This window comes from Barbus barbus (assembly GCF_936440315.1).
Source record: "Barbus barbus genome assembly, chromosome: 2".
Classification (NCBI taxonomy): Eukaryota; Metazoa; Chordata; class Actinopteri; order Cypriniformes; family Cyprinidae; genus Barbus; species Barbus barbus.
The window spans coordinates 20,033,509-20,092,129 of record NC_136730.1 but is presented as its reverse complement, the minus strand read 5'-3'; the positions used below and the strand labels follow the sequence as shown (position 1 = coordinate 20,092,129).

Sequence of the window (58,621 nt, the reverse complement as noted above, 5' to 3'; positions counted from 1 at the left end):
TAGCTATCACATTTTGTTGTTTTGTTGTTCCTTTGACCTCTAAACCACCTTTTACCCTACGTTTCTTATGAAAGTATTAGATGTTTATCAGTTGTTTTATTTCTTGGCTCTAGGATTGGTTTGAAATGTAATTGGTTAAGTAATTAATGAGATAAAAATGACAGAGACAAAAATACATTTGCTGTTATTGCAGAATCCTTAATACCAAATTGAGTACTTGTTAGATCTCTAGCAGTGTTAATGATTGACTCTTTATTTTAACAAGTAAATCTGGACAGTTGTTGTCCTTTGATTCAGTGTGTCTGTCTCATGACATTATGTATTTGACAAGGTTCAATGACAAACCTTCACATCCACAACTTCACAACAAACTAATTTATATATTTTAGATGCAGAACTGTGTTATGAATGGACTTGGTGTCAAAGTTTATTTTATTTTCCATTTCAGTAAGCTGACATCTATGCTCACTGCCTTAAATTTCATCCACTCTGTCTATGTGGCATGTTTTATGAAAAGAAAAAAAAAGATTTTTAAGATGTGGAAGACATATTGTACAGTAGACCGATTTGTCAGTTTGTATAAAGTACTAAGTGAAAAAAAATATTTATTACATGCATTGAAAGAAATTGTTTACCTATTGAATGTTACATGTTTATGTAGAGACATTTAGATGTAATAAAATGCATTGAGTTAACTTTGGCTTTTGTCTTGATTAAAAACAAGCTGACGTGTATATGATTTTATATTTCTTATAGTACATTTAAAAATTTGGACATTACACTCCTATACATTTGTCCTGAATATCTCAGATATTTTACCTCGCTGTAACTTGCAGTGTAAGATGGACATAACCCATTTGAGCCGAATGGTGTACTGCTCAGTGATAAAGGTCAGACAAGCCTGAATCAATCTGTGGAAAGGTGAGGATTCTAAATTGAGAACTAACCAGGTGCCTGTTCATATTTCAGAAATAATCACTGCCACTGTATCTGGGGCCACAAGCTTCAACCCATTTTCAATTCACACAGGCCTTATCTATATATCTATAGATATAGAGATATAGACATATACACAGGTGCATCTCAAAAAATTAAAATATGGAAAAAGTTCATTTTTTTACTTATTTCAAAAAGTGAAAATTTCATATATTCTAGATTCATTACATGTAAAGTAAAACATTTCAAAAGTTTTGCATTGACTTTGGATTTGATAAACTTGATAAAAAAACAATGGACCAACAGCAGCAGATGTCACGGCACCCCAAATCACCGCTGACTTCGGAAACTTCACACTGGACTGTGCGCCTCTCCAGTCTTCCTCCAGACTCCAGTCCTTGATTTCCAAATGAAATGCAAAATTTACTTTTATCTGAAAAGAGGACTTTGGACCACTGAGCAACAGTCCAGTTCTTTTTCTCCTTAGCTCAGGTAAGATGCTTCTGACGATGTTTCTGTTTCAGAAGTGGCTTGGTAGCCCTTTTCCTGAAGACGTCTGAGCGTGGTAACTCTTGATGCACCGACTCCAGCTTCAGTTCACTCCTTGTGAAGCTCTCCCAAGTGTTTGAATTGGCCTTGCTTGACAGTATTCTCAAGCTTGCGGTCATCCCTGTTGCTTGTGCACCTTTTCCTACTCAATTTCCTCCTTCCAGTCAACTTTGCATTTAATATGCTTTGATACAGCACTCTGTGAACAGCCACCCATTTTAGTAATGACCTTCTGTGGCTTACCCTCTTTGTGGAGGGTGTCAATGATTGTCTTCTGGACCACTGCCAAGTCAGCAGTCTTCACATTATTGTGGTTTCAAAGAACAAGAGATACCCGGAATTTATACTGTAGGGATGATCATTTAATGAAACTCAAATGTAAATATTCTAGGGGTGTAACGGTACGCTTATCGAACCGAAACGGTTCACATGGCAAATTCCAAATGGAAGTGATCATCCCTGTCCCCTTGGAGTGGGGACTTTGAAGTGAACAGGGCACGTGCGTGCCATTATATAGTCGTTTGGAATGCACTTGGCAAAGGGAGAGACGTAGGCCCGGTTTCACAGACAGGGCTTAGACTAAACCAGGATTAGGCCATAGTTCAATGACTTAATGACTACAGATCTGTGGCTCTAATGTCTGTGGCCATGAAATCATTTGAAAGACTGGTTTTGGCTTATCTGAAGGACATCACTGGACCCTTACTGGACCCCCTGCAGATTTCCTACAGAGCAAACAGGTCTGGGAATGATGCAGTCAATATGGGACTGCATTATGTTCTGCAGCATCTGGACAGACCAGGGACTTATGTGAGGATCCTGTTTGTAGACTTCAGCTCTGCTTTTAACACCATCATCCCATCACTCCTCCAGCCCAAATTAACTCAGCTCTCCATGCCCACCTTCGTCTGTCAGTGGATCACCAGCTTCCTGACAGACAGGCAGCAGCTAGTGAGGCTGGCAAAATTATCATCCAGCATTCGCACCATCAGCACTGGTGTCCCTCAGGGCTGTGTTCTCTCCCCACTACTCTTCTCCCTGTACACCAATGATTGCATCTCTAAAGACCTCTCTGTCAAGCTCCTAAAATTTGCAGACGACACTACACTGATCGACCTCATCCAGGATGGTGACGAGTCTGCTTACAGACAGGAGGTTAAAGAGCTGGCTATCTGGTGCAGTCTCAACAACCTGAAGCTGAACATGCTAAAAACAGTGAAGATGACCATGGACTTCAGAAGAAACCCCCCTGCTCTCCCCCCACTCACCATCATGAACAGCAGTGTGGCTGCAGTGGAGTCATTCAGATTCCTAGGCACCACAATCTCCCAGAACCTGAAGTGGGACAATCAGATTGAGTCCATTGTGAAAAAGGCCCAGCAGAGGTTGTACTTCCTTCGCCAGCTGAGGAAGTTCAACCTACCACAGGAGCTGCTGAAATAGTTCTACTCTGCCATTGAGTCTGTCCTCTGCACGTCAATAACTGTCTGATTCAGCTCAGCTACCAAATCTGACCTCAGAAGACTACAGGGGGTAGTCCGGACTGCTGAGCGGTACTGCGGTACTGTCTGATTGGTACAACCCTCCCCACTCTCCAAGAACTGTACTCATCCAGAGTGAGGAAAAGGGCTAAGAAAATCACTCTGGACCCCTCACATCCAGCACACTCCCTCTTTGAACTGTTACCGTCTGGTCGACGCTACAGAGCTCGGAGCACCAGAATGGCCAGGCACAGGAACAGTTTCCTCCCTCAGGCAATCCATCTCATGAACACTTGAGATTAAACGTGGAACACACAACACCATAATACATTATTTAACACACATACTTATTTACATTTCAAATTTGCACATATCATAACTGTATATACATAATTGTCTATATTATATATTGTGTTTTTTGTTATTTTGTACATTGTCTATTTTGAATATTATTCTTTTTATTATCTGTGTCTTGTCTTGTCGCTGTCATTCTGTTGCACTGTGGAGCTTCTGCCACTAAAGCAAAGTCCTTGTAAGTGTAAACATACCTGGCAATAAAGCTCATTCTGATTCTTATTACTGTAAAACGTTTCTACCTTTAAAATAAATCCTAAAATAAATGCAAAGATTCTGTGCTTCCTCCAATTGCAATAATGCTCCTGCGACAACTGAAAAACCTCTCAGGCTCAACTTGAGCAACTTAACCAAAGCCTTGAGAAAAACTGGTGTATATTTACATGTGAACAGCAGATGGCAGTACATACTTGCCAAGATGGCAAGATCCACCTGCTCCCTTAAAGCTCTTTCTTCTCATATTGACTGAAGCAAATAACTAATGAGTCATGACTATGTATTGACAGCTATTTAGTCAAGATTCTTATTCTGAGGTTATTGCCATTTAATGCCTGTAGATTTATAAGTATGTGCTATAGGTAAAATCAATCTTAAGACAGTAGATCAAGTTTAATAACTTTGACATAACTAATAAATATTATATTATATATTGCCTACGTAACAAGATATGAATATTAACTGGACAGCTATTAAACTGTGTATAAACTTTAAAGTATTTCTATAAAGGGGTATGCTGTTTTGATAGACTGCTGCGCATGCGCATTAACCGAAGGTAAGCCATTCTGATGGGTATGGTGTTCCGTCAGAACACCGTCCCATCAATCAAACGGGAAGATGAATCGCTGCTCTCGATGGGCGGGGACATTTAAAAAGCGCCTGATATAAATTCTAGCGCGCGCCGCATTGTGCTCAATAGTTTCAGAACCTTGATATTGTCTGCTCGGCGATGAAGGATGAGTGATGCGTTGCCAGTTATCAGTTAAAAAGGCTAAACTTAACTAATAAACCGGATTAAACAATAGATAAGTACATACGAATCTATAAGTGTATATGCTACATTATTTGTCGTTATGGGTAACGCCGAAGTAGTGAAATCGCTGGATATAATGGGAGACAGTAATCAGAGTGATGTAATTAACAGATCAATCAGTGATCGCGAGCGCTTTAAAAGCCTGGAAGACATCGATGTGACCGCCGATGGGAATCCGGTGTTGAGATGCTTGATCTCCATCACCTACTCGGTGGTTTGCGTCGTTGGTCTGATCGGGAACCTGTTGGTGTTCTTCTTTATTCGCGTGAAACAAGAGAGACGCACATCCAAAATAAACTTTTTCATCCTCAATTTGGCCGTGACGGATTTTCAGTTTGTGTTGACTTTGCCTTTCTGGGCCGTGGACACGGCGCTGGACTTCAGCTGGCCGTTTGGAGACGCCATGTGTAAGATCATCCTGTCGGTGACCGTGATGAACATGTACGCGAGCGTCTTCTTCCTGACCGCGATGAGCATCACTCGGTACTGGTCAGTGGCTTCAGCTCTGAAGGACCGCAGCAGACAGAACAGCTGCTCCATCAGGTGGGTCAGTGTCGTCCTGTGGTCTCTGGCCACCGTGGCCACCGCGCCAACATCCATCTTCTCCACAGTCACCAACGTGGCCGGCGAAAAACTTTGTTTATTGCGCTTCCCCGACGGACAGTATTGGCTGGCAGTCTACCATCTCCAGAAAATACTGATCGCTTTTATTTTGCCCATGGCAATAGTGTCCATCAGTTATCTGCAGCTCTTGAGGCTCATCCGACATCGGAGCATGAAGAACAACTCAAACCGAAGAACGCAAGTCACAAAGTCCGTCACCATCGTGGTCTTGTCGTTCTTCCTCTGCTGGATGCCCAATCACGCCATAACGTTTTGGGGCGTGCTGGTGAAATTCAATGCTGTGTATTGGGATAAGTCGTACTATATAGTTCATACCTATGTGTTTCCGGTGACCGTGTGCCTGGCGCACGCGAACAGCTGTTTGAACCCATTTATTTACTGTCTTATGCGTAAAGAGTTCAGGAAAAAACTGAAAGACCTGTTTCTCCGAGTTTGAGAGAAACAGGTGTGCGTGCATCCCGCGCGGCTCAGTCCTGGGGAGCAAACGTTATTCCTTGTTGAAGGGGTTATTTTACCCTAAATGTAACTGTCAGTCATTATTTACTCAACCTCATGTTTTTCTAAGTCTGTATGACTTTATTTCCGCAGTGGAGCTCAAAAGGGATGTCAGTAGACAGGTTTTGGACAACTCGAGGGTGAGTAAATAACAATAGAATGGTCATTTTTGGATGAACTGCTAGTAACAGTATAAGCATGGTGTACAGTTGTATCGCGTGAATGTCTTTGTCTTTGTTGTTCTTGTGAAACATTCGCTATTTTAAAATAGGCTAACTGTCGATAGAAAATGTTACCTTAATTTTGCGTTAAAAAAACAACAGCAACAACAACAAAAAAACGCAGCTAAAGTCATAATACCATTCAGTGCACCATACTTTAACAGTTCCTCTTCCATGAAATGTTAAAAATAATTATACAGTATTGTGCACTTTATATCTCAGTTATAGGGGTAATTGTGTATATCTTGTTTCTGAGTGTTAAATTAAAATCTATTTAAATTAAATTAAAATCTGACTTTAATAAAGACAGCATAGGCCTTTATAAGAGACCATGCATGTTTCTGAGGATTATGTCTGAGCAAATTTAAGGCTTTAGGTCAAATTTCCATTTTTTTCCTCACAGGGATTTTGTGTTCAAACACATTGTTTAAAACTCCCTTAAATCTCTGTGAATTTCATCCTCTGAAATTAAATTCCAGTATCATAATTTTGCTATAGCCGCTGGGTAGCAAGTGGGCATATTAAAACCCCACTGAGCCTGTTAGATTTAAACCTAAAGGCTGAACTGTGTTTTCAGGAAAAGGGTATTTTGCATAAAAGTGAATCCAGGGCAAGTTAGAATATTTGTTGTTGGCAAAAACTTTGGTTTGATATCGTAAGATATTACCTATGAGGATATTACCTTACCTTACCTTAAACAGTTTAAATTTAGCTGAAAAGCATATACTAAGTTGTTTAATGGGAAACAAATTTTGACAACTTACCACATGCTATTGGTCAATGAACAGGGAATTTGTTCAATGAACATTATTTATTTATTTATCAATAAGCGTTAGATTCCATATCCTTTTGCAGTTAGGATTTTAAAGTTATATACAAACATTTGACATTAAAAAATAAACCTACCTTAAGTAATATTAATTGTAGAAAAAAATATTGACACTAGCCCTATAGTCTACCCTTTGTAGCTACAAGCACAAGCCGTTTACAATTATTAAAAAAAGAAAGAAAGAAAAAAAAACTTTCTCAGCCACATCTGTTAATTTGATGTTTTACACCTTACAGTTTAATAAGGATGGATAACCAAACCACCTGGTTGAGCAAAAGCCAAAGTAAAAGTTTCAGTCCAATTTGCTGATTCTCCTGTTCTCTCGCACTCTCTGATTGACAACACACTCTCTGAATGTCCCTCTCACAGTGCTTCCCTGTCAGTCTTGTCTCATTCTCAATTATCATTACTGACAGACACTCCCACAAGCTCCCAGCCAAGATACCACCATCCACCCTGATCACAGCTTTGGAAAATCAAAGCATTCAGGAATATTTCAAGCAAAGCTAGGCAGAAATATGTTTCATTTAGTCGGGCAAGGCCATATCAGTCTCTTTGCACACATCCAAATGTGTTCTTCTATCCAGTAGAAATGACAGCTCTGCGGCATGCAGTTAATTACCCAGAAAGGGGCGATCAGGTTCATAACTGATGAGAATGCTTAACGTCTTGTTAAATTGCGGTTGCTTTAAATCACTTGCATAGTAAGCTAATGATGGTCATTTGCAGGCAATTTGGAAGATTTGAAAAGACAGTACATCTGCTGCTGTTTACCGTCACGCTCACACAGGAGCCTTTTAATGGACACCCGGCACAGAAGTGATGCTCTTGATGATGTTCTTTTGGTTATGATACGTCACACTCCCGTGTTTAGTCTGTAGAGGTCAGTGGACTGTGAGGAACAGTCTGGGCAGCAGTCAATCTTTTTTTTGGATGCAAATATTATCCCACCGAAGACCAAACCAGAAGTATCTTTTTAAAACAAAGCAGTAGGCACAATTATGGCTGCTATAATTCTGCTGCTCTCATTGTATGTATGCACTTACATGTCATTTGAATACTATTTGTTTGTCTACATACCTAGAAACAGAATCAAAACAAAGAAAAATTCTGCATGTGTCCTGTTTATGTACAAAAGCAGCCTGATGTGGTCACATATGTGGAGGTATGAATGTTAAATGACTGAGTGCTGTGTGGATGCAAATTCACCGGTTTGCCCATGGATGTTTGTCAATATTATAGAACTCACTTTGGTCTCCCACTGAGCGTGCTAATATAATCAGATCCTCCGCTGTTAACAGAATTTCCTGTGGAGACATGGTTTCCTATTACTGAGTGGGTTTGGAGTTATGTTATACACTTCCTAATGCACATCATCAAATCAACATATTCACATTGGAATTTAATTAGTCCTTTTGAATGTGTGTGAAGTGAAGTGACATACTGCCAAGTATGGTGACCCATACTCGGAATTCGTGCTCTGCATTTAACCCATCTAACGTGCACACACACAGCAGTGAACACTGAACACATTTGAACACACCATGAGCATTTGAACACAGTGAACACACCATGAACACACACCCAGAGCCATTTATGCTGCGGCGCCCGGGGAGCAGTTGGGGGTTCGGTGCCTTGCTCAAGGGCACCTCAGTCGTGGTATTGAGGGTGGAGAGAGCGCTGGACATTCACTCCCCCCACCTACAATCCCTGCTGGACCTGAGACTCGAACCCGCAACCTTTGGATTACGAGTCTGACTCTAACCATTAGGCCACGACTTCTCTATGTGTTCTACCCACAGTGTTTCAGTATATTGCTCTCCACCCCTGGATGTATTCAGTAACAATATAAACCAAAAAGTAAAAGTGAATGTACTGTATTGCTTGTATTATAATTGACTTGCTTGTATTTTTGAACAGTTATTTATGTTGTAATTTCTTTTAATTATCATTATAATTCATCTTAATTATTTGAACTTTTCAAATGAAAAGTGGAATCTATTTAATCATGTCGGTTTTATTTTTATCTTTGTAGTGAGACTTCGAAGTCTGACAATGTCTCATAATAAATTTTCTAAAAGTTTATAGAATAGTTTGAACAGGCTTTCAATATCCAGCCATATTTTCTGTTTGATAACAACATCCATTGTGGTCTATGGAAATAACATCCTTTAAGAAAGTGTTTCAAACCATTAAGAGACTAATTAAGCTTGGGCTGTGTTTGCATAGGCAAATGAAAGATGTGTTTGATGTTTTCGAATGAACACACAATGGATCCACTCTTACTGTCCACAGTGATAAGGATTTCATAAACCTCATTCAGGGTATTTTATCAGTGTCTGTGTATTCTCTGAATTTAACCCATGAACTTGGTGATAGTACCAGGTTCAGCCAGTTGAGCTACAGTAACTACGACCAGCATTCATATATCAGTCCTGTTTATAAGACCGTCTCAGACAAGAAAATCCTTTAATGCTTTACTCAACCTTGTGAACTTGCTCTCTTGATCTCATCCCCATCCTCTCTCCACAGAGGGATCTCTGGTATTGATCTTACTTTTGATGTCAACACATCATTAAGTAGTGGAACTGTACAACCCACTGACCCCCCCCCCAAACCCCAAAAAAACATATGGTGTATGATTTACTTTGAAACAATTTTCACTCAGAAATTGCTAGTGCATTTCACAAATAGTTACGAAGAATCAGCAGGTAACAGTGAAGTAAACATTCAGTTTGGAAGTAGATAAGATAAAAAAAAAATTATTGTATTTACAACTTCAAAAAATAAAAATTATTTAATAATTTTCCTTTTTCTTGACTACAGCTGCAATATGACATTACACTTTACATCTAAACATCTCCCCTTCTGTTCCTGCATATGCAATCTCAAAAAGCCTGCATGACAGCTTAAACTTGACAAGAGTGAATTATTCTTCCTTCCAGCTAAAAGAAACTACCCCGCCAAATTTCTCACTACCAGTTGAAGGTCGCACAGATGTTGCCTACAGGAGTGTGGAAACAGCGTCATCCTTGATGACAAGCCCTCATTTGTGAAATTGACACAAGCCCTTGAATGAGCCAAGCTTTCTTTCTATCTTTCTTTTTATAAATTATATGAAACAAGTGGGTGTCAAATATCTTTCAGAGGCAGATTACTAACATATGAAGTCATTAACCAAATTGTCCTGTTAATATTGTTGTGAAAGTACTGTGTCCAGGAACCAAAACTTGGCAGTGAGAAAGTCAAATTTCCTGCTGAATAACTGTATGAGCTTGACCTGAGGGTTTATACAAGGACAATCAGGCCTCTTCCTCTAAATCTTTCAATTTCACTTCCTGGACAATATCTACGGTAACCAAGCATAGAAAAACATAGATCCAACAATGACAAAGTTTGATTTTCAATCTCTCAATGTATGAAGAAATATAAATGTATTCATATGTGCCAAACAAAGAGATATCCAAAAGGCAAACACAAAATCGAATTAATTAATATTTCTTTGTTTGTTTTTCGGGAAAATATAGGCCTGCTTTTATTCAGTGTTCCATAGGCTGTGTTTATTTGACGTTTAAAAACGGACAATGTTGTATCAGAATCGCAAACGCCTCACCAATTTCATCAAGGGGCTTTTCTCGTTTCTTTTGTTCTTTTCAAGGCCAGAAGGGGGCAACGCATCTCTTGAATGCAATAAATGATAGTATTCAGATATATTGACAAATAAAAGGTAGCCTATGCAAACCATTTTTTGGTATTGCAAACTGTAGCGTCGATTGTCATTTAGGGCTTAACACCAGCGATTAATACAAACTCGCATTTCAAGCAAGACTGTTTTTGAGTTATAAATGAAAATATAATTTGCGCTGTAATCAGAATAATGAAATTCACTATAATATATAGGCTACCTTTTTCGTACCTAACAGTTTTCTTTCCTGAACTGTATGGCTCCACCCAAAGCAATTCAGGAGTTGTTATCAAAAAATTATTTTTCGCACTCTCTCAATTGCCTCTATCTGAGACAAAGTCCAGCCTTTTCCCAGGTAAGGATGACTTCAGGCGCACAACAGCATCTCCTGTTGTTCCCTGTTGCAATTTCAAACGCTGCTAGGACCACGAGGAAGTCCCGCCCCCTCTAACGTCTGATTGGCTCGAACGTAATTTATTCCGCGGTCCCTCACTACTATTGGTCTACGGCGTTGTCGGTAAGGAAACGGGTCCAGATAAGCCTGCTGGTGTTTGGCGTCAGGTGAAACTCGCAGTGTGTTGTCAGACGTTAAAAGTTGGTTTTGCGTAATCAAACTAAACCGTAAAACGTAACTGTCGTTGTAACTTATTCAAATATTAACCGGCAAGCTAACTTACTGCTTATTTATACAACCAAAGAGAAAACATGAAGAGTTTGAAGTATCGACTGAAAAAGCACGAAGTTACCATCACAGTAAGTTACGAGTTTAAAACAGATGTGCTTGTTTTGTTTTATGAAAACTCCTGTATCGAAATTGCGCAAGTTTTGTTTTTTGACATAGTCGATAAGCTTAATTTACTTTTCGCTATTTCATCTAACGTTACTTCTTATAGGTGGTTGTTTTGTGCTCAAGACGGTTTACACTCAGATCATCCAGCATTAAGGCCACTCTTTTGACACTTAATCATGTGTCACATCCTGGGAACTGGTCTTTCTGCTGCATGAATTAACATGAATTTGCCGAACTTTGGGAAACTTGCCTCTCGTTGCAGTTGTAAAATATTTTGACTATAAAAACGAGACCATGGATCACTTTCTATTAGGATATCACATTGAGCTTCTGAAAATGAGTTAATAGTGTTCTTTTACTCGAGTAGAACATGGAATAAAAAAACACAAACATCCTTAATTCAGAAGCAGCTGATCATTGAGATCTTCACCCTCCCCTCTTTTTAATTTCCATGTCAAAGAGGCTGGCACCCAGAGCTGTGTGGGAGGCTGCATGGGGGCTAGTTATTGAAGAGCTTTTTCAAGGGTTTTGTTTTGGCTTTAAAATGAAGGGATCTCACTGTGTAGTGAAGATGATTCAGAGGAACTGATGTCATTTTCGCTCAGCATTTGATGATCATTTGTGCGTGCTTACTCTGTGAGTTGTGTTTTGACTTGATGCCTCTTTGACACGTTGGGAAAAAGCATTTCCACATGCTTTCAGGGCTGGACTATTGTCACTGGTTACCCTCTGACTCCGACAGAACACAAAGGACCATGGGAGCACACCCTCTCTTTTTGTGGCATGTCTGTAGATTCTTTCAGTGGCTGGAAAAGTTCTCTTAGTTTCAGCAATCATTCATTCTTACACACACACACACACATGCATATACATATATAATATATTAGTCTTAATCAGAATGAAGTGTGTTATATACTGTGTATTAGAACCATATAAAACTAGATTTTAGGAACCACATTAAGATTTTCATAAATCCGAACTGGACAGTTGGTATCTGGTCTTAATGTAAGCACCTTATTCAGAATACCCCCTGTAATTGAACATTAATTTATATCTAATATCTTATGTTCAGGTCGTATTAGATATAGAAGAGTGTTTAGTTACTTTTTGACATTTCTGGTATGGGATTTGTATTTCAAGAATTTTACAATTCATCTCATCGTAAATAAATTTACTAAACAAAAAAAAAAAAAGGCAATACCGAGGATCTCTAGTATTTCCAAAAGAGAATAGCAAAACAAAATTGTGCAATAATACACTAATAATGTTTTAGTTTATTTGGATTGTTTATTTATACAGCAATATTCTAATCGCTGTGGAGCTTGTGACCTGAACATTAATAAAAATGGACATTAATCAGAACGATGGGTATGATGTCTATTATTATTATTATTATTATTATTATTATTATTATTATTATTCAGAAATTTAGAGATTATTTTTTATCACTTAATATAAATTTATTTTCAAAAACCTCCACAGTTTTTTCAAGTTAAACCAAACGTTTTTGTTGTAGTGAAGACTATTCTGTAGTGAAGAATTTGATGACATTGTGATTTTAATAGTACAACCTTACTTTTGATTCATTCATCCAAATTTTGCCAAATTAAGTAAATTCAATTTTTATGACTGGATTCCAACGATTCTGTCTGCGTTTGCTGCATCAAGGCAATTTTTGGGCCCTAAAAGCAGAATGACATCCTCAGTCGCCATTTGCCTTTATTGTACAGAAAAACATTACAAAATATTAATTCAAAATCCATTTATGTTGCCAGAAATAAATAGTCAAACAGGTTTGGAACAGCATGATGGTGAGTAAATGATGACAGAGATTTTAATTTGAGGTGAACTGATGATGTTTAGTCATTGCAGTGCACTGCAATTTTTACACTCTACTCAACTCTGTCTTCAAAAGTATCATAGTGTGCAATCAGTGGTGTTTCTAGCTCTTTGGAGACCTTGAGGCATGCCTGAGGCCTGAATTAAATGAATGCACAATTTCCCAGTACTGCATCTCGCTCGCAGTTTCTGTTTTCAGTATTAATTTCAATGAACAAACTACCTAAAGCCATCAACCCTCAGAGACCGATTTCTCAAACCTTTCTACCTTAACTTAGTTTTTTTTAGTTGAGAAACTTCCACGGTTTACTTTTGATAACATCTAAAGTGTGATGTTTAATTGTACTAACTTGAATGTGATTGTACAGCTTCTACTGCCTCTCACCCTCTCTCAACAGTAGTGTTCTGTTGTACCTTCTTTGCTGGTTGTATCGTAAGTGACTGTCACAGATTGTCTTCAGGATTGGCTGTTGTTTGGTGTTGAAGGAAAGATATCGTGGTAAGATTACTTTGCTGAATCACTGAAGTGGTTTGCATTACAAATAACCATTTTAAGGGCTTCTTTGTTCTCTTGTTCTAAAGGGTGCACTGGCACCAAAAAGCAAACCAGGCCAACAGTGCAGGGCTTAAAGGCATAATTCACACAAAAATGAAAATTGTCATTTACTGAACCTCACCTTGTTACAAATCTGTATGACTACATCTACCTAATGCAAAAGAAGATATTTTGAGTAATCTCTGCCATTCCATGCAGTGGAAGTCAATAAGCTCCAATAAGCCTTTTTGTTCCCACTGTTCTTCAAAACATATTTTACGTTCCACATAAGGAAAAATAGTCTTCTGGGTTGTGACGTCAAACCTCTACCACTCTATTGGAACCTTTGGATTTTAAGTAATTGTTCAAATCAATAATTTTACCCAGCCCTACTGCTTGTCTTTGATCTACGTAATTGGGTTTAGTTTGGTATATCCATTGGCTATGTTATTTAGTCCCCCCATCAAGAATAACCAAAGAGTTTTATTTTCACCATCTGTAAAATGTTTTGAAAAGAATTAACCATCCAGCCCTCCAGCAATATCGTGCAGCATTTATTTATTTATTTATTTCCTGAATTGATTGGTGAAAGTACAGGAGTGTCTAAACATGGTGTAGCAGTGTTTGTGCCTGCTGTGTCTGTCTGAAAGCTTTGCTGTGTCCGTGTCTCCAGTGCCCACTGAGCCGCTCTGAAAGCTTTGCTGTGTTAAGCTCAAGCCCCCAGTGTAGTGGGAAACTGACAGTGAGGATTGGAGGTTATCCTAGGATGAATAAATGGCTGGAGATTACAGGCAATGGGAATTTGTTATAGTTGAAAGCCCTCAGGCTTATATGCACAGCTCAAAAGGCTGGAACCCGGAACCCTGTCATCAGTACACTGCAGAGCTGACGTTACTGCAATAAAATGAGTTTCCACTGAACCCACTGACTAACATGTAGTTACAGAGTCTGGTTCCCTGTTCATTCCTCAAAGAGAATTAATTTGAGCTTTCATGTCAAGAGTATTGAGTATATCGACAGAGAGGGTAAATTAAGTCCAAAAAGCAAGGTTTTAGTTTATTAAAGTGGAAAAGAAAATGACCTGATAATCAGGTGTGTTCTCAAGTGATTTGAACGTGGTATCAGATTATGAGTCTCTTTTATATAAGAAATGTGTATGAAAGAAATATTAGCCTAAGTCTGATGGTCAACACATTATAAATGATTTAAGAGTAGGGATGGGCGATATGGCCTAAAAAATTTATCACGATAATTTCAGGTATTTATTGCGATAACGATACAAATGACGATTATATATATATATATATATATATATATATATATATAAATAGATTAAGTTTTAAAGATTAAGTTTATTTCATATAGTATTATTAATGCAATTAACTTGAAACTTTCTGTACACAGCCAACTTATGGCCATGCTAATTATGATCAACAGCTCATCTCCATTAATTGCTCTTATCAACCATAATAATGCGTTACGGACGCTTCATATTAAATCATATGCATAGGCTACTGGCACACGTTTACCACGTTGCTGATGACTGAAAGCCTGTGTATGGCTATACTGCTGTGATCTGTTTCAGGCTTTCCATATCATAACATTTTAGAAATTAATTCATTGTAATATCTCAGAAATGGCATATTTAACTTTATTAAAAGTATGGCATCTTTTATGTCAAATTAAAATTGGACGTGTTTCCACTCTTTGTAACCACCATTTTTCTGTACACTTTGCATATTACGGTAGTTTGCTCCTCATCTGATTTTCTGTAACCAAACTAGCAAATTGTGGAGGCAAGTTAGCTCCTCGCGTAACAACAAGCTCCTCCTCATGGTGCGTTCACACCAGACGCGAATGAAGCGTTAAGCGCGAGTGATTTACATGTTAAGTCAATGCAAAGACGCGAATAGACATCCTGCCGCGCAATTCGCGCGAATGACGCAGCGCGAATTGAGCGTTTAGAGCGAAATTCTATACATATGCTCTCTGTGGCAGTCATACATGTGCGCCTGGCAGAAGCCCTGCCCATGACGCGAATTCGCGTCTGTTGTGCAGTGAATTTCACGCGCGAATGAAGCGCGTAAACCCAAAATGTTCACGCGTCCAACTACGCGCGAATAGCGCGATTTATTCGCGCAAGTCGCGTCCGGTGTGAACGCACTGTCAGCCTCACGTCCGCCTTCCGCCATGCGTGTTTTCACTCCGCACGTGAACAGTAAATCGGGCGCGCACAAAACTACGTCATCAACTAGACTTATCGTTATTATCGTGAGGAGACAAATTTTTATCGTGAGGAGAATTTTCAACGGTATATCGCAAACGATAAGATATCGCCCATCCCTATTTAAGAGATTTTTTTCCTTTTGCCCAGATTCAAGGCGGTTTGAAAATCTGTGTGCTCTGTTTTGAACATGTACAATTGGTGTCTCATCTGATCTGATCTGATTTCATTCATTCAGAAAGGCACTCTTGGAGCGAGAGAGAGGATGTCTTGGACCAATTGTGTCTTCAAGAGTTTTTGATAACACGAATGCCATTATTTTGTACCTGAAACGATTAAGCTGATCCTCTACCGAGAATTTGGGAGACTAATTAATAAACGTGCACTTTAATGCAGCTTAGTTTTAAGCGTTTGTATTGGTGTTTCTGGGCTGGAAAATCTGGCTCTGTACTGGTCGCTAAAACCTGCAGGTCTTGAACCAGGAACTGCCGTCGCCAGAGGTCTGGGGGGTGGAGGGCCAAGATAATCTTTTCACCAAGTTTTCAAAACAGTATTTCAGGACTGACTTGGAAAAAAAATAAATCAACCCAGAAAACAAGATTGCTCTCATTATTTTGAACAAAGCTGTCTGCAAGGAACCGGCTGATGCCGTGCATGTTCAGTTAATGGACATCCCGTTTCTGTGGCATGGCACAGCAGCTTAAGCTACTTAATTTTTTTCTCTGTCAACTTAAAATTTTATTCTATCTCTATAAAATATGTTGGTTTATTATTGTGAGGTTTATTCTGATTATAAATCTGCTTGTGATTTGAATCAATAAAAAAAATCAAAGACTAACAATGCTGTGGCCAGGTTATGTGATTTTATTGAACCCCCTTACACACTTTTATCAGTTTGAAAAAGTTGACAGCTTTGTTGATGGATGGAAAAACTTTTTTGTGAATTTTGAGAGACTCTATTTCAGCAAGTTTGTACTTATTTGAAAATGGAAGAAGCCATTTGAGGCAAATGTTTAATGCCATTTGATCACTGATCTAAGCGCAGGGCTTATCAGCAAGTTTTTAGTTGTATGTAGGCTTTCTGTGGCTCTTCCTCATTCCGTTTTTGCTGAAGTCATCCAGAGGATGGTTGGAAAAAGAGAGCGAGGAATGTGCTGATATGTGTACCAGATGTTACCCAGTTGTATGATTGGTGTAAACAGCATAACATCCGGCACGTTTTCTTATCACCCCCTATTTTAATATTTTCACTCCTCCCTTCCACTCTATTAGAAACTCGATCTACTTATCTGTCCCATTCTCACTCTCTTGGGAAGGGTCTGAAAGGACATGAGGCATTTCTTGCCTCACCCTTTCTGAGATCACCTTACACAACCAAAACAGCCACTTTTCTTCTAGAGGATAGGAGACTTGTTTCAATTTTTATGCTTTTGAAACTTGCAAGGAGAGGGGAAATCTTAGGTGGTGTGTTCACAATAACAGGGTCAAGTACCAGATTTGTCTTGAATTTGTGTGTTATGTGTTTAAAGCAGTATAGCACTTTTAGGTGACAAATATGTAAGTGTTTTGTTTCTATTCTAATTCTGTATTTTTGTCACCCAGAACTGTTGCTTTCTAAGAGCTTTAAAAGTAGTTTTGCTTGGTAAGCAGTAAAGCAGCTGTTTTTCTGTTGAGCCATATTCCCATGCTTGCCCGCACATGTCTTGGACAGTAAGTGTGTTCAAAACATGTACAAACAACACACTTCCATGACGTTGATGTATGTTTTGGAGCCCTTAGTAAGGCAGGGACCCTCCTTTGTCTTTCTTCATCTCCCTAGAGGGTTTTCAGATAGCAGTAGGCTATATTCATTTGTAGACATGATGCTATAGAGAATACTTTGTGCCTTTTTTTTGTATTTACTAAACACTCATCCCATTGTCCATACGTCTCCTGTTTTCTACCTGGCTCTTTTCCCAGAAACACCATAGAAACCTTGAGTATCCATATCACATGACATCATTTTGAGACATTTAAGGTATTCCTGGTATTTGGCCTTTCACATTTTCACTTGGGTCCTAACGTTCATAAATGCCCCCAAATTCTCATTAAGACCTAACATCACAAACAAGAAAACCTAATGGATAAGATTCAGGGAACTGCATTAGTTTTCTGTCACTTAAGATCTATATTTGTGTTCATTTGCAAGCTTTCACTGTAGGGAACCATGTTTTAATGTGTTTTTAATTAATAGAACTGGAAAAAACAAACAGCAAAAAAATAGCAGCACGTCGTTGACATGTATTGATTGCCATACACCTTAATGTTTCAACAAAGCAACCGTTGTAGCTGTTCAAAAATGTAATGATACCTTGTTTTTTATAATCTGCAACAGAAAACACTTAAGTGCCAGCTCAGGAGCTGGAGAGCTGGAGAGATGGATAATGTATGAAATGTGTTTCTGGATATTGATCGTGTGGAATGTACTTGGCAAACAAGAGGCTGCAGTCCTACATGAAGAGACGCCATTCATTGTGTTGATGAATACCTAACAGAGATTAGTCTCAGATTACTCATTAATTATGGGCTATTTGACCAGGTATCCAACTATACCTCCCCAAATTGCATTTGGGACCCCAAAACCTTTTGGACTGGGTCTGTTAATTACAGTTGTCAAATGCTGATTTGATTTATTATTTTTTTTTTAACAAAGTCTTTGTGATAAGGCTATTTTGTTATGTTGAGAGAAGTTTTAATAGAATTTGTAAGTAGTGCATTTGTCATTGATTGTATTTATAATCTGATTATCTACCTTATTAGAACACTCTTTCAAAATTAAAACCAAGTGTATTTGAGGTCATTTATGAAACATTTGAGGTTGATCTGTTTTATGAGTTAGGTGTACTGTTTTTGGAGAGTCATATGAAACTGGGTCTCCAAACACTGTCTGACAGCTCGTGGTTTTGTGTGGCTTTGGTACTGCTGATCTCAGCACGCACACAGAGCAACAGTAACTTTGACTGCAGTTGTGTTGGGTCACAGTGATCAGTATGGAGCGAATTTTGTGCCAATATCCATCAAACAAATCCAGTGTTTTGCAAAAAAAACACAATCTGCTTTGCAAAGAATAACTCAACTTTCAAACAAATGCAAAGTGATTTTCAAATACAAAACTCTATTTGAGAGAAAATGCAGCGGTATGGACAAATATATGTATTGTGTGTTACAACTTAGACTCATTTGCCTTTTTATGAGGAAACTTGGCTTGATTTTCTCACAAATGCGTGCGGGCAGATTTTCTCACAAATGCGTGCGGGCAGATTTTCTCTCATGTGCAATTGAGCAACTTTCTTTTCCAAAACAGCAGATGGTGCTGTCGGTCAATTTACGCTAGTCTCCCGAGACCTGAAACGCCTCTTTACCTTTTCAGACCAATATGAGTGGGGAACAGATGAGTTTCTGTCTTACTATCGCTATAATTTAGATGTTTTCACAAAGCAATCCTACTACAGAGTCAGTGAAATTCACAAGTGCTGTAAAGTTGTTAACATGATTGATTAGTTCAAAAATCAGGAGTGACATGGCTAAACATTTAACAGTTTCCCTCAGGCAAATGCAATATTGGGCCAGAAGAATGTTTTCTTCTCTTGTTTTTCTCGTGGGATTTTACTGAGACCTAGATGAGTTAACTGAGGTCAGGCAAATATTGTTTTAATGAAATACGTGGACCTTTTGAATTTCTGGAATGCTTTGAGCAAGTTTTGCTGTCAGTTCTTTTAAAGACCCCTTGATGTTTTGATGCAAGTTTACAAGGGTGGGACATATTGAAGAGCAGGGCTCGACAGTGCGAGCATTTCACTCGCATTTGCGACTAAAAATAGTGCGAACTGGAAAATGTATTTAGGAGCACAAGTGCGAATACAAAACAGCCTAACTTATACAGTAGCCTATAACAAACGTATTAATTTATTCCATTTATGGAAAAATTGCGATGCAGTCTCATATGATTACAGAACTTTAAAAAGGCAACGGTTTAATTTAAATGAGCACAGATGAGAAGAAAAGCGGAGCGAGTTAAAGTGAAGACGCGCTGAATGACGCACATTCACCACTAGAGGGCGCTGCCGCTGCCGTTACCCCGGTAACCCAGTATCAGCTGCGCTACTTTCCTAAAACTGTGTAAATAATGTTTCACACTCAGTCATTTAGATATTTATATTCGCTTTAGTCTTCACAATAGCATCAAATAATTCTTACTTAAAGACTTAATGAGCTATTTATTTTCAAACATTGTTTCTAAGCTAAACCATGGCCCATCCACTGATCTATAATAGAGAACAGTGGGCCTATCTATATATCAACGACTGATTCGTTATTATTGTTCAGTAACACAAGTTCCATTAGTTAATATGAAAAAAACAATGACTGCATTTATTAATAATGCTATCTTAATTTCAACTTTTAATAATACATTATAAAATCAAAAGTTGTCTTAATATAATTCAATGGAGCTAACATTAATAAAAAATACAACTATGTTAGTTAATCAACATTAACAAAGAATATTAACTACTGCAACAATTAGCTATTGCACATTTTTAGTTAATGTTAACCTGCTTTAACTAATGTTAACAAATGGGACCTTACTTATATTGTTCTTTCGTTCATTTGAACAATCTTTTGCACTCTAATCTTGAAACACTTGTTTACTTTATATTTTTATGTATTTTTTATAAAAGTCTTTTAGTAAATTATCTTTAATAAAGTTATTTAACCTGTTAGGAGGACAACACTTTTTTTCACTTAGAAATTATATATTGTGATTTAAAAACAAAAACATATATCGTGACAAAAGTTTCAATGATTATTGTGAAAATTTTATACCGACACAGTTTAATAGGATTAGAACTAATAATTAGCCTATTTAATAGTGTCTGAAGTAAAATTATTTAAAAACCTTGTGTACTTTCTGTATTCTGATAAATTTAATAATTGTGCTTGTAAATGTCTCTTTGTATCCCCTTATTAAGCTAAAACACCTCATTTGAAAAATTTGCATTGCGCCCCTAAATTTTTTTAATGCGCTCCTAAATTTTTTGACTTAGGAGCACATGTGCTCCTTGGGGAAAAGGTAAGCGTCAAGCCCTGAAGAGATCATTATAGTATTGACAATAGCTAGAGTTACATCATAGACATGCATGTTGCTTTGATACTTGCTAGTCAGTGGGTGAGAAGTTTTGGACCGCTTCAGAGTTAGTAGACAATAAAATAATGATAAAATTGAACACAATTCAAGTTTTGATTTCATTCTTTAATCAGGAGTTATTTAAGCAAGTTGTAAGTATTATCAAAGGTTCTGGTTTAGTAAGTGCATGTTATTTGTACATGGGTTTATGGATGAATGAAAGGATTGCAGGAACAGCCGTCCATCTCAGTGGTTAAGTCAGTCCATTAGGGGGCTCCAGTGTTATTGTAGGGGAACGAGTTGAAATGTGTTAGAGAAAGTGCTGTCACACTCCTATTTTCCACCACAGACCAGAATCCACAGAAATGGGAGCAGGTGAGGTCACTATAATGTAATGCCAAAAATCCTAAGCATTCCCCATCATGACTGTTATTATTAAAGAGACCATTTCCTTTTCATTTTTTTATTTATTATTTTTAAGCCTCTGAGATATTTCCCTCCCCTCTTTCTCTCATGTTATACACATTTAATCAAACGGGTTAAAGAGTTTTGATCATCTCTTTTTATTCAGCTATTCCATGTTTTCATAATTTTTCTGAATTTTTCAGTATCAACAAGTACACAAACAAATCGGTGGAAATATCAGAGCACATTTTAGAGAGGCTCTCTCCAAAGCTCCATAAAAGTTGAACTTTTAAATAAACGTAAGTTGCAGAGGCTGTTTATTTTGGCCCCATGACATGGGAAGGGATCCCATTTCATTTTGTTTGAAATAACAATTGAAAAAGGGGTGACTGTGTGAGAGCATTATAGTGGGAGTTATTTAGTCTGGAATTCATCCTCATTCATCAGAGCGGTGATAAGACTCTGATCTGGTGGAATAAGATGCCTCTGCTTTGATAGAGACGTTGGACGGCCTGGCGCCGGTCAACAGAGGATGAACTCTGAAGAAGTCATGACTCCCCTGTCTAGAATCCACTGATATATGCTGTGCCACCCACAGCCTCTATCCGTCCCTCCTGACTGAATGACAAATAAGGCATCTGATCTGACTGCATTCAGTCTGGTTTAAAGTTTATCTTGTGCGTTTCACTCATTCTGAGCGCAATGACCAGCTGCATTTGTGTCATAAACTACCTTTTTTTTCTTATTCAGCAAGGACACAATTCAAAACACACAAACTTGTCAAAAGTGACAGTAAAGTTGTTTATAATGAAATAGAAAATATTTCAAATAATTGCTGTTCTTGTGAACTTTCTGTTCATTATCAAGCAGCACAACTGTTTTCAACTTTGAAAATAATAAATGTTTCCTGACTACCAAATCAGTCTATTAAATTGATTTCTGAAGAATCAAGTGACACAGAATAATGGAATACTGATAACTGCTATATATTCAAATAGGAAACAGTTATTTAAAATGGTAATAATATTCCACAGTATTATGTGTTGCTGTATTTTTGATCAAATGAATGCAGCCTTTTTGAGCATGAAAGACTTTTCAAAAACATGTTACATGCATTTTACAATATATAGCGACGATTAGTAGTGAGCTTGCTTTTTAATTAATTAAATCATCTTTCCCTCCGACGTATTTACCTTGAACTCTTGCCAAGTGCTTGCACGTTTCCCAAACACAGACATGGGCATGCTGATGAGATATTAATTTTTCATTCCTCTCTTCTCCGTTGATATTCTCTTTTTTTTTTTTTTTTTTTTTTCTTCCCGGCCTGTCAGTAACACAGATAACACATGACAGTACGTATGTGTAGCTATGCTATCATCATTCACAGCCTTTTTTTTTTTTTTATATATATATTTTTTTAATTTATTTATTTATTTATTTATTTTTTTAATTAATTAATTAAATTTTATATACCCTTTTATTTAACCATACTATGACCGACAAGACCAGGGGACAGAGAAAACAAGAGAGAGCAAAAAAAAAATAAAAAAAAAATAATAATAATTATAAAAAAAAATAATAATAATAATTATAATGATAATAATAAAAATAATAGTAATAATAAAAAAAAGGAATTAGAAAACAAAACAAACAAAAAAAAAATTGTGGATAAAGTCAACAGAGAAGGGGGAGAGAGAGAGAAAAAAAAAAAGAGAATGGGGGATAGAGAGAGAGAGGAGAAAAAAACAAAAACAAAAAAAAACAGACAATTTGCTTCGATACCTGCTGACAAAAAGAGAAAACAACAGAAGACACAACAGAAGACACAACATCAGAGAAACTGCAGCAACAACCAACATCTGTATGAATCACAATAAATTCTAAATGTTAAATGTTATTGAGCAACACGCATAACTAATATTACAAAATAAGTTTTGAAGCAACAGCAGATCAGAACAATGTGTGTCTGTGAGCACCCGTTTTTACACCAATGTGAATGCTTGAGTGTACACCTGTGTGTGTGAGCGCGCTTGTGTTCATAAGGTTCCTCCATGTAAATGTTTAATAGTGTGTGTGTGGGGAACAACAGCCCCATCCCGCAAGGCATGAATCAGGCATGGAAGAGACCTCTGTTGATATTCTCAGTGTTTGCGGAAGAATGAGCACTCTGCTCTCAAACACGACTCGCTTTTCATTTTAATTGAGAAGCTTTTTGACAAATGGACTTGAATATTTGTAAGAGAATTACATACAAGTATTAAGTTGATTAATGATGTCAATGATATCTCTAGATTGTCCCATGTTGGTTATGAGATGTGCTAAGAATTATGCAGTGGGGGTCTGAAGAAGGATGAAATTTGAGGATGACATTGTACAGGTCAGCAGAAATCCGATCTTGGTCTTTACCCAGCTGTCGGAAGCAGAGGAAAATAGCAGGGAAGTGTTCTGACCACTGGGTCAAAGGTCAGATCAGAAGGTTTTGATCAAACAGCTGGACGAGACCCAACTGTGTGTCCGTGTTCCTGTCTGGCCCTGTCTTGTTTGTGCAAAATCTGTATTCTTCTCAGTTTCTCCCACAAAGAGTGAAAAACAATGATAAAGTAATTGAGACAAAGCTATGTGCTCTGCAATATTACAATCAATGCTAAACAAACACCTCTTTCTTTAGTCACCTTTAATCTCTAGTAGGGTCTTCTTTTTATATCAAAATTATAGAATTACCAATGAAAATACCAGTGCGAATTTACAATACTTCATTTTTGATTCCACTAAAGTAATATTACACTTAAATGCAAGTAATATTCAGCTGAATTCACTCCTTTGGTTAATCTAAATTAAAACAATGGCATGCAGCCCTCAGGCGGTTCTCAACTAATCAGCATTGTTTCAAGTTCTTCCAAGTGATTATTTAAGTAAAAAGTTGGTAATAAAAATTAAATGGTCACTTTCTCTTTGTCTGGTCAGGATTATTGTTGAATTATTATTTATTAACTGACAGTAGCTATTGAATTATACATAATATTGCAAGGCCTAATGCACTGACCTGTTATTTTGATCTGAATCTGAAATTCTGAATATTTATTGTATTATTAGTTATTCTTGTATTTATCATATATATATATATATATATATATATATATATATATATATATATATATATATATATATATATATATATATATATATATATATATATATATATATATATATATATATATATATATATATATATAATTTTGCACGCATGTGTGTGTGTGTGTATATAGATAAAATATATATTTATATTAGTTACACTTTTGGGTATTCTTGTATATTCATTCTCTTCTTAATAAGTTTATTATTTTGTTCTGCTTGTTTGCATTCAGTTTAGACATAAGTGTTTAGATGAATACATTGGCAAGACATTTAAACCAGGAAGTGAATGTGACAAGTATTGTGACTTTGACATCTCTAATCACTACTCAAGCATTCTTTCTCCTACTGTAATGACACCATAGGAGTTAACTGGTGGGGCCAGAGCCAACTACTTTATAGTTACAACCGAAGATTAGATAATGTGTGAGAAACGGATACGCCTTATGTCCGTTAACTCCGTTTCGGTGTTGCAATGGCAGCATTACACCTTTTCAATCATAATATTTGGCATGTCAGTGGGCTGAGACTGCCATCAGCCAATAGCTATCTTTGTTTAGCTATAGTGTACATACAAACCCAACATCTTCCGATAGTTCCTCTCTGCTTTACTTTAGCATACTGACACACTTTGCTGAGATCATCAAGATGCCTTTTGGGAGGGTAGCGGCCCTAATTAAAGCATCCATTTAGCCCAGCGCTCGACAACAGACACTGGACTTTAGCACAGTAGCAGACCTTCAAATAGTCTCCAGTTAACTACAGTGTGCACAATAATGACAGGCTAGACCCTTAACTCTCATAATACAACTCAAACACCACTAGACACTTACAAAATATTTCACAAAACAAGTGATTTACATATAATCTGACTGTGTTCATGAATAAGGGCAGTTTAATGAGAGATGAGTGCATAGGAAAAAACTATTTTAAATTTTTTTTTTTGGCATGAAAGGGAGTTTCTGAAGTGAATGTGGGACAGTCTTATATTAGTATTATTTATATAGCTACTATTAAAGTATTGATTTATGTTGAATTTGCTTTTTTATATATTCAAATGTCATTTTATTTAAAAAGTTTTGGTAATTTTATTTGGTAATTGTTTTATTTTTTTTTTTAGGTTTTTATTTCAGTTTAGTTCTAGTAATTTTAGTACTTCAGCTTTAACTTATTATATTTCAGCTTTATGTAAATTAGCAGATTTTTAATTAATTGATTTTTAGATAATTGTATCTGAAGAAAGGTCAAACCAGTTTGCCATGCTCAGCACTAAAAATTTTAATTACATTAAAAAACGTGACCCGAGATGATTTTCTTTTTGCATACTACTTGCATTGGTTGTTTTTTTGTTTTACAAAAAGAGGATATTACACCAGTATTCTCTGCTGCAGGCTTGTGAGATGTTTTTGATGTGGAATTAGTGACTGGATAGGCTGAACTCCAAGAATCCCGTTCTTTCCCTCTCTTACCACCTTCAGCGATCCCACCCTTTACAGCCACTTGAGAGGGTTACGTCTGCCTCCAGAACTTTCTAAATCCAGCGTGACCGCTCTCTGCTCTACTTTGGGGGTGCAATTGTCGTTAGTGCAGCACTAAATCAGACCTGTTGATGTGTGGATGACGTGTCACTGGTCTGAAGGGACGAGAGAGTTTCTGTGTGAGAAGAGAGGAAAACTGACCAAAACGGATGTATGCGATGACCTGATTTTTAGCTGCAGGTGTCCTTACAGGCAGCAACAAAGATGAATCTGTTGAGTGAGCTGTTGTGCAGATATCAGCTTATACCATTAATAATTCGTAGCTGTCAACATATGGCCCTGGGCTAGTGCAGGTTAGTAGTTAAAGCACTGACTCGGTTACTCATTTTATCCAATGAGACACATGCTTGCTCTTTGTCACACTCATAATAACTGCCTGGTATTGCTCATACTCTCTCTGTGTTATCTTCGTATATCTGGACACAATTATCTATAGCTTTCTTCTATGTCTTGATTTATGGCCATGTACGTTTGCTGTTGCCAGGCAAGACTGTGGGTGTGTATGTGTGTGTGATTTGGGATGGGGAATAGGGTTTCATTTTTTACAAGGTGTTGACATGAATTATAACACATAGAGACACCCAGACTGCCCGGCAGCCAAGATTCAACCTAGAAACATTGTCCAACCAGTGAGATTATCACTTCATACCTTGCTGGTCTTATTAATCTGTTTGTGTTGAAAACAAGTAGAGTGTGTGTTAAAATCTGCACTAGAAAAACGACACACCCTATTACTCAACTTTATTAAACCAACCTGTTTGCACCTGTCCCTTGTATGCAAATGGGTTTTGTTCATGCATGACATAAACACACACACTCATGATTCATCAACTGTACCCAGAGGTTAAGATTTTTAATTTGAATCAGTTAATGTAATGATGATGATTTTATTTTTTTTTTAGAATAAAAGTACACTGATCTTTGCCTATGTAATGAACACTAAAGTTCTACAATACTGAGTGTTTGATGTATCCTTAAAATATATTATTCCAACAAAAATTCTGTCCTCACACTCATGTAGTTTTAAACCTGTATGACTTTCATAAAATATTCAGGGAAATATTATTTAAATATATATTTTTGGTTATAAAATGAAACAAAACATTTTTCAAAATATTATCTTTTGTGTTCCACAGAGATAGTCGTACAGGTTTAGATTGACATGAGGGCGAGTATATAATGACAGAATTGGGGTGAACTATCCTTTAATCATTTTGCAAAGTTGTTGAGATTAAACCTGTCGTGACGTCTGAGGAGTATTAATATTAGAGCTACAGCAGAAGGCATTATTATCATTTAAAGGTAATTTCGACATTACAGTACTTTCACTTTCATTAAGGCCCACCTCTAACTTTTTCAAGAAGTACACACTTCTCTTGATTTACTGGAATAGTCAAACCCATTCATTTGAAAGGGTTGTCCACATACTTACAACCGTCTATGTGTATAATAGTGTTAACAAGCCAGTCAAAATATTGGCCACACCTATTCATTCTTTATAATTACTTTTTTTCTTCTTCATTTTACAACAATAGCAAGTTCATTGAAACTATGAAATGACACAAATTGACATATAGGAATTATGAAGTGACAGTTGAACTCTACTGAACTCTTAAAGTGTAGCTTTAAAGTTGTCACCCTTTGCATTGATTGCAGCTCTGCACACTGAATTTCCATGTGCTGCATCCTGGGATGACTTTTAAAAACAATACTAAAGTGGTTCTCATATGTGTTGGCCTCCTCCTTTTGGCTCTTCCGTCACTTTTTTGGTAAAACTCCTCCTCAGTTTTGCTAAGGAGTCTCTTTGTCTGCAAAACTAATTTCAGGGTTTGAACCGTGAATCTTTATTAATACAGTGTCAATCACGTGTGCCCAAACAAACAGACACATAGTGTATTTTTCTTGCCCTTTAATATGGAACTGAATTGCAGTTGTGAGGCATTTAGCCTATTCACCCAGTGTCCTCTGCAAAAGACAAAACAAAACCGAAATAGTCCACAGATCCACACACTGTGTGCTTTATTTAAGGTACTAGACCCTATATGCATCCATTTCAGTGTCATTGTTTCTATGGGACCGAGCAGGATTTGAGAGTCGATACCCTTCCCATTGCCCCCCATATGACATGCTATACATGTGGGTATTCTCACATGTATTCTGCTGTATCGCTGGGGGTAGAGGGGCGTATTAAGGGGTAACCGAACTCCCCCACTGGCGCTGGTGTGAAAATCTAATGCGTCCCTGCAGCCTTTTGATCCACTTTAAAGTCTCTCACCTACCAAATTAAAAGCTGACGTCTTGCTTTTAGAAATAGATCGTTTGCGTAGTGTTTGTCTTGCAGATACAGAGATGGCATGGGGCAATTGTAAACAGGGGTTCAGGCTCCATATGCCAGGCAGCTGATTGTAAAAAGCCGACACCTAATCCTGCTACCGTGTGCTTCATCTGTCGGCTCAGACCCCCCTGAGTGAGGCTGGAAGCGTCTCCTCAGACCGCCAGATGATGACCTGGTCTGGACCAGAGACTTTAATCTCCTAGATTAATGGTTGTAGCTTTATGTGCGGCCGTGGCTGCGGAGGGGGGTACAGTATGTGCCTGCAGCGCTGAGGTTCCTCTCATTTGGCTGGCCTTGTTGCTCACGGGTGTCACCGTAACGGTTACTCATGGACTAGATATGCTAGGATGGTTTATTATTAGTAGTTCTACCCCAATCAGTCATTGGAGGAAGGTCTGAGGGGCAAAAATAAAGAGGTAACCACCCTGAGCTTGTCTGCGTGCTGTTTACAGGGATATTTTAGACCTGGAAGAGCTCACATATTTACCGCCAGAGGTGGAACGTCCTTGCCATTTGACATAGAGGAGCAAAGCAGATACAGACAGAAGGAGAAGCGAAGAGAACGGAAAGCAAGATAGAGGCTGTACGGATAGGAGGACGGTCTGACAGAGAGGGGAAGAGACAGAGACTCAGCCCCGGAGGAGGAGCTGCTGTACCGGGGCTGGTCCCTGTGCTACAGCGGCTCACTCTGTGTGTTTGTGCCGTTTCTCGTGCCGTGATGAAGTCTCGTGGAGAGGCTGTGGGCTGGAGAGAAGTTCGAGGACTCTGCCGAGGTTTCTGGTCCACCTGCGAGGCACAGGCTGCCTGTTGGAGAGGGGGAATCATCTGAAGACCACAAACACACACACTCGCTGGCTGAGTGTTAATTTTTTCAGACAGAACTTTTTCTTATTTTTGTACTACTCCAGACCACGGCAAAAAGACCACCAAGATGAGTCGATGGCTCAAATGCACCTCCATGTACTTTGTAGGTATCAAGATTCTCCAGTGGTACTTTTCCCTTAAACTTTGCTGTTCTTTCAGTTCTTTTTTTCCTTATGTATGCAAAAGCTGGAAGGAGAGAGGCTGATATTTAATTGAATGTGTGTGTGTGTGTGTGTTTTAAACTGCTCCAGTGTAGGAGAATGACTTATAGCTTTCTCCATAAATTCAAAGAATTCAGGAATCCTGCAGGATTCTTCTGGAGTGTGAACTGTTGAAGATCTTTGGAGCTTAGACTTCTTTTGAAAAGCTTATGTGAACTTGTATGGTCATGTCAGACTTGAAGCATCTTTTGTTAATGCAAAAGCTTTTTAATAGTAATGTGTATTAAGACTAATCTAAATTATTTATTTCCTCAGGTGTTACTTTGGTTCATAAGTTTTCTTTTTAGTGTCCTGGGTGATTTAATTTATTATTGCATACATTTAAAGTGAAAAGTTTTTTTTTTTTTTTTTTTTTTTTTTCCCAATTTATGTAAGAAATGCTGTCATACTTTTTATTTAATGAAGACTTCAAGCCTTGCGTTTCCTGTTGTGCTTTTGAATATTTGAATACATGGTGCACTGGAGTTGTTAACATTCCTTCATTCAGCTAATTACTCTTGTGATCACCACCCTGATCATTAGGGGAGTCATGAACAATAGGTGTCACCTCAGCAGCTTTATTGAACATGACACCGCTGTCTTTGAGTACATGCTGAGATTACGAGTGTTCTGATGTGTCTCTCTGTCTCTCTCTATCTTTTAGAACACAGACTGGAATAAGTATGATGACAGGCTGATGAAGGCAGTGGAGAGGAGGGAGGTGGATAAGGTCTCAGCAGTGCTTGGCAAGAAGGGCATCATTCCCACCAAACTTGACGTAGAGGGCCGCTCTGCGTAAGTATTCCTGTCACTAAGGATGGGTCACCGTGGTTGACTAGTCATCCAACAACTGATTAAGCTATTAGTAAGGTCAACTGGTTTATCTAGATCTTTTTATCTAGATTTGTTTGTTTAGTAAAGCGTGTCAAGTTAAACAGTCCTGTATTTCAAAACTTGTTTCCAGAATCCTGCTTTCTCATCCTCTTCTTTGCGTGTGGTCTAACGGTTTAATTTAAGAACATGTCCCTAAGAAACATGGCCTCTCTTGATGGGATTAACCCCAAACCAGTCTAATTATACAGGGTATCCTTAAGACCAGTAAATCGACTAGGCAGCATACCAATTAATCTGTTTTGAAAATATGTAGTTTAGTCTTTTAAGATTTTTCTTGGGATTCATGCTTTATCATAACTGTAAACTCTGCTTTCAATATAGTACACAGATTTATCATGCATCAGACTGACTGTCACTTCATTAGCCCTTTTTTTAAATTAGAGGAGTCCTGTTTATATATTTATGTACAGTGCCCTCCAAAAGTATTGGAACAGTAAAGACAAAATTGCTCTGTTGGCTGTGGAGTCAAGACATTTACAAATATGATTAAAAGATGAATATGAGACACAACTACAGAATGTCACATTTTATTATTGGGTGATTCAACACACAGATGCTTTACCAGCTAAGAAGTTCAGCACTTTTAGAGTTTCATCCCTCTCTCTGATGTGAGCATAAGTATTAGAACAGTTGCCTCACAGGTCTTTCTAAGTGATCAGCTGTTTCCTGTTGCATTAATTCTTCAGATATTAAAAGCAGGGAATGTTTCATATCAGTTATATCCATTACTTCTGCATTCTGAATCTTGCATTCGATGATGACGCACACAAACCAGGATGAAGATGAAGGAGCTGACTGAGATAAAAGTAAGCAATTTGGATGCTAAAAGAAAAGAGGAAGTCAATTAGAGCTATAGCAAAAACAAAGGGCATGGAGAAATCAAGAGTTTGGAAACCACCAGCGACACCAGCAACTAGAGCCCTGCACGGGCCTCAAATTTAGGCCCTAGCCCGGCCCTGGCCCGAGACGCTCAGGCCCTAGCCCGGTCCACGTCCGACAGCTTATCAGAATTACCGGCCTGAGTCTGACCCGAGCCCATCTTTTTTTCCCCTTCCCCTAAAAGAGTTTATACTACTGTTTCGGCTATTAAAATAGTTCAGTTTTGTGTGTAATTGCAAAATTATTATATTTCGTTTAGTTTTTTCATTAAGTTAATTTAGAAAAACGTTTGGAGCATTTTTGTTCGTTAAATAGCCTATAAGTTTGTTTTTTTTAAAGTAACGACCAAGCGGCCAGGGGCATGAGCTGATCATAGCCTATCTTTTGATCAATTTAGCCTTCTCATATCATCATGACTTGCCTAAAATAAAATCTATAGATATACTAAAACAGTTCAAGTATATAACAATGTTTAAACGTTAAACCTGCGCTATAATAATAATGTGCGCAGCGCGCTCTGCAGGACATGGAGACACCAGCGCAAACACTTGCATTGTTTTCAGTGGAAACAAATTAAAATAGCCTACGCCGTCTTTTTTTTTTTTTTGATAAAGGTAAGAGTAATACATCATTCGGACCTGTAAAGGGTCTACTTGTATTTGTGTGCACTCACAATACCAACAAAAGGTAGTTCTTTTATAAAACAAAGAAAACAAACATGATGCTCTTTCTGCCGTCTTTAACAGGAGCGCGTCACAAAAATGAACCGAAGCTGAGCGAATACATGCCTCACAGACATGATAAATATATCTATAGAAAGATTTTAATTATTACTTAACGAAATAACAAAATCGAAAACAAAAACTCTTTTATTATAATTTTAATCATAATCAATAAAGATTAATTTCTCTCTAAAGGCGCTTCTAATGAGGAGACGGCGAGTCAGGATCAGCAACTTCATCCTTGCGACACAGACTCAGAAAACATTAGTTTATTAGTAAATAATTCAAATATCCCCTTACTATTTCCCGCAGACACATTCATGGTTATGTTTGCTGGGGTTTTGCAGCCTATTGCCTGCATTTGAACGCAGAAGTATTCAGCTGTGCTGAAGTCACTTGCGCACCTGCTGCTGCTGCGGGAAACTAAACACCATCTAGCTGCTCTCAGTCGCGGCAGCACGGTCTCGTGTTGTTTCCACCAGCGCGGCAATTTTTTTCATCACTAATCAATGGATGTCTACAATATAAAAATAAGGAGAAACCCAAAACAACCCCGAGGCCCGGCCCGCGTCTGAACTATGACGTGAAAATTGGCCTGAAGCCCGGCCCTAGAGGCGTAAAAAAGTCGGGGCCCGTCGGGCCCGGGGCGAAATGCAGGACTCTACCAGCAACCAACAATGACCTGATCGGCTGAGAAAACAACAGTAGTTGATGACCGACAAATCATAAAAGCTGTGAAAATGAACCCTAAAAGACGTGTCTGTAAAATCACCAACAACTTCCAGAAAGCTGGGGTGATGCTCTGACAATCTACTGTCCTCAGGAGACTTTGACACAGAATTACAGATGCTACACAGCAAGATGTAAACCTCTGACCAGCACCAAAAATATAAAGGCAAGATTAGAGTTTGCAAAAAAGCACAAAGGTAAGCCAGAAGAGTCTTGGAACTGTGTTTATGGACAGATGAGACAAAGATTAACCTTTATCTAAGTGATGGGAAAGCAAAAGTGTGGAGAAAAAAGGGAACTGCAAATAATCCTAAGCATACAGCCTCATCTGTAAAGCATGGTGGAGGTGGTGTCATGGCATGGGCATGCATGGCTGTCTCTGGAACAGGCCCTCTCATCTTTACTGATGACTTAATGTATGATGACAGTAGCAGAATGAGTTTGGAAGGGTACAAAACCATCTTGCCTACCAATATTCAAGAAAATGGCACCAGATTCATTGGGAAGTGCTTCATATTGCATCAGAACAATGACCCAAAACACCCTGCCAGTTCAGTCAAGGAATTTATAAGGGCAAAGAAATGGAAAGTCTTAGATTGCCCAAGTCAATCTCCAGATTTAAATCTGATTGAACATGAATTTCTCCAGCTGGAGAGGAGAGTAAAGGCAGAAACTCCCCAAAACAAGCAACAGTTGGAATTGGCTGCATTAAAGGCTGGGAAAAGTATTTTAAAGGATGAGACCAAGAGTCTGGTGATGTCTATGGGTCACAGACTCACTGCTGTGATTGTGCGCAAGGGATCTGCAACTAAATAATAGCTTTTATATCTGCCTTATGTTCAACTGTCCCAATACTTATGCTCACATCAATGAGTGGGATGAACTCTAAAAGTGCTGTTCTTTTTATTTGGTAAAACATGTATGTGTTGAAACGGCTAATAATAAAATGTGACATTCTATAGTTTTGTCTCATATTCATCTTTTAATCATATTTGCAAATGTTTTGACTCCACAGCCAACAGAGCAATTTTGTCTTTACTGTTCCAATACTTATGGAGGGGACTGTATGTATTTATAGTTTCACTGATAGGCCCTTTGTTTTTGTCCAATCTGGACTGAAGCATTTTGTGCCTGATCAAGAATTTGAGTAAAAATCAGAAAACATGTTGTGGTTAGAGATGCTTGACCCGGCACAGACCAGAAGAGTCCAGAACAGCCTGGGTCTCCTGGGCCGGAAGCAGGTCTTTAGTGAATAAATCTATGCTTGTGTACACTGACTAAATTTAGGATCTAGAATTTTTTTATTTCCTAAACTTGTCATGTTAACTGTTTACTTAATCTTCTTCTGTAAATTCCAAGTCCAGAGAGTTTTAGATGATTTTTTTTATTTTTTTTGGGGGGGGGGATAAATGCAAGAAAAGTATTTGGGGCCAAAGGTGAATCGTTGAACCCCATTATTCAATATCACTGAGTGATGTTCCACATTATTACATGGCCACACAGTAGACTTCAACATTGGTGGGTCAACTGTGTCTTTTCCTGTTTTAGAAAGCCTAGTTGGCCTCCCATCAATCCCTGATGTTTTTACTGCCTTGACAGGGTCTATGTAGGGCATATACAGACACATTTCAGCTTGATTTAACCACAGCTTTGTTTCATTCCCTCATTTAAAGCCATAAGGTTCCCCTTTGGGTATTTTTGTCATAGTGTGAGATTCTTCTTGCCCTTTTGGGTGGAGAAGAGTTTGACTTGTAATAAGGTGCTAGAATTTCTCAGGACTAAATCAAGAGCATCGGTCACCGTCGCAGTCGCCGGGTCGGTGTTATAGTGTAACAGAGCTCAATTAATAAACACCAGCCTACTATTTGAAACATGCTTGTTGACGTCAGTCTGCCATAATGGCTGCCAAATGACCTGAACATGGGGATATGCAGCCTTTTTGTGCATAGTCGAGTGGAATACACAGGTCAAATGTTGACTTTCGATTTGTGGAAATCCTCTGTTCATATATAGAAGGACCCCACATGCAGACTGCATTTCCAGCCTGTTATTTCCCTTACAGAATAGCTCACAGGGAAGGCAGACCACAGGGCTTGTAGGGTGTAATCCAGTAGTTCTGGTGGGTAAATTGGTAACCTGCATTAGGACAGCATTTTTGCCTTGTGGGCAGATGGAAATGAGCAGATTTCTGTGTGTTTCTATCTTTAAATAAGAGTATGGAATGAAATACACCTGCTTGATGCAGCTTGCTAATAGATGGTTAGCTCACAGGAAACATAGACCAAGCCTTCCTGCTGTGGCAGTAACCTTTTGTTTCTTTAACACACCCAGTTTTGAAAATAGATGTATACACAGTTTGTAATTAACACTTTGCAAATCCCTTCCCACTTTGCAAATTTGCAAATATTTTGTAAATTGCCTACTGCAAATATATCAAAACTTATTTTTTGATTAGTAATATGCATTGCTAAGAACTCCATTTGGACAACTTTTAAAGGCGATTTTCTCTTTTTTTTTTTTTTTTTTTTTGCACCCTCAGATTCCAGATTTTCAAATAGTTGTATCTCAGCCAAATATCGTCCTATCATAACAAACCATACATCAATGGAAAGCTTATTTATTCTGCTTGTATTGTATAAATTAGGGATGCTCCGATCAGGATTTTTGCAGCTGATACGGAGTACCGATTTCTTGTCATGGTGATCGGCCGATTCTGATGCTTCAAGCTTTATATAACATGTAATAAAATTTAAATTATTCCTTATACAGTGAACATTTTAATATTCCTTTAAAATGGTGTTTATGCATAACATTATGTATATCAGTATACTTAATAGAAGACAAATAAGTGCAAGCAAAATGTGTCTGATGCAACCCAAGGCAGAGATGGGCACTGGGAGTTAGTGACTCGGACTCGAGTCACATATAGCCTTCAGACTTGACCTGAAATGACCCCAGACTTTACTCGACTCAAGGAAAAGGACTTGTGAATATTTTAAAAGCAACTCAAGTCTTTTATCCTTAAATACTTCTAAAAGTCCATCCAGACCGCGAGCCATTACAGCAGCACAATTTTAAGTGAGCAGCATGTCAAAACAGCGGAGCGGATCATATAACAAGCGCTCATGGTCGTTTATGGTAAATCTTTCAGCGTTATATCCTCGTATTTTTATCTAAAGCTAAACGCTCTTTATTCAAGCCCTTTCAGCTCCGTGCGCTTTCTCTCTCTGTCTGGACGCGCGCCGGCACCAAGTTCAAGAGCTGCCGCGGTTATTTTAACAACAGAAACACAGTGAGAGGCAAAATAGATTACTTTCACTAAAATACAGCAAAAAAAAAACCAACAAAACAATGCTGCAAATATAGTTATTTTTAGATCTATTTATCTATCTATAACCTTCGACTCAAACCAGATATAACAAGACGTTTCTGGTCTTGCCTTCATTTAGCATTATTAATCTGTATCTTAAGAACATTTATATCTAATCTATATATCTATATGCATATAAAATTGTTGTTAGATGGCTAGGTTGGAATTTAAACTTTGAAACTGTTATCTTTCTTTTCTGCTCAAGATGAGACTGTTTTGATTTATCCAGTGTTAGAGAGAGGACAAAATAAACAAACATTTAAACTCCAATATGGAGAAGTCTGATGTAACTCATAAGGTTTAATGCTGTCTAATATAAGACTGAAGAGGAAAAGGAAATTGAAACATTTAAACTACTGAAAGAACAAAACGGAGTAGTTTGATCACGGTTATCCACGGGCCCTGCGGATAATCCGCGGGTCAGGTAATTAAAAAAAGCATTCAGATTATTTGCAGGTGGATAAAATAAATCATAAATGATGCAATATTAACTACATTTTTTTATTTATTTTTTTAAACGCATTTTTTCATTAGGCAGACGGTTTCATTTGTGTGTGTGTGTGTGTGTGTGTGTGTGTTAACCTGACCGGTGTTACGGTTTAACTGGTTTCCGTGTTATCTGGTGACCAACTGCCTGGTTCAGGTCCTTCGCTCCAGATGTGATGGGCCAACCGCAGCAGATTCGCCGATTCTGAAAGCACAAACTGACGTGATATTAAGCTGTCTAATAATATGTTCTTGTAATGATTACAAATTAGTGCTATGATCGTCCACAAGTTCTGAATTATGGAACAACAAAAAAAAAAAAAGTCTGTTTGGCATGGGTTTCGAACACGCCCAAAAACAGTTGCGCTGGGAGATGCCAGTAATGAACGCACTGAGCTGCATTGATTCAATCGCGGATTTTTGGATTCAAATAGGATTTTACTCTCGGTGTAACATTATGCAGCATGGCTGAATCCAGGAAATGTGCCTGTGTTAACTTGTGACCTGTTTGCTAGCCAAAATCTAGTTTTACGGTCACAGTAAGTTAATGTCATTCTCCAGCCAAAGCACTTCTAATGCTGCTGAATGATTATGATTTGATCATACGGTCAGAAAAATTGCACATCGTCACAACAAATCCCATTAATGTAAACACTGTTATTGCATAACACCCCAAAGTTTAAGTCTAGTTCTATGTTGCGATCCATTGGATCATTGGCAAAACACATTCTTACACTGGCAGGCTGCCCACATACACTTCTTGTTTTACAATGTAAAAAAAAAACACCCCAAAAAACCCTATAACATCTGCTAACTATCCAAGACAACCTTTAAAGTGTAACTACTAGTACTAGTAAAACACTACTAGTAATAATCAGGATTTCGAAATGGACAAATATCTGATGGGGCATTTTCCCCATGCATCCTCTTAGCTACAATGTTTAAATAGGGAAAGGACAAATTTACAAACTCTTTCAATCAGTGCTCCACAAGTTCTTTCACAATCCCTTTTATTGCCAGATACAATGGGTTTACATGTACAAGGAATTTGTCTTTGTGTACTGGACAAATACAACAAGGAAATTAAATTATATAAATAAATGGACGTTAATCCTGCTACAAAAGACAGTGTACACAGACGTGGTTCATTCCACTGGTTAATACATAAAAATACATTTTTGCCTTGCTTAGTTGGGGACACTTTACTGATTGCACACTATTGGAAGAGAGCTGAAGTAGATGACGACGATAACATCACTAAATCATCAATGAACTGACTTTAGCTGGAAAATGACTGTTGTTGTCCTCTATTTTCCTGTTGACACTGTAAATACTGCTTTGACACAATCAGCATTGTATAAAGCGCTATATAAATAAAGGTGAAAAACAATTCAAATTATACCTTTATAGCACTTTTCACAGCTTTACAATACACACACACACACACACTACACACAAGCAGGACGAAGGAAGTTCATTTTAGAGGCTGAACACACACAGACAGAACAATATTCTTTTTAAGTTACTTAAAGGTCTCTTGCAGCAGCAGCAAAATATTAATTCAGAATGAGCCTTGCGTTCAGTAAAGTATTGAAATTCCTAACGCATTGCACACTTATCGGATACTCGGATGCATTGAAATGGCTTTTGCTGAACTGCAGAGACTCTGGTGACAGACTAGTACAGCATCCAAAACTCTTGTTTTGAATTCAGACTGGCCCCCCCATCCCACCTCTCTAGCACCTCTAAAAATACATAATGTATCTTGAAGCCGCAGATATGTGAGTCAGCCAAGGAGTTGGAGCCAAGCTTGAATGACATGTCTGGGTCTTCATGACCATCTGAGCCCTTCAGTCTCCTCTAATGAGGGTCACTTACCATTCTAACAGTCAACTTCTTTCCATATACCTAATAAAATGTTGTTGCTTTGTGCCATTTTTAGTTATGAAATCCTATTTGAAGGAACCTACGAAGCAATGAGCTGTGTCTCCCTTTTGGCTTCCCTGGAAATTGTTCACTTAAATGTAGATAAAATTTGAAAACGTCATATAGTAGTGGAACAATGTTGTTTTGATGACTTGGAAAAGTAGTATAATGCAACTAATGTTGTATGATTTTTCATAAAAATACATTTTCAGAAAGTGATATACACTAGGGATTGTGATGAACCGCTACATCGCTGAAACGGTACTGCTAACACATAAGAAATATTCTCTGTCCTTAATTCTAATGATAACACATTGCCACCCATTCATTTCTCCATGGGTTATTGTTTGGGACAGTGTGTGGAGTTATCCACAATTTCACCCGTCAATCTTCAGGTCAAAGGCCTAAAATAACACTTTCCACACACTAGGGATGGCTCGATACCATAATTTTGGCTTCGGTACGATACCAGAATGTAGTACCTCGGTATCGATACTAAATCGATACCATAGGTGACAAATAACCAGCCTCAAAAGATAAGTGAATTAAAAAATATATATTATTAATAATAATAAAAACAGATTCATATGTTAATACCTTTGTATCAAACTGTAACAAAAAACCTAAAGGGAACATAGGTTACATTTTGATGTTGGAGAAAAAAATAAATAGGCTAACTGAAGTAATAAGATGAAAATATATTCAAATCTTATCTTTTCAGTGCAAACACATAGTGCAAACTAAATGTCTCCTAAAAAAAAATACCTACCGGAAACATAGGTTTCATTTTGAAGAAGTTTGAAGAAAAAAAATAGCACTGAAGTTGAGCAATTGATGCAACAAATGTTGCTTTATTGTAAAGTGTTATTCTAACAGTCAAAGTAATATTCAAAATCATGTTATTATTTCTCTCTCTCAGATTGTTTTCAGATTTCAGACTCAACCAAAGAAAAAGCATTAAATATAAATCTCACTCTCTCACTTGCTTCATATTAGTGGTCGGCAGCGCGTCAGAAACATTCCCTAAATATCATTGATCTTAAAATTAATATAGCAAATCTCTTGCTCGATTCATATCCAATTAAAATTTTATTGTATGAAATGCAAGTGCATGTATTACGTGACCAAAACTTCATTGATTCTAGCGTGTCTCACACGCACATTTGCGCTTACTGTATTACATCTGAATGTGCGTTGATCAGATGTAAATAAAAGGTCAAATCAAATCTGAATTTATGAATGATGCACTCACCTGTCGATCTCTTAATTCTTTAAAAAGATCAGGATGAGCAAGCGACAAATGCTTAAAAACATTTGTGTTCCTGTGGCAACATGATTTAGGCCTATAGCAACGCTTGCATACAGGTCAGTTCCTTCACCTTTGTCATCAGTTTTTTTTATCCAAAGTAATGCCATATTTCACTTCTACTGTTCTCTTTATTTATTAATTTCGGGTGCGCTGAGTTTCATCTGTTTGATCCATCGCGTTGTTCTGTTGTCACATTTACCGGTTGCGCAGCAATTTGGGAAGCACTGCCACCTACAGGTGCATTTTGCAACAGCAGCGTATGAAATACCGAATTGAGCAAACTTATGATATCGTACCGTTTGAAATATAATATATACCGGTATTTTTCCAGTATCGGTATACCGCGCATCCCTACCACACACAGGTGAAAATCTGCATGTTTCTCTTTACAGCATGTCTCCGAGACATTCTCGCCTCTTTAAACTGAGCTCAAAGTGCTGATTTTGATCAATTCTGCATATTGCATATGAAGTAAGAAGTGAATGTGAATTCATTAAATATGGACATTATCTTGGCCAGCATTTTGATAATGGAAGTATGTTTATATGAGGTATGTATGAATAAAAAGTAGGGTTATGTAATGTAAAGTGAGGAGTTTTGCATGCAGATACGTTTGAGAGAGAGTTGATTTTCTCTTGATGGTAGTCCTTTCCTCCTCTAGAATGCTGATGATGGTGGTAAAAGCAGGCATCAATTTTCAGCATGCACTTGCCACAAGTTTAACCCTTTCTCTTGTTTCTGTTCTTTCTCTCTCTTTCTCTTCAGGTTCCATCTTGCTGCCTCCAGAGGACATCTCGACTGCCTGAGTCTCATTCTTAATCACAGTGTGGATATCACAGCCACGGATGCCACAGGTGAGGATTTTGCTCTAGATGGGCGAGTTTGAATACCAGGGAACACACATAATAATAAAATATATCACATAAATGAACTTATTCCTTAAATGTACTTTAGTGGACAGCAAAAGTCTCTGTCCGGTTTCCTAAAGAGATAATGTACAAAATGGTCATTACTCGCTGTCACTCTGTCAATTTCCAAACCAATAATTTCCAAATTGAGGAACAGACATGTCTCCGAATTCTTTGAAAATATCATCATTTGTATTTCGAAAGCAAACAAAAGTCTTATGAGTTTGGAATGACATAAGGGTGAGTATAATTGATGACAGAATTTTTATTTTGGGTGAACTAATCTTGGTTGAACATGTCTTTAAATGCAAATGATATAGCCACACATTTTTCACCAGAGAGTGAGGTTACTCTGGAAAACCTTTATAGACATTAGCCATAAAGACGTCACTATCAAATGATATGTATAGAAGAACTGTTTAATGGAAAATGGGAGTGGATGTGGAACATTTTTGTTAGACACCCGCTGTTGACATAGTCCGCTAGTAGAGACCGGGTTAGGATTGGTTCATCTAAAACACTTTTGTTATCTAATGGCTCCTATTGATTTGTGGTTTTGTTCCTGTAGGAAAAAATGCCTTACACCTGGCAGCCAGAAATGCCCATTCACTATGTGTGCAGAAACTACTCCAGGTAAAGCTGCTTTTCGTAATCAATGCAGTTGTAAGGAATGGCTAGAAACTCAATGTATTTTTGTACTCTTTTCTTTTAAAGCCAGACAATTTCTGCTCTATTGTATCCTCTTTCTGATGTGAAGGAAATGTGAATCATATTTTTGAAGAGTAGATATGAGGTTTTCAGAAGATTGTGATGAGATGAACTTCAGAAAGGATTATTTACAGCCTTTATTGTAGGGCTGTGCCAATTCAATCTTGTATCAATGTGCCCAGGTTTTCTCCTTATATTGTGTCGATACTTCACTATTTTTCTAATTATATTTATATGATTTATGACTTGTATCATTCCCTGAAGTTCAATTAGGCTCTTTCTGAACAGCATTTTTAAGCACAGTCAAAGCTGCATCATTGAAATGCAGTATTAAACAAAAGAAACAACACAGGAGAGACACTCTCTGAATTTCTCATCTGATCGCTCTCTGAATATCTTCTCGATCACATTTGATACGATTTTAATAGCAATCCAGATATATTGTTATATAGCAGTGTGTTGAATCATGATGTACATTTCAAAGGTTTAGGGCTGGTAAGATTTTTAATGTTTTTGAAGTCTCACCAACTGTATTTATATGGTCAAAATTCACCAAAATATAGTAGTACTACTGTAAAATGTTTACTTTTTTTGTGTAATTATTCACAGTGATGTTAAAGATTTGGTGCTTAAGAAACATTTAATATCATAGCTGAAGGTAGTTATGCTGCTTAATATTTTTGCATAAACTGTAGTGCTTTTTTTTAGGATTCTTGAATAGAAAGTTTTATTTGAAATGGAAAATACATTTGCAATGCCCATCCTTTCTGAAAAAAAAGGATACATTTTTTTTCTTTAAAGAAATACTATTTAAATTAAGTAGGCCAATTGAACAGTATGTTTTCTGATTTGCGTACTATATCATAGGCCGATACCCGGCCCTGCTCCATTGTCATCTGTGTTCAAGCAAGGGCTGCAAAATCATTTTTTTTTGTTTGTTTGCAAACCTTTATTGCTATCGCTGAGCTTGCTTCAGCCCACAGGCTCATAAACCAAAGTGTAACAAATAAAGCAATGACCTGAACTCAATTGCATAACTCTGAACCTGACATGCTGATTATGAGAAAATGATGCTGTTTGAAGGCAAATCGAGCAGATCTTGTTTACAGATACGCCGCTTAATTTCAATCAATTAATCCACAAACACATTTTGCAAGAGGGTAAAACTCGGTCTCTGTGCCGTTGTGAGTGATGGTGCTTGAGATGATTAAGATAGGAAATGATTCCTATCACTTGCTTGTTGATGACTCCAACAACAGCGTCTTTGTCACAGTGACTTGTTTGTTAATTACCGTGTACCGCAGGGAACAAAATGAGAAAAATCTGACTCGACTAATTATGTAAAAATGAGTTTCAGTATCTGAAAGTTTGTATGATGCTTGCCTTTGTAATCACTGACAGCTAATATGAAGCTTAATCCACCATAAGTGTCATGACTGTGTCCTGTTATTCAGACAACAGTGACTCTCACTGGATGAGAGTATTTCCCGGGTGTCTGCAGTGTTGACAGGCTGCCCGTACTGTAACCTGCAGTCTATATTTCTATGCCATCATCATGTGCAATCTGAGACTGGCTCCTAGAGCCCATCAGATAGAGTTACCCAGGACACAGTTAGCCAGCGAGACCATGTGACCTTGCTACTGGTTTTGGAGGCTGTTGCTAGAGCATAAAAGGTTTTTATAGTGACTGAAGTCAGGAGTTGTTTTGTTAGAGGTAGCAAAAAAGAGGTGGAGAAAGTGTTGGGCTTGAGAAAGTAGGACAGAGAGAGGAATATGGAGAGAGTAAGAGATTTTAGAAATGAGGGCACAGGGTATGGTGGGATTGAAGACCACTGAAGCCAGTATCTTAGCAACACTCCTTTGCTTGACCTGGTTTCACTTATCAGGTTCAGAATCATTTCAAAGCTTCAAACTAGAGTCTCACACACCCATGTCATTCTGGTCCGTTCTTGGTTTTTGTGTTCATCTGTTTAGGAGCAGGCAGTCATCATGGATGTTTTTCGACAGTTTAGACTCATCGTCCGACCTTTTAAAACTCAATGGCCATGAAGTGTTTGTGAATGACGTGACTGTGAGTGTGATGAGTGTTTTGTGTTTCAGCACAATTGCCCAGTGGGAAACGTGGACCTGCAGGGAAGAACAGCCTTGCATGATGCTGGTAAGCAAAAAGCTTTGTTTGGGGGGGGGTTCTGCTCCTTTCATTATTTCTAATTCCTCCTACAACACGTGGTGAAGCAGAGATGGAAAGGGTAGTGGATGAACACTGAATGTGATTCTTTGAGGTGGGAGCAGTCGTAATCAATAAGATGTAGTTCATGGGCTTATTTTCTTTCCCTCAGAAGGCTTTCATGTAAGATTTAGAGCTCTTGTTCTTACTCGGTGCCCAGTGGAGGTTTTAGGTTTAGTTATTCATTTTTTTTTTATATATTTGAGTGTGATGTCAGATGAGCCTATGGTTGGGGGAAATGCTATGGAATATTATTATTGTTTGTCTTTTCAGTTATGGCCGGCTGCTCCTCCAGTGTGAAGCTGCTCTGTGACAGTGGGGCATCAGTTAATGCAAGCGACTTTGTGAGTTAATATGTGGCTTGTGGGATATTTAATATCCTCATAACTTCTTTGTCATCTCATTATTTTTACCTGGACAAATGTTCTGTATTTTTATTTCCCCTCAGATGTACTTTATCTTCAAATGCTCTCTCAGATTAGTTTTTTTTATGTCTTTTCTGTTTGAGTTGATGCAAATGTGCGCTTTTATATGTGTTTATAGGATGGTCGGACTCCATTGGTGCTTGCCACTCAAATGTGTCATCCACACATCTGTCAGCTGCTGTTAGAACGAGGAAGTGACATCACAGTCAGAGACAAACAGAACAAGTAAATATCACATTCATATTTCTCAGTAATTGGATTGTATTGCCTCTTTTCTTGCCCCGCTGTGTTTTTATTAAGCTAGTGAAATTTCTGACATCTCTTTAGATCTTTAGATCCACCTTATTTTTAAAGTAAGCGCCATTTTTTTTCTTTTGGTATCAGGTGCTTTCAGTTATTTTAGCTGCTTGATAATGCAAATTGGCATTATTATTATTATTATTAGCATAATAACTTAATTTATCATCATAATCATGAACATGATGATTTGTAGCGTGAGCAATTTAACGCTGCACTGTTATTCTCCTAGTTACTGATCTAAAGCGGTTACTGAATCTGAGATCTCACAATTTCATGGAAAATAGCTTGCTTTCATGTTGAAAAATAAAGTGAATAGAGGGATATAGCTAAAAATGTAATTATGTTCTTGTCCTAATAGTTCACGTGCATTTTTAAACGTACTATTTTGATGTCACTCTCAGTCATATTGAAATGTGTTTGTGTACTTGTTTGTTCACTCAGAACAGCATTGATTCTGGGCTGCGAGTATATGTGTAAGGATGCTGTGGACGTTTTGTTGAAACATGGTGCTGACGTCACTGCTGTGGATGGTTTCGGCTATGACAGTTATCACTATGCACGGGCCAGCAAAAACCAGGAGCTTGTCTCTCTGGTCAAGAGTTATCTGGACAGTGCCACAAAAGGTTTCGTTGCTTCCTGTTTTTATGATCTCTCTCTCATATGTGTACGGTGTTAGAGCATTAGAGCAGTGCTTAAATAGCAAGGAATTAAAATGTACCTTAAACTGCATTGGGACAACACTGTATTAAATTATTTAAATAACATAAACTGAATTGGCAAATACATGAGCTACATGTGATTCACTGGTTCAAAGAACATGGAACAAATACTGGACCAAATATTGTTAATATTAGCCATATTACCAAGTAACTGTTAAATGTGTCCAGAGATTGAGTTTGATTGTACCCACAATTTTATGGTTGGTTGCATTTTATTATTTGCATCAGTTATTGTTTGTCACATCAGAACAGATAGGAGTCTGCATTCTAATATACTGGACGTTCAGTAATGTAAATGAGAAAGAAAGTACAAGAGGTCAGTTAAGGAGAGGAATCTCAAATTTTAAATAGAAAATAAAAAAGGGAGGGCAAAATCAAGCAGGTTATAATGTAGTCCTTCACTGCAGTTCAACAGTCCAAGCTTTTTGTCGTTGTTTGCAGAACAAGCACTCCAAATAGCCATACTGACAACAAACAAGCAGAGCGAAAAGAAGTGATTTGCCAAGCAATTTCTGGCATAGACCACTATTTTCATTGGAATGAGATATTCCTTTATCACCTCATTACTTCCATTGTTCCATTCCATTATTCTTTGCATTTAAGTGGAGTTTTTTTTTCCCTCCATTTAAGTATGTTTCACATATTGGAACTTTTCACAAAGAGGCTGATGAAAATGTCTGCCGTTCTTGGTGTAAATCAAATGAATGCAACTTTTCGTCAGATTTTTAATCCTTTCTCCCCGTGCAGGTCGCATTGTTGCATCACTTTTGTTGTGAATAGGCCTTTATCAGGTAGTAAGGTTATAGAGATCAAAGCCCCAAGAGTTTATGCACACGCTTCATAAGATGAGTGTAGAACAGTGTCTTTTCAGCATCATACTTCAGAGTGAAAAAGAACAGCTTGCACTTATACACACCATAACTCCTGAGGGGGAAAAAAAACATCTCAATTCTATTTCTGTATTTATTTAATTCATTTTTTTCAGTTGTTTCATGAATTGCTGATTAATCACTACTCATTTGTATTCACAGCAAAAGAGGCTGCCAAGATGGAACAAAAAAAGAGACAGGTATACACCACATTTTCACCTTCACTTCATTCTGAACAACTCCATGCAGAGGAGATTTAAAAAAAACATAATATGCAGATTATAATAAATCACAAAAGCTTAAAACCTTTCCCCCTCACTTATTAACTTTTGTTAGTGTCTGAGTTTTATTACTTACTCCAATACATAGCAATATATTTTCTTTAAACACTGCACAGAAAATGGCTGCATTTATTCTCATTGTAATTTCACTGAAGCTATCTAGAGCAGTGAGTCTGGAATCATACAAATGAAATTTATAATTGTGCATAGAGCGCAGATTAGTTCGTTTTTTTTTCATTTCAGTTAAAATAAATTATTTTAATCTAATATAATTCCTTATCTCAAACCACGATTAGTGTTATGATGCACTAATCTGACTGTACCTGCAGAAAAGACTGCAGTGCTGTATAAAGTTTTACGCACTACTGCCATCCAGTGATCAATGACAGTAGTACACAATATACATTTCTCTAAAAGAACCATATCCAGCACTTTTTATAATTTAAGCTCTTTTTATCCTCCTGAAGTTCACTTATCTTAGTAAGTCATAATTTTCTCATTTAAAAAATGCTTTGAAGGCAATAAAGTTGCTTTAAAGGTCAGGCTGTAATAATCAGTGACCATGGTAGAAATAAACTTCAGAGACTCATTTTGAACGTGGATTTAACAGAAGTATATGTAGAGCAGCAATTTCTTCTCAACAGCCAGGAACAGCACTAGTTTATATCTAGTTTATAGGAACAATATTAGTCTAAAATTATAATAACACTATTTTACTGTTGTAAGTTGGGTTTTTTTAGACTCCGAAACCCTTGAAATGATTATTTTTGTATGGTTTATCATTTGTATATTTTATTTTCTGTGACAGTTGCAATCTGTGGAGATGGTCTCTGAAACCTCTAACCGTGATAAGATCATAAAGGTGAGGGCCAGTCAAATCTATGACTGTTGCCAGTAAAATGTTTGTGTTCTTTATTAATAGTTTGTTCATTGTTGTTCATCAGTATTAGACCTGGACTTGTTTGATTCTGTGCCATTTACATGTTCCTTACACATTCTGTAGATGAATTGTTTATTAATTATACGGGTTATAAAACATTTATCATGGACATATTTTGCATTGCAAACTGTTCACTAATACAAATGAGTGAGCAATCAATGACTTTGTTTGTAAATGTGTGTATGTTTGTGTTTTCTAGGACTTGGAGAAAAAGAATGAGAGCCAACAGGAGACACTAAAGAAGTTCCACCAGGAACAGAGAACGCTGCTCGATAAAGTTAACATGCTACAGCAGCAACTCAGTCAGGTATTTCTTCAGGCGTTTTGTAATTGGCCAATTTATTTGCAAGTTTGCACCTTACATGTGTGTTTTCAGCACTCCAGAAAATTGAAGCCAAAATACTTATATATGGCAATTTATCTGGATTTTTCTGAAGCAGGCAGTTGTGCATTTCTATTGCAATATTTCTATAGATATATTGTGTAAAATATGTTCTCTCTTTCTATTCTGTCCTTTTTATATATATATTTTTTTTTTAGGAAAAGTCAACAGTGGAGGACGGTCACACGGAGGTAATCTGTGTGTTTCCTTCTGTCCCAATGACATTATCTGTTCTCATTTTCATCTCTTCATCCCATCTCTGTGATTTAGTATTGATGGAAGGTTGTTTATTTGTGTTTATCAAGGTTGGGTGTTAGTTGCTGTTGAATATTCATGTGTATCTCTGTTTTGTACACCAGAGAGAACAGCTGAAGCGTTTACTTTCTGCCAAAGAGAAGGAGGAAGGAGCCAGGGCCATGGAGACTGTAAGAGTCCAGCAGCGGAGCCATTTGGTCAGTAAAAATATTTGCAACATGCTCATCAAGGACTGCTGCTCGTTAACTCCACATCCAGCAGTTCATGATCAAAGTTTGATGAAATGATGAATAAATCTGCATGTTTTTATTTTACAGGGAGATTACCCTGGCCAGTCTGTGATCAAAGGTGAATTTGTCTTTTAAAATTTGGATCTTAAGACTGATTACGTATGACTCTTCTGATGTTAGAGACCTCAATATAAACCGTGTACTGATGTTGAAATAATGTTGAGTGTAGGGATGTCAGACAATAATATTTTTCTGTAAGTAAAGGTGTGTTTGTGTGTGTTTTCATTTTGGGTTCTTTTTTCTCTGCAGGAAAAGACAATGTACTAGTGCGACAGTCACACAGCCTGGATTCTGCTCAGGTGAATTCTCTTTAAAATCGTCTTAACATTTAATGCTGAGGACAAAAAGCTAATTATATTTCATGTTGATGTAAATCAACTTCAACACATGCCAGTTTTCTGCTACTAACAGATTTTAATCCATAAAATTTAGCCTTAAATACAAGTTAAAGTCTATCATGCTCTCTGTTACCACAGAATATTTTCTTTATTTTTACAAACAAGCTCATATACAGTAATGTAGTTATACTGCAATAAACAAGTCTCTTAAACATTTATATGCTAACATGAAACATCTGTGATTTTAAAATCGCTGTCAATGGATCATAAAATATCCAAAATGTCTAAATGTTTATTTATTAAACATTGTCATAAGTATATATTTATTTTTTGTATATTAACAGGGTAACACTTTATTTTATGCCTCTAATATGTTTAACGTTGGAATCATCTACCATTCAACTCTGTTTACATGTTAACATTACAAGTACAGTTTAACAGTAAATACAGTTTATTATTGCTCTATGTACTTCCTATTTTCCTTGTGCAGTTCAATAAAAGCATCAGACTTCAAATGCAAAGCTTAAATGTAAAATCAAGAAGGCTTGCTGAGCATGCTCAAGCTTTACATATGGTCATTTCACCCAAGGTTTGGTATTTTAGTTTTTTTTTTTTTCTTATGTTCAGTAATGCTGTGTCAGCTGCGTTAAGCTTAGGAGAGGCAGTGGCAGTCAGATAAGTTGCTCTCTCTCATTTCATTTCAGAACCTCTATAGCCTGCAATGTCAGAAGGGTTTATAATTTATTAGCTCTATTCTCTGAAGGGACGTACTATGCCTGGGATCAGCTTTTGGGCAGATGTGGTGGATGCAATTTTGTTGTCACATTAGCAGCAGAGACAACTTTACTCTCACCTATGTAAGAGGTCACCGCACACTTTAAAAAAGATGAGAAAATGAACCTACTAAAGTCGGATCAGATGTCTGACTTGGGATGTGGCCTAGATAAAGTTTTCTTTGAAAGTTTTAGGCCCTAGTGTGACCCCATATGAGAAAAAGTATGGGAACCATTCTATCTTGTCTCTCTTTTTTTTAATTTTTTTTTTTACCCCTAATTTCTTGTTCTAATAGTCGAGAGGAAAATAAAAAAATTTCAGGCTTTTCCACTGTGGCATAGTATCCACTTAAAACACACAGGCACTAGGATAATTTGTTAGAATGTTTTGTGTGATTTAATAATGAATGCCTACTTGTGTTTGAATTTAGATCTTGCAGTCTATAGGACCCTCTCGATCTGTGGCACGACCTTTGGAGCTGTCACGGCCAGTGGCTGGTGATCCTGGAATACTCCGTCAAGAGCTTGAATGTGTCTGCAGACAGCAAGAGGCTGCACAAGAGGAGGTGGGTCGTCTCCAAAAGGCTCTAGCATGCAAGTCTCAGGAGTGTGAGGAGCTGACTAGGAAGTGTGAGACCACCAAACGCGAATCAGATCAGCAGATACACGAGTTGGAGGAAGCCATGGGAGATGTGCAGAAGCGAATGATAGACTCGGAGGCAAAGGTGAAACAGCTTCAGGCTCATGTGGTGGCAGTAAAGGAGCATCTCAATAACCAAGTTGTTGATGACCTCAAAGCACAGCTGAATGAGGTGAAGGCAAAATATGAGGGTGCTTCTGCTGAGGTTGGACGGGTCAGGAACCATTTAAAGCAGAGTGAGAAAGCTTTGGAGGAGTATAAGAAAAGTGAAGGGCTTCTGGCTGTGGAGGTTGAGAGGCTCACTGCAGAGCTGAGTGCGATGCGAGAGGACCATAAAAGCATGGAGGAGATGCTCTTAAACATGGAGGGTCAAGTGAAGACTGCGGATGCCAGGTTGACCTCAATGGTTCCAGGAGAGAAGTTTGACAACATGAAGAACCTCCTTACCAATGCTGTAGATGAGAAAGAGCTACAGCTGGCTGAGTTAAGGGAAGATTATGACCGTGTGCTGGAGGAAGTGGCAGAGCTCCACCGTGCAATGGACGACCGACAAACGGTCCCCCTGCAAGAGCACGAGCGAGTCCGGGCTGCTCTGGATGAGCAAAGCTCATCCCTGAAGAAGAAACTTGCAGATGTCACTGCAAAGTGTCAGTCATTGATATGTGAAGTGGAGGAAGGTGAGGATGAGAGAGAACTGCTCAGAGAGGAACTGCAGGAGCTAAACAACAATATGAAGACCAAGTTTGTGACCTTGGAAAACCATGAGGAGGTGAAGAGGTCTATGGGACTCGCTGTGGAGGAGTTGAGGGTTAGGTTAGCGGAGGAGACTGAGAAGAGAAAACAGGCTGAAGAGCAGCTACAAAGGCTGCAGGAAGAGAAGACCTCTCTTTGTGAGAACATTGCCAATCTGAGGAGCATGTACATCCCTTGGGAACGTTATGAGAGCGAGATGGCTGCACTCACAGAACGTAACACAGAACTGGAAAGAGATCTTAATAGCCTTCACGATCAATACCAGGAGAAAGTCAAAGAACTTGAGATTTTGGCAGCTGAAAAATCATCACTGAAGCAGAGATTTGACATTGAGTTTGTCACAAAGAATGAGCATGAGGGGGTGCAGGCAGAGTTAAATGAGGCTTTGGAGAAAGCGAAGATTGAAATCGCAAAGTTGCAGGATGATTATAGAGTTCGGGACGAGGAGTTACAGAAGGCGAAAGAAGGAAATGCTATGTTGAAGGAGGAGTTTGAGAATGTGCAGGCCAAGTTAGAAAACGACTATATCAGCATTGTGGAACATGAGATATTGAAAAGCACAATGAGCAAAGCTTTATCAGAAGCAGAAGGAAGAGCTCAAGATGCCTACTCCAAGTACCAGTGTGCTCAAGAGAGCTCATCCAAGCTCCATGAGGAAATTGAAGCGCAGAAGAAAGAGTTGGATACTATTCAAGAGGCATTGCAGATGAAGTTTGTTCCGTTGACTGCTATGGAGGAAAAAGAGCTGCATTTCAACACCGCTTTGAAGGACTTGGCAGAAAAACTTGCCGAAATGCAGGAGATGTACAATGACGAAAAGACCAAAGGGGAATGCCAAAGGCAAGAGAACGAAAAATTGAAAGCTGAGATGGCATCTCTGCAGCAGAAACTTCAGACGGGGCTGGTGTCCAGTGAGAAGTACAAAGAAGTGGAAGATCGCTGCAAGGGGCAGGTGGAGGAGCTGAGTCTGAAGTTGATGGAGCTGGAGCAGCAATATAAAGAGGTTACGATCCAGCGGGCCGAACTAGAGGAGAAAAATGCATTTTGCAACTCTGAGATCCAAAGTCTCCTAAAGAAACTGAACAGTGAGTATATCCATATGGAGCAGTTTGAGGCCATGCAGAGCTCTTTGAGTGGCAGCCTGCAGGAGGCTCAAAAGGAGTGCAAGTGCTTGCGTGAAGCTCATAGACTGGAGGTCCAGCGTGTTCATGAGCTAGAGAAACAGCTTCAGAGTCAGAGCTGTGATGAGGCCCAGTATAGCCAGGTTAGAGAGGCTTTGGAACGTGAGGTCAATGAGCTTCGCTTGGCACTGCGGGAGGAGGAAGAAACCAGTGCGCAGAGGGCTGAGGATGTAGCTACTCTGCAGACTGAGCTTCTCAGAGCCACACAAGCTCTGGATGTCCTTCGCAGCCATGAAGAGCAGGTGACCGAGCTCAGAGCTGAAAAGCAGAAGTTGGAGGAGGAGGTGCGTGAACTTGGCGATCGGCTATCAGGATTGGATGAGCAATATGAGGACCTGTACATGGAAACAACTCGGGCTAGGGAGGGTGAAAAGAGGGCAAGAGTGGAAACCGAGGCCTTGCAGGTAAAGAGTGCCTCAATTGAGAAGGAGATCAGTGATCTGAAGGAGAGATACGAGGAATCAATGAGTACCATTGGAGAACTGCAGAAGAGGATTCAGGCATCCACAGAGCAGACTGAGCTTAAAGACAAAAGGGTGAGACTGTTATACTAATTTGTTACGTGGAAGAGCTTTTTCAATAAGTGCCTGATATTTTGCCTGGTTATAAGTGAGGTGTTTTTCGTTTCAGATCACAGAACTGTTGGCAGATGTTGAAAGGCTGAAACAGGCTCTGAATGGCTTATCCCAGCTGGCTTATGCTGGCAACACGCCCAACAAGAGACAGACTCAACACATTGACACACTCCAAGCCCAGGTCAAGAGCCTCCAGCAGCAGCTGGCTGTGAGTAGCACTGTGCACATGCACATACCAGCGGATTTGTTCGTAATTGCCCACAAATATGACATGCCGTCACCTTGGACTAAATAATACACTCACTTACTGACTGACTTGCGTTCATGATAGATTCTAGAGCCTTCAGTCCTATAATTTAAAAAAGTTGAAGAAACTGGGACTGACAGAATGGCTTCCAAGATTTGGTGTTACTCTGAAATAAATGGCCTGTTTTACTTAAGCGCTATAGTATGTGTAATTTTTTTCCAATAATGTGTGTTAAATTTAAGTAATTTAAATACATTTTAAATTTCAATGAATGCACTGCAATTCAAAACATTTTGTTCATGTTTTTGAAAGAAGAAATTTGCAAAATATTATAACAATTTAAATAACTATTTTAATACATTTGAAAATGTAATTTATTATTGTGCTGTCAAAGCTGAATTTTCAAACTCGCTGACCATCTAACCTGGCAAGACCTTATCTGAAACTTGTAAAACACTGCAAAATATCTTGTCTTTTTTTTTTTATCTAAACAGGATGCTGAGAGGCAACATAGAGAAGTGGTTTCAATTTATCGAACTCATCTTCTCAGTGCAGCACAGGTAATTGTGTGAATGTGAGTTGAGTGTGTGATGTTTTTTTTCTTTTTCTTTTCTGCAGTAGCAGTTCCTTCTGTTTTGCTCCTTTGTCAAGGTCATTCATTCATTCATTCATTCATTCATTCATTCATTCATTCATATAGGCGAACTAGGCAGATATTTTAGTTTATCTTTTGGACATTCCTTTGGAATTATTGCATATCAACAAGTTATCACCCCTTAGTTATTCTAAATCTAAATTAACTTTGCTTCATAGCAATGCCGCTCCTGCACCGTCCCCCACTTGAGCAGCGTCAATAGGCTACTCTCAGAGCCGATTCTCCCTATATATGCAGAATACGTAAGCTGCGTAGGGCCCCCAAAACACCTGGGGGCCCCCTTGCTCGCAAAGATGTTTTAGTTTCGTTTTTGAATTTGGCCAGCGGTTATGAAAACATGAATAATAATTTCTTTAAATGTGGTGCGCGGTCACCCTCTCTACGTAAAAATCTGTGAAATCATGTAACGTGAATGTCGTACAGTAAAAAAACGAGCTGAAAGCGTACCGAGCCGCAGAAAAAATACTGTTTCTCGAGCGCTTTCCGTCAGCGTGATTCGAGGCGGAGAGAAACACGGACAAATGCATTTCATCCGTTCTTTTAGAGGATGGAGAGTAAGGGATCATTTGCGCAATCACTTGGTTAACCCACTTAAGTGATTACCAGCTTGCATTGCTTTTATAGTGTGCACTTATACTCTAAAAATCACGGTTATTTTATTGCAACATTTTTTTACTGTTTGGGTAGTTTTTGTGTAACCCAGCTCCTAAAGGACAGTCGCAACAACCCAGAGTTTGCGTTTGCAATGAGTGCGAGCAGATATATATTCTCTTCGGGTGAGAGCAGTTCTCAGTGCCGCTGACTTATTTCTTTGGCCAAATATAGGTTTGTTTCATTAAATCTATAAAAATGTAAACCATTTTATTTTATGCATAGCCAAGTCACCTAAACGAGCCGCATCGGTCTTTTTGCGACTATGAAATGTTTTATTTTTACTTAATGCTTGTTAAACGAGTTTAAATGTAAGTTGTATAGCCTAAACGGTAAAATATGTTGTATTAAGAAATGTAGGCATATTTGACGAAAATAATCATTTAGACAAGAAAGAAAGAAAGAGAGAATAAAAAAGAAAAAAAATCTAAATAAATGAATAACTAAAACAAAACGAAACCAACAGCAACTAAATAAAATAATCAAGAATAATCGTTTTCTAATCAATCTCAGCATACTTTAATTTTGTGTTGCTAGTCAATAAACTTAAATTAAAATGTTTTTGGTCTGCGCTCTGGAAGTGTTCTGTTAATTCTGAATTCTAAGTTCTGTTAAAACTATAGGCTAGAAAACTGTTCACAAAATAAAAACTAAACTAAAATTAACCAAAATGTAAAAATCGAAATTGCGAAATTATAGCGAAAACTGAAAGCAATATTATTTTAAAAATGAATTTAAAAATGCAAAACTATAATAACCCTGACACAAACGTCTTTCATTGGAGGAAGGGGATCCGCCAAATGAGATAATTGGAATTTGGAGGTGCCGGATCCGGACCGGGTTTGTTCAGATTCAGCCCTGAGCACTAATAGCTGTGCACACACCAGCTGTTTTGCACTGCTCACCGGGAATTCTCCCAAATCTTCCCATGGCCACTTCAGGCTTGTACACTTAATTTGCGTTTGCAACTATACTAGTGGTTATTTATTTATTATTATTAACACTTTTTTTTTTTACGTTGCAGTAGGGGAAAAAAAATTAATCAGAAAACATGCCTGTGTCTGCTTTTATTTTAATGCAGTTGTATCAAGAAACAAATTTTCCAGTCTTTCACATGCATCTTTAAAATTGTATTTAATTATGAGAGTGAAGTGGGGGGGCGGCTCGGCAGGGTTTTGCCTAGAGCGGCAGTTGAGCTTGCCCTGGCTATAGCATATGGTTTTCTTTGTACCATAGATGACATACAGAGATCAGCAGTGCTGCTATATTGAGACACTGTAATAGTATTCGGGGCATAGCCTGTAGTTGCATATAAGTTTCTTGAAGCAATTCTAAAGATGAATATATCCACACTAAATACCGTCACTTCTTTTCTTTCAGGGTCACATGGATGAAGATGTCCAAGCTGCTTTATTGCAGATTATTCGAATGAGACAAGGTTTTGTGTGTTGAACTCAGCACACTGAGACTACACTGACTCCAATTCATCATTCACACAGTAACCTCCCATTCAGCTCGGTGCGGTTTGATACTGCTCTGGAATACTTCGGTCAGAAAGTCACATTTTGCAACATTTGACATGTCCCGATTAGGTTGAGTGTTGTAAGCACTAACATTGTGTATCTATAACATAGATTTGCTTAGTGAAAGTAACTAGATATAGCAGTAAGGATACTTATCCAAAAACATAAATCGTAAACATGAGAGGCAATGGATAATGATTTATTCACAAATAAGCATACTGACTTAGCTAGGTACGCTATTGCTACATGCTACAGCGGTGATGGAAAGTGCGGATTGCTGTAAAGGTGTAAACTGCACATTCAGTGATTGAGTCTCATGTACCTCCTTATTTCATGTTGAAATAACCTAACTACAGTTTAAAGAAGAACATTCCCTCCCTCCACTCTTATAGCCTTGATCTGAGCTACATGTACAGTGTATTAATGAGGGATGAGAGATTGTAACGTTCTGTTCTTAGTCCAGCGTTATTGTATCCTCAGCAATGGTTACAGTAATATTCTGGTTAGAGGAAGTAGATCTTTCAACACTAGGGAAACTAGCTTCCAGGCTTTAGTGGAGTGGTGGGCACAGAGGCACATCCAGGGCGGACAATAGTAATATTATACAGTAAGAGCATAAATACACAGTAAAAGTCATTTGCACAGTTGTTTTGGAGGGTCCCAGAATTGTTATGGTCCAAAGTCGTCATAAAAGATCAGAGCACACCATTGCAGCTTCTTCGTACACTTATCTTTTGCAGTTTTGCCCATGTCCATACACTGGATCGTTCATTCAAATACGTGTGATGTATTTGAGTCAGTGGGTGTCTATTGGGTTGGGTGATTTAGGGTGGAGTAGTTGTTTTACTGAAGTGTTTATGTAAATTGCTTTGCTTCCGCAGTGACAGCAGCAGACTGCATCTCATGAGCGAAGCATTTAACACTGAGGACTTTCATAACACTCTATCCCTCATGGTCCTGTATCCTGGCTGATATCGCCATCTAGTGGTGTGACTTGGCTGGCCAAGTTTGATGTGTGGGTTTGTGTAGGAGAATGTGATGCATTTAGGAATTCTCCCTTTTGATGCTTCCCAAATCTGATAGATCACCTTTTACATGGCTTTGTAATACTTTTGATTAATGAACACCATGTTTGTGGTAACTATTACAGAATTCAGCAGGACTGGAATGGAAAGGCACAATAATCTGTTCAGGTTTCAGAACATGACTGTAGACTGACATACTTTCTTTTTTGGATGTTTTTTTCCGCCTTTATTTAAACTGTCAAATTATGATTTGAGTTTCCAATCAGATATTCTAAAATTAAGCACCCAACCATGGCTAATATTGATTTTAATTTATTTTAAAAATACCACCGGTGTCGTGCCATTTGGTTTGTTTGGTATTATCTGATGTTATTGGTTTTCTCTTTTGGGGATGACTAATTTGTAACGGTTTCATTATTTATTAGTATTATACTATAACTGTGCTCTTATGATTATCAGTTAGTCTGTGTTTTTCCTTCATGGACATTTTCTTTCCTTTTTTATTTTGCAAATTTTGAGTCTAACATCAATAAAAGTGCCTCTTTTAGACTAAACTGGCTCTGTGCAAATGAATAAGATTAATCCCAGCAGTCTCGGAGTATCATGAAGTGAACCTTGCCTTTGGCAGACCATTCCAGCCCCTCTCACTCTCCTTGAAGTGAACGCACATGTTGTTACTTTAAATCCAATTGAGTGCTCTTTTTTTCCTCATGTGGTTTGCATTGATACCTTAGCATTTAACTTGCCTTTAAAACAAAATGAGATTTACAAATACAAAGAAAGGACAATATTTTTCTCCCCGTAAAGGTCATACTATTTTAAGGTGAGGAAAAAATGTAATACTTCAACAGAATCAATGTTGTTTTCCTATCTTAGTTTCTGTAATATGCTTTGATCAGACAGTTTTCATCTATATCAACCACTATATTTCTGGTAAAGATGCTGGAGGTCATTTTCTAAGCTGTAAACTTGTCCCACACCTGATTAATTTCACGTTTTTGTATGAGATTGCTGAAACGACAGCTCTCAGTTTGCCTCTCTCTCCCCCTTCTCTTGCAGTCTCTTGTTTTTATGAGTCTGTTATTTGTGGCCTGCCCAGCATAAGCTGTTCTCAGCAATTATGGCAAATACAATTCAATCTGTTTGGAGCTTTCCCTTTAATCTCATTTCCAGGACCATAAGCAGAACCAGACATCCTCCCACCACTCCCCTCTCTCTCTCCCTTTCTCTCTACCATTAATCATGTCCATAAGGATCACAGTGGAACCCTGTCTTTTAGCTGGCCCCCTGGTAGGTGGGCAGACTTGGAGCGGAGGGATCAACCCTGTTCGTGTTGCTTTAATGTGGTTAGTTACTCAGTCGGTAGTCTTTGTGTCATGATTCACGCTCACTTTGACCACAGAGCCCTCCACATGTCATGTGAATAATTTGCTCCCTTTTTATCTGTGCTGCACGTCTATTTTTTCTGTCTGTTTTGATTTTGTGTGCATTTGAAGTTTTCTTACCTTCCCTTTTAATAGTTTAATAACAAATGCAGATGTGTAACATCCCGTTCTCATCAGTTTCACCCTCTTATCATCGGGTCTCCCATACGTCGTTCTGGCCGCGTTAGTATCTTTTAAAAGAATGCCATGGAAAACCACATCTTTTCTCATTAGCCACCCTGGATCGGTCACCTCTGCTCACCCCTTTAATGTTTTTGCAGAGGTCCCTGCACTTTGTTGCCTCGAAGTTCATTTATAGGATAACAGGTCTCTGGAGGACACATGGGGCTGATTTGGAGAAGATGGATGCAACATGTCTCCTGCCCAGCTCCTCTGATCCTTGCCATGTGATCCATACCTCCCTGACCTCATCATCCATCATATAACACCTGGGATGAGGGAAAAAAATGGTTGAAAAAATACTTTTATTTTGTTGGATTTATTGGCTGGCCTCAGGAGAGTCCCGCTACCACCGCCAGGCTGTAGCTCCATCCATCCACGGATGGGTTTTTATGAACAAGGGAAGACCATAGGGTTGTGTTCTGTACTTTTGGTGTTTTACCTCCATTAAAGTGTTTGAGTTAAAAATAAACATCCTTGTTTGAGGAAGGTTGATTTACATCATACAGGTACAAAAATGTGATGCTGTTGAGCACATTTCAAAGAGACTCCTAAACCATGAGGTAATTGTGCAGGAGGGGGTGTTGTACTCTGAAGTTGAAATTTTAAACTGCACATTTAAACTTACATCTGAGCTCATTGTTGTTCTTTTTCCCTCATTAGCTCTTGGTTAACCACTAATGCCTTGTGTATCAACTCATTTTTACTTTCTCCCCCTTTTTCCGGTCAGGGCTCAACAAGAAACATGTGGTTGTCCTCTCTTCCAAGCTCTTAATAATCCCCAGGCTTCAATGGAAAATCGACTCC

The 58,621-nt window shown here is 38.1% G+C and overlaps 2 protein-coding genes across 3 annotated transcripts; both read left to right on the top strand.

The window, feature by feature from the left end:
- Positions 1 to 4,390: 4,390 nt before the first annotated feature.
- Positions 4,391 to 5,410, top strand: LOC306844212 (relaxin-3 receptor 1-like; the record flags this gene model as incomplete). Its single annotated transcript, XM_079376181.1, has 1 exon — positions 4,391 to 5,410. One exon carries the CDS (start codon positions 4,391 to 4,393, stop codon positions 5,408 to 5,410), a length of 1,020 nt encoding a protein of 339 aa, XP_079232307.1.
- Positions 5,411 to 10,726: 5,316 nt separating this feature from the next.
- On the top strand, positions 10,727 to 56,762 carry LOC306885419 (uveal autoantigen with coiled-coil domains and ankyrin repeats protein-like). Of its 2 annotated transcripts, none has more exons than XM_079441912.1 (19): positions 10,727 to 10,957; positions 29,895 to 30,025; positions 40,311 to 40,399; positions 41,022 to 41,086; positions 43,262 to 43,319; positions 43,662 to 43,732; positions 43,932 to 44,038; positions 44,555 to 44,736; positions 45,864 to 45,901; positions 46,791 to 46,844; positions 47,122 to 47,229; positions 47,463 to 47,495; positions 47,664 to 47,756; positions 47,877 to 47,907; positions 48,099 to 48,148; positions 49,392 to 52,070; positions 52,165 to 52,317; positions 52,851 to 52,916; positions 55,043 to 56,761. In XM_079441912.1, the coding sequence occupies exons 1-19, from the start codon at positions 10,910 to 10,912 to the stop codon at positions 55,112 to 55,114; spliced, it is 4,128 nt and encodes a 1,375-aa protein (XP_079298038.1). In that variant the 5' UTR covers positions 10,727 to 10,909; the 3' UTR covers positions 55,115 to 56,761. The 2 variants fall into 2 exon arrangements, with proteins under 2 accessions (XP_079298038.1, XP_079298039.1); XM_079441913.1 differs by lacking the exon at positions 10,727 to 10,957 and adding an exon at positions 28,608 to 29,133 and having other exon boundaries at positions 55,043 to 56,762.
- Positions 56,763 to 58,621: the final 1,859 nt, after the last annotated feature.

Coding starts and splice junctions, on each gene's coding strand:
- LOC306885419 (XM_079441912.1), top strand. CDS start 10,910: ATGAAGAGTTTGAAGTATCGACTGAAAAAGCACGAAGTTACCATCACA. Junction 10,958..29,894: donor AGCACGAAGTTACCATCACA/GTAAGTTACGAG, acceptor TCTATCTTTTAG/AACACAGACTGGAATAAGTA. Junction 44,737..45,863: donor TCTGGACAGTGCCACAAAAG/GTTTCGTTGCTT, acceptor TTGTATTCACAG/CAAAAGAGGCTGCCAAGATG.